General features: G+C 37.5%; 2 protein-coding genes across 2 annotated transcripts in view; both read left to right on the top strand.

The window, feature by feature from the left end:
* Positions 1–12,266: 12,266 nt before the first annotated feature.
* On the top strand, positions 12,267–44,575 carry lman1 (lectin, mannose-binding, 1). The gene is made up of 13 exons (XM_061926702.2): positions 12,267–12,582; positions 18,545–18,699; positions 22,201–22,308; positions 22,772–22,833; positions 25,845–25,944; positions 26,017–26,140; positions 29,118–29,176; positions 29,319–29,451; positions 29,720–29,907; positions 34,621–34,697; positions 42,772–42,934; positions 43,013–43,137; positions 44,021–44,575. Exons 1-13 carry the CDS (start codon positions 12,354–12,356, stop codon positions 44,055–44,057), a joined length of 1,560 nt encoding a protein of 519 aa, XP_061782686.1. The 5' UTR covers positions 12,267–12,353; the 3' UTR covers positions 44,058–44,575.
* Positions 44,576–55,973: 11,398 nt separating this feature from the next.
* cplx4a (complexin 4a) overlaps positions 55,974–72,089 on the top strand; it is a 17,679-nt gene continuing 1,563 nt past the window's right edge. Inside the window, exons 1-2 of the mRNA XM_061927121.2 lie at positions 55,974–56,325; positions 61,385–61,472. Of these exons, the coding sequence (XP_061783105.1) occupies positions 56,162–56,325; positions 61,385–61,472 (252 nt within the window). The 5' untranslated portion in view covers positions 55,974–56,161. The remainder of the gene's footprint in view (positions 56,326–61,384; positions 61,473–72,089) is intronic.

Here is a 72,089-nt window from a genome sequence, read left to right as displayed (position 1 = left end):
TTTAACTAAAATCCTTGCCTTTTGCGAGAAATGACATCAGTAAAGTATATAAAAGCGTATCAGTGTAAAGCCCCATAGATCACTTCTTGCCATTTGCTGATCATGTGACAGAAGAGTCCCAATCCCCAGATTAGTGTCCCTACAATAGTTTGTTTTGTTGTGGAGCCAGCAGGGCCGCACTGATGCTGGGCCCCCGCCACCATGAGGAGGAAGTCAGTGAAAGTAAATAGAAAGCGAGTGGGACATTAATTGTGTCATCTCGTGTCTCCCACTGAGGCTTTCACCCCGCGGCCAGGCTGATGTCGCCGCCAGGTCACCTCCACGGGCCTCATGACCCCACATTGATTTTGTTCTTAAATACATGCACTTTTTGGATTGACACATCATCACATAAAGACTGTTACTGTCTTACATGTACAGTATATGATATTAAAACTTAGTGTCATAAGTATATGATATTAAAACTGTTATTGTCATAAGTATATGATATTAAAACTGTTATTGTCATACATGTACAGTATATGACATTAAAACTGTTATTGTCATAAGTATATGACATTAAAACGGTTTTTGCCATACATGTACAGTATATGACATTAAAACTGTTATTGTCTTAAGTAAGATATTAAAACTGTTATTGTCATACATGTACAGTATATGACATTTAAATTGTTATTGTCATAAGTAAGATATTAAAACTGTTATTGTCATACATGTACAGTATATGACATTAAAACTGTTATTGTCATAAGTATGACATTAAAACTGTTATTGTCATAAGTAAGATATTAAAACTGTTATTGTCATACATGTACAGTATATGACATTAAAACTGTTATTGTCTTAAGTAAGATATTAAAACTGTTATTGTCATACATGTACAGTATATGACATTAAAACTGTTATTGTCTTAAGTAAGATATTAAAACTGTTATTGTCATACATGTACAGTATATGACATTTAAATTGTTATTGTCATAAGTAAGATATTAAAACTGTTATTGTCATACATGTACAGTATATGACATTAAAACTGTTATTGTCATAAGTATGACATTAAAACTGTTATTGTCATAAGTAAGATATTAAAACTGTTATTGTCATACATGTACAGTATATGACATTAAAACTGTTATTGTCTTAAGTAAGATATTAAAACTGCATTAAAACTGTTATTGTCTTAAGTAAGATATTAAAACTGTTATTGTCATACATGTACAGTATATGACATTAAAATTGTTATTGTCTTAAGTAAGATATTAAAACTGTTATTGTCATACATGTACAGTATATGACATTAAAACTGTTATTGTCATAAGTATATGACATTAAAACTGTTTTTGTCATACATGTACAGTATATGACATTAAAACTGTTATTGTCTTAAGTAAGATATTAAAACTGTTATTGTCATACATGTACAGTATATGACATTAAAATTGTTATTGTCATAAGTAAGATATTAAAACTGTTATTGTCATACATGTACAGTATATGGCATTAAAACTGTTATTGTCGTACATGTACAGTATATGACATTAAAACGGTTATTGTCATAAGTATGACATTAAAACTGTTATTGTCATACATGTACAGTATATGACATTAAAACTGTTATTGTCATAAGTATGACATTAAAACTGTTATTGTCATACATGTACAGTATATGACATTAAAACTGTTATTGTCATACGTATATGACATTAAAACTGTTATGGTCATACATGTACAGTATTACATTAAAACTGTTATTGTCATAAGTATGACATTAAAACTCTTATTGTCATACATGTACAGTATATGACATTAAAACTGTTTTTGTCATACATACACAGTATATGACATTAAAACTGTTATTGTCTTAAGTAAGATATTAAAACTGTTATTGTCATACATGTACAGTATATGACATTAAAACTGTTATTGTCATAAGTATGACATTAAAACTGTTATTGTCATACATGTACAGTATATGACATTAAAACTGTTATTGTCTTAAGTAAGATATTAAAACTGTTATTGTCATAAGTAAGATATTAAAACTGTTATTGTCATACATGTACAGTATATGACATTAAAACTGTTATTGTCATAAGTAAGATATTAAAACTGTTATTGTCATACATGTACAGTATATGACATTAAAACTGTTATTGTCATAAGTATGACATTAAAACTGTTATTGTCATAAGTATATGACATTAAAACTGTTATTGTTTTACATGTACAGTATATGACATTAAAACTGTTATTGTCATACATGTACAGTATATGACATTAAAACTGTTATTGTCTTAAGTAAGATATTAAAACTGTTATTGTCATACATGTACAGTATATGACATTAAAACTGTTATTGTCATAAGTAAGATATTAAAACTGTTATTGTCATACATGTACAGTATATGACATTAAAACTGTTATTGTCATAAGTAAGATATTAAAACTGTTATTGTCATACATGTACAGTATATGACATTAAAACTGTTATTGTCTTAAGTAAGATATTAAAACTGTTATTGTCATACATGTACAGTATATGACATTAAAACTGTTATTGTCTTAAGATATTAAAACTGTTATTTTTATACATGTACAGTATATGACATTAAAACTGTTATTGTCATAAGTATGACATTAAAACTATTATTGTCATACATGTACAGTATATGATATTAAAACTGTTATTGTCATACATGTACAGTGTATTACATTAAAACTGTTGTTGTCATAAGTATGACATTAAAACTGTTATTGTCATACATGTACATGCATGGTCCGTGGGACAAATTTTCAAGCGTTGACCGGTTCGCAGTTACAAAAAGGTTGGGGACCACTCGGCCTAAGTATTGATTCTAAAAACAAGGCCGAGGTTTTATTTAACAAGTATATTTAATATTTGTGGCCACAGTTTGAACATATGGAAATAAAGCACTACTTAAATAAAAATATACAATAAATCATTCTTTGGCGTACCACTAGATTGGTGTTTTTCAACCTTTTTTGAGCCAAAGACACATTTTTTGCGTTGAAAAAATCCGGAGGGACACATATTTTACCGTTGCATTTTCATGTTTTCCTTTGAGCGATATTTCCCGCATCTACTTTGTTTTAGCAATCAAGAATATTTCAGTTGTTTTTATCCTTCTTTGTGGGGACATTGTTGAGTGTCATGTCATGTTCGGATGTACATCGTGGACACCGTCTTTGCTCCACAGTAAGTTTTTGCTGTCGTCCAGCATTCTGTTTTTGTTTACTTTGTAGCCAGTTCAGTTTTAGTTTAGTTCTGCATAGCCTTCCCTAAGCTTTAATGCCTTTTCTTAAGGGCACTCACCTTTTGTTTATTTTTGGTTTAAGCACAAGACACCTTTTTACCTGCATTTACAAAGCAGTCAGCTACCGGCTGCCACCTACTGATATGGAAGAGTATTACACGGTTACTCTGCCGAGCTCTAGACAGCACCGACACCCAACAACAACAACACATAATTTGCAGACTATAATTACTGGTTTGCAAAAAAAAATTTTAACCTTAATATGTGAAATTAGATAGTCTCCCACGGCACCCCAGAATGTATCTCACGGCACACTAGTGTGCCGCGGCACAGTGGTTGAAAAACACTGCACTAGATAAAGCCTGTGTAACATTAGTGGTGTGTGTACCACACATTGTAGTAGAATGATCTATTCAACTTTAAACAAATATATTTTATTGACCCGAATATTTAAAAAACTCCAATAAAAAAGTATTATTTAAGACACCTAACTTATTCTATAATCACATTTTCATTATATTTCATATAGACATCAGTAATGCCATGAGAACCATCTGGGAGATACACAGAATTGTGCCCCTGTTGCTGATTGGTTGTTTGTTTTTGACAACTGTGACATGTCAGCTTGTCCTTTGGTGGGTCATGAATTAGAGGTGGACCAAAAACGCTAGTATCGATCTGATACGGACACATTGATATCGATATAGTCGATATTGGTGGGTCAAGCCACCTATCCCATATTTTTATGAGTATGTAGTCCTAAATGTGCATGCTGTTTTTATTCAAATCAATAAGCGTTGCGTCACCATCGCCACAGTCCCCTGATAAGCAGTGTAGAGATGTGACGTTCACGAACGAATCAAGTCTTTTGAGCTGTTCTTTTAGGGCAGGGGTCGGCAACCCGAAATGTTGAAAGAGCCATATTGGACCAAAAATAAACATCTGTCTGGAGCCGCAAAAAATTAAAAGCCTTATATGAGTGTTATAATGAAGGCAACACATGATGTAAGTGTCTATATTATCTATATTAGCCTACTATCAAAGGCTGACGCAAATCTTCGTTGACAGAAATGTCGTATTTTAATTTTCATTCTACACATTTTTGCAACATTGGAAATCATTAGTAAAACAACTAAGATAAATGCAGCCAATATTACATACAGATAATGTGTCATTAGACATGCAAATATAAATTAAATACACGAAGGACGTAAGTAAAGGAAATTAAATGAGCTTAAATATACCTACAAACGAGGCATAATGATGCAATATGTACATACAGCTAGCCTAAATAGCATGTTAGCATCGATTAGCTTGCAGTCATGGATTGACCAAATATGCTTGATAAGCACTCCAGCAAATCAATAAAATCAACAAAGCTCACCTTTGTGCGTTCACGCACAGCATAAAACGTTTGGTGGACAAAATGAGACAAAGAAGGAGTGGCATAAAACACGTCTTTCTGTGGCAACATTGGAGAAAGTTGTACATGTAAACAAACTACGATGAGTTCAAGGATCGCTGAAATTAGTAGGACAAAACGGTGCTTGCCAAATACTCTCATCAGTGAAGCATATTTAATATAAACACTGGGATTTCTAACAACTAGGAATGTTTGTGTCATGTTTGTTCTCCTACAGAAACCATATTAAAACAAACAAAACAAAAATGTCTTCATATTTTTCCATTTTCACACATCTCTGAAAGAGGTCAAGGGAGCCACTAGGGCGGCGCTAAAGAGCCACCAAGCGGCTCTAGAGCTGCGGGTTGCTGACCCCCCTTTTAGGTGAACGACAAGAACCGATTTAGGAGCCGTTTTTATGCACATGCATATTGACAAAACTGGCAACTGTACTAAAAAAATTAAACTTTAAAAAACGATTTCTACTTTTAAGTGATTTTTTTAAAATGTACTTTTTTGTTTCACTTTTATGGTTCATTGATCTGATGAAGATCAAGCGTGCTCTTACTACCCAGCAGGCACAAGACATTAAAACAACGTTGAGAATTTGTTGAATTATGTCGTGACGTTGAGCAACTCAAATATAACGTTGAAACAACATGCTTTTTGACTACGTTTAATCAATGTCGGGTTCTGACGTTGATTTGACCGTTGAAATTTGGTCATTTCCCAACCAACAACGCGGATCCAACATTGGACATCGACCTTGTCTCAATTTACAAACACAACTATTTTGCAACGTTGTTTAATAGTCAGTTTTAAAGGAGCCATATGTAGCAATGTGGCCAGAAATGGTACTGCAATCGCAGTCCAAATTCTGTAGTCCCCTCCCACTCTCCATGACTGAGGTTGCCAGATACGCAGCCCAATCCGAATCCTACTCCAAGGCAATCAGCGAGTCCTACGCTGTAGCTTTCTCTTGTTTATGCTTCTTGCAAGATGGTTTACTAAGTAATTATGCCACATTTTACTAATGTTGATCAGCCTTTGTTACGCTGCACTATTTTCGTCGGGAGTCATGACAGATTGTTGGCATTACCCTGCTAAAATGTCTAGTTTGACCGCACGGATCACCATCAAAATAATTATTAATATTATATTATATATCGCCAATTTAGTGTTGCCAATCAACCTAGTGTGTGAATGTGAGTGTGAATGTTGTCCGTCTATCTGTGTTGGCCCGGCGATGAGGTGGCGACTTGTCCAGGGTGTACGCCGCCTTCTGCCCGAATGCAGCCGAGATAGGCTCCAGCACCCCCCGCAACCCCGAAAGGGACTGTAAGAAAAATTGTATGTAAATTATCAAAAAACTTTCCGTTCCCTGAGTTCCCAGTGAACAGACAAGAGGCTGTCTTTGTTGCACCAAGCCAAAGGCTTGGAAAATTCCGCCGTGTACGATGGGAGGAGACGGGAGGGGTTATCCATTTTGATCCAAGACTTGCCCAAGCTCGATCCACGACCAGTCCAAGCCCGAGGCATCTTTTTATTTTGTTAAGTTAATAAAGTTAATGTGACCGAAAACAATGGCTGTTTACATTCCCCCATTCCTTTAGAAACAGCTGTTATTATGTAAACAGGGAAAGTCCAAATAAAAAGAGGTGGCGTACAATCTTTCGCCAGATTGTGCTGGAGACTGTGCAATAGTACAGCCCAGACATTTCTCCTCAAATTGAGCCAAATTTTATTCTGTCTCTGTTTAATTCCTTGCTTCTTGTCTCGTTTAATAGATGTCATCAGTGTTTGAACCTGACAGGGACAGGCGGTAGAAAATGGATGGATGGATATTATATATCACATAGGCCTACTTTGATGGAAAGCTAAGGCCAACAGTAAAATGACCGCCACATTTCGTTCAGCATAACCCCATGTTGCATCCGACCTGACGCACTGCATTCTCTTCCATGTACGCACATCACCAACTTTCAGTGCAGAGTGCGGTTCTATGAGCCAACCCACGTTACGCGAAAAACACGTTACGCATAAATCATATAGCCTACTACCATGTCAATACACTAAGTAGAAAATCATTACATGTAATGCACATTCAGTACCAGAAACCGCAATTAGCCGTGCTAATGTTGGAATGCATTTCCTCAGCGTATCAGTATATTGAGAACAAAATAGGCACTGACACTACCCATATCCACACAGGTTTTATTTGTCCAAAATATATTTTGCCCTGTCAGTTAGATGACACATGGACATACTAGCTTTGTTAGACAAGATCATAGACTTTATTGGACAATATAGTATACACATGAAATGTCCATTTCCATTTATTACACGTAATAAGAAAACGTAAATGCCTGACTTACCTATCAAGGAGGAAATTAGCAAGTTTGGCGTAAGGTGAAAAAAATCGTCTCTATCTTCCAAAGGCATCCCCGATACAAATCCTCGTTTTGTTCCTGGCTTTTGTCATGAATAAGTTGAGAATCGTAACGACGCCTTTTAGATTGACTAAGGTCTGACATGTTTAGTAACTTTACCAGTGGCAGTAGCTCAACAGACTTTTTAATTGGTCAAACGGTGGAGCATCGAAATTGAAAACAATAACAATAACAGTAAATCTAATTTTGAAAAGAGCCTATCCTGGCTGAACTACCGTTATCAATTATAAAGTTATTCAAAAAGAACACGGTTTATTAATGCCTTTTAACATATCCGGGCCATTTAATGATGACTTCACATGAAATTATTACATATGGCACCTATAAAGGACATGTATGTATAATCAATGTATCAATGTCTTGTGTCTGCTGGGTAGGTGGATTATACAATTTTGCATTTACATTTTTAATATCCATTTATTCATCTTCTTCCGCTTATGTCCTGATTTTTATTCAAATTTTATTCGCACTTTTACATACATTTTATTCGTACTTGTTTTATGTCATTTTTATTTGTATTATTAAAAAGCTAAACACTATTTAGGTTAGGGAAAGTTCAAAATAATGATATCACTGTTAAAGCTTTGGGAAATCGGACTACCTTAAGGAACATTTACAGTAGAAAAAATACAATTATTGCCAATATTTCAAAATAATGTTTACCAATAAATTTTACAGGTGGAAGCATTTAAGTCCCATCTTAAAACTCATTTGTATACTCTAGCCTTTAAATAGACCCCCCTTTTCGACCAGTTGATCTGCCGTCTCTTTTCTGCTCTCCTTCGTGGAGAGGGGGGGCGGGGGGGCAAAGATTAGGTGGACTGGACTCTCACACTATTAACTAGATCCACTCGGCGTCCATTGCACTGGTCGCCCAGGGGGCGGTGTGGTACCCACATCTGCGGTCCCCTCCAAGGTTTCTCATTGTATCCCATTGGGTTGAGTTTTTCCTTGCCCTGATGTGGGATCTGAGCCGAGGATGTCGTCGTGGCTTGTGCAGCCCTTTGAGACACTCGTGATTTAGGGCTATATCAATAAACTTTGATTGATTGATTGATACGGTAATATTTGTGTAAATGTAAATTATTATCTTATAACGGCTACCAGTGATTACTTTGTTGCGAAAATAAAAACAGTTAAAAAAAAGGAACTATTATAAGAATGTACAACAATTCTCAACTAAAGAGAAGAAATATAACCTTAAAGGAAAATCTAATTTAAAACATTTGTATGCTCTTAGAACATTTAGCATATCAGTATGTGGAATTAAATTATGGAATGGATTAAGTAAATAAGTTAAACATTGTACTGATATGATCCAGTTAGAGAGGTTGTTCAAATTAATAGTGCTTACAAAGTACAAAGAAGAAGAATTATGAGAAATACTTTCAACCTTATTGAAAATTGTCAGGCTTGGTCAAAAGATAGGACTCAGATGCAGAGTAGGGATTAATTCGGCAGGCTTTTATTTTGAAAGCTTCCTTTCACCTCCAGAGTCAGGGCAATTCAATATAGGCTATAACTAAACCAGTCGGCCAAAAAGTTTCCGCAAAAAGGAAACAACCGAAAAATCACCCCGAAAGGAGGAAAACACAAAAACAATAACAAACTATACTTGGTGCCGTATATTCTATGAAATCTATTATAAACAAAAAAACGCTCCAACAGGAGGGAGAAACAATGGCTATGAAACTTCTACACGGTCTCTAATCTAAAAAAAGATTAACAAAAAATGTCACTCAAAAAATTGAGGAAAAGGAAGAACTGTAAGAAAAACTGAAAACTCACCACTTTGGCTGTAAAACTAAATAACACCAAATCATTCTGCTGAGGAGGAGAAAAAGAAATCTCAAAATATCAACGAAGGAATTCAGGATCAAGGTATTCAAACACGAGACGAGGCAAGGCATGGACAGGAGGCTGGAGGGGCACGAATAAACGAGACAATCTGGCACAGAACAAATGGAGGCGTGGGCTTATAAGACACATGAGGGTAATGGGGAACAGGTGGAAACAATCAGGGATCAGGGATGACATCAGACTGATGACACAAAAGGAAGGGCAAGTGACCTGAAACGAGAGGAGTTACTTTTCAAACTAAAACATGCAATTCACAAGACAGAAGAAATCAAGACAAGACATCCCTCACCGCGGTGTGACAAAAATAAGATATTCTTCATCTCAGTATGTTAATAATGACTGACTTAATTATATATTACAAAACTGTTGTATTACTCATTCACTGATGTCATTTTACTATATATTAAAAAAAAAGTCAGTAAATTAATGTATATATTTGTAAACACTCTGAAGTGGGAAAGGGGTAGGATTAAATAAGATTTGTTTCTTCCCACTCCTTTTCGGACATGATGTAAAGTGAAATTATATGAAATTGTGTGATGTATTATACTGTAAGTGCATTCATGTTCGAAATAAACTAAAGAAAGAAAGAGTTTAGTCTTTATTTGAAGGGACAATGCACAGAAACATTAAGCTCAAAGGCAGATATGTTCTGTACCAGATTATAGCTAAATAGCTAATTTCCATCTGCAGTCCCCGGCTACCTAAATTTAAGGGATACAAAAATCATGCAATAAAATTATAACAACAAAATCATACACAAGTATTAAGAAAAAAGTCATAAAATGCCCTTTCATGGACACATACTTAATATACGATACAACCACATTTACATCATCACACAAATACAATACATGCTCTTGTTCACATCTGTCATCATTTGTAAAAACAACCATGATTTTAACAGACACACCTCACAATTTACAACAAAAATGCTCTCATGGATAAATATAATACACATTAAGTTGATGTGTCAAACATAGTGCCCACCTTAGTGACCGTGTGAGCAGCTTTGATTGCTCCAAAGCCACTTTTTAACTTCAATTGTGAATGAAGAGTAATCTGTTAGACTTTTCAAAAAGTTTGTTGTGAGGTTGTTCCATTCCTTTATGGCTTTATATGAAAAGGCTGATTGTGCAAAAGATGTTTTACATCTGGATACGCTACACTGCCCCCTGGTGGAGGCTCGTGTGTTTCTCGTTGTCACAGCAGATGTAAACTGGACAAAGTGCTTAAGTGGCGCTGGTGCAGTGTTATTTAGGATTCGATGGGCCATTCGTATTGATGCTAATCTTTGAATGTTAGCTAAATTTAACAATCTATATTTTTGGAGAACTAAACAGGGATGGTGGTGTTGTGATTTTCGGTCAAGGGTTTTGAGCGATTGTTTGTGCAAAGTTTCCAATGGCCTCAGTGTCATTTTCCTTGCCTGCGACCAACATGTTATACAATAATAAAAACGAGACATAATCATTGCATTAAAATAAGTTTGAGCTGCCTCCAGTGTTAATGAATTCCTGATACATTTAAACGTTTTTATGTTGTATTTAAGACTCTGGCACATCTGTTTGATATGTTTTTTAAAGCCAAGTGTTGGGTCTAAAATGACACCCAGGTAACGATATTCACTAACATTTGTATTATTTCCACATTAACTCGGGCTGTGAATCTTTGGGTGTCCCACAATTCGATTCAATATCGATTCTTAGGGTCACGATTTGATTCAAAATCGATTTTTTTTTTTCCAATTCAACACGATTCTCGATTGAAAAACGATTTTTTTTCCCGATTCAAAAGGATTCTCTATTCATTCAATACATAGGATTTCAGCAGGATCTACCCCAGTCTGCTGACATGCAAGCAGAGTAGTAGATTTTTGTAAAAAGCTTTTATAATTGTAAAGGACAATGTTTTATCAACTGGTTGCAATAATGTAAATTTGTTTTAACTATTAAATGAACCAAAAATATGACTTATTTTATCTTTGTGAAAATATTGGACACAGTGTGTTGTCAAGCGTATGAGATGCGATGCAAGTGTAAGCCACTGTGACACTATTGTTCTTTTTTTTTTATTTTTATAAATGTCTAATGATAATGTCAATGAGGGATTTTTAATCACTGCTATGTTGAAATTGTAACTAATATTGATACTGTTGTTGATAATATTCATGTTTGTTTCACTACTTTTGGTTTGTTCTGTGTCGTGTTTGTGTCTCCTCTCATTGCTCTGTTTGTTGCTGCGTCGGGGTTGGTTTTGGAATTGCATTCCATTGTTATGGTATTGTTGTGTATTGTTTTGTTGGATTGATTAATTAAAAAATAAATAAATAAATAAATACAAATAAAAAAATTTTTATGAAAAAAAAAAAAATCGATTTTTTTAAAATGAGAATCGATTCTGAATCGCACGTGAGAATCGCGATTCGAATTCGAATCGATTTTTTCCCACACCCCTAATATTAACCGTTATATTTAGGGATGTCCGCTAATGGCTTTTTGCCGATATCCGATATTGTCCAACTCTTTAATTACCGATACCGATATCAACCGATATATACAGTCGTGGAATTAACACATTATTATGCCTAATTTGGACAACCAGGTATGGTGAAGATAAGGTACAATTAAAAAAAATTAATAAAATAAAATAAATTAAAAACATTGTCTTGAATAAAAAAGAAAGTAAAACAATACAAAAACAGTTACATTGAAACTAGTAATTAATGACAATGAGTAAAATTAACTGTTAAAGGTTAGTACTATTATTGGACCAGCAGCACGCACAATCATTTGTGCTTACGGACTGTATCCCTTGCAGACTGTATTGATATATATTGATATATAATGTAGGAACCAGAATATTAATAACAGAAAGAAACAACCCTTTTGTGTGAATGAATGTAAAAATGTATCTTGTGTTTTTTGTGTTGATTTAATAATAATTAAAAAAAACAAAAAACGATACCGATTAAAAAAATACGATACCGATAATTTCCGATATTACATTTTAATGCATTTATCGGCAGGCCGATATTATCAGACATCTCTAGTTATATTTAGAAAGGATGACATTTTATATTTGTTAACAAAATACATTGTTGCCGTTTTCTTAATGTTTAATGTAAGACACGAGTCATGTAGCCATCTTGAATCAAAGAACGAGCCCGTGTTTTTAAACGGTTCTTTTAAAGGAACGGCTCCCTTCAAAGAGCCACGGCTCCCACCTCGAGAGCCGAGAGTCGTCAGCCGCACTGAGAGCCGACGTGTGCGCGGGCCGTCCAATGAGAAGCCGCCCTGTTGGCCCTCCAGGCATCCCGTCATGCTCGTGGGCTCAGCAGCGCTACGTCAGCACTGACACGGAAACATGGCGGCGTCCGAAGCACGGCGGCGGGCTGCTGGCGGGATGTTGACGCTCCTGAAAAGCTTCCTCGTCGTGCTGCTGTGTCACCGCTGCGTCGCGGAGGTGACAACCGAACACGGGGCCGCCACGGGAGACGGAGCCCCGCACCGTCGCTTCGAATACAAGTACAGCTTTAAAGGACCGCACCTGGCTCAGCCGGACGGCGGTATACCTTTCTGGATCCACTCCGGCAGTAAGTGCCCCGACAGCTGTCATCTTTTCTGGCGTGCTTTGATGTAACTGCTCGGCTCTAGCGGGCCTTTGCTGCCCTCGCAAACTTCGTTATTAGCCCGCCGCTAGTTGGTTAGAATCACCCTTTGGATTGTTGCGTCACACACTGATAGTGTTTAAAGACCAGTGATATAGGTATCGATTTGTTTTAACTATTAAACTTTATTTTTATTTTTTTTACTAAGTACCACCTCAGAAAACACTTGGCTCTCCATGCACCACCATGAGGACCAACATTACAGTACAGTAGCGCAGTAGGCCTAAGTATTCAATAGAACAAGGCAGAGGTTTTATTCCAACAAGTAGTTCCTTTATGACATCAATCAATCAATCAATGTTTATTTATATAGCCCTAAATCACAAGTGTCTCAAAGGGCTGCATCACATAGGAAGTAATGACAAACCTCATTCAACACTTTAAAATGGCATATGTTCTTAGTAGAGATGTCCGATAATGGCTTTTTTGCCGATATTCTGATATTGTCCAACTCTTAATTACCGATTCCGATATCAACCGACACCGATATATACAGTCGTGGAATTAACACATATAATTTTGTTGCCATGCCCCGCTGGATGCATTATGTAACAAGGTTTTCCAAAATAAATTAACTCAAGTTATGGGGGGAAAAAAATGCCAAAATATTGGTATCGGGACAACACTAATATGTAATAGTTTTGGACTCTGTAACATTACACACAGTTTGAACAGTAACACTGTGTTGTAGGACAGTTTGAGAATCACTGCGCTATGATTTAAGAATCACTGCGCTATGACATGATAAAAGTGAGTAAAAACCTCCTTAAACACTTTAAAATGGCATATGTTCTGAGTAGAGATGTCCGATAATGGCTTTTTTGCCGATATGCCGATATTGTTCAACTCTTAATTACAGATTCCGATATCAACCGACACCGATATATACAGTCGTGGAATTAACACATATAATTTTGTTGTGATGCCCCGCTGGATGCATTATGTAACAAGGTTTTCCAAAATAAATTAACTCAAGTTATTGAAAAAAATGCCAAAATATTGGTATTGGGACAACACTAATATGTAATAGTTTTGGACTCTGTAACATTACACACAGTTTGAACAGTAACACTCTGTTGAGAATCACTGCGCTATGATTTAAGAATCACTGCGCTATGACATGATAAAAGTGAGTAAAAACCTCCTTCATCACTTTAAAATGGCATATGTTCTTAGTAGAGATGTCCGATAATGGCTTTTTTGCCGATATTCCGATATTGTCCAACTCTTAATTACCGATTCCGATATCACCCGACACCGATATAAACAGTCGTGGAATTAACACATTATTATGCCTAATTTTGTTGTGATGCCCCGCTGGATGCATTAAACAATGTAACAAGGTTTTCCAAAATAAATTAACTCAAGTTATGGAGAAAAATGCCAAAATATTGGTATCGGGACAACACTAATATGTAATAGTTTTGGACTCTGTAACATTACACACAGTTTGAACACACAGTTTGAACAGTAACACTGTGTTGTACGACAGTTTGAGAATCACTGCGCTATGATTTAAGAATCACTGCGCTATGACATGATAAAAGTGAGTAAAAACCTCCTTCAACACTTTAAAATGGCATATGTTCTTAGTAGAGATGTCCGATAATGGTTTTTTTTTGCCGATATTCCGATATTGTCCAACTCTTAATTACCGATTCCGATATCAACCGACACCGATATATACAGTCGTGGAATTAACACATATAATTTTGTTGTGATGCCCCGCTGGATGCATTATGTAACAAGGTTTTCCAAAATAAATTAACTCAAGTTATGGAAAAAAATGCCAAAATATTGGTATCGGGACAACATTAATATGTAATAGTTTTGGACTCTGTAACATTACACACAGTTTGAACAGTAACACTGTGTTGTACGACAGTTTGAGAATCACTGCGCTATGATTTAAGAATCACTGCGCTATGACATGATAAAAGTGAGTAAAAAACCTCCTTCAACACTTTAAAATGGCATATGTTCTTAGTAGAGATGTCCGATAATGGCTTTTTTGCCGATATTCCGATATTGTCCAACTCTTAATTACCGATTCCGTTATCAACCGACACCGATTTATACAGTCGTGGAATTAACACATTATTATGCCTAATTTTGTTGTGATGCCCCGCTGGATGTATTATGTAACAAGGTTTTCCAAAATAAATTAACTCAAGTTATGGAAAAAAATGCCAAAATATTGGTATCGGGACAACACTAATATGTAATAGTTTTGGACTCTGTAACATTACACACAGTTTGAACAGTGACACTGTGTTGTACGACACTTTGAGAATCACTGCGCTATGATTTAAGAATCACTGCGCTATGACATGATAAAAGTGAGTAAAAACCTCATTCACTTGTCATTAATACGGCATGACATGAGACATCTTATTAGATGCAGTTTCCCACCAATACAACATAGCAGCCATTGTTGTTGACCTTTGAAATCAACACTCTTAGTTTGGCAGATGCATGACATGAAAGGTGATGAGAAATCTCATTCAACATACTAATTACTATGTGCAAAATAGTCACATTACATTTGAACATCATTGCGTGAGGATGTAAACCTTTTAGTTCGATGTATGACATGAGAAAAGTTATGAGAAACTCGACTCATTCAACCTATAAAATAGCTACATTTTAGTTTTGTGTTGACATGTGGTTTAGTTACTTTATGACATCACATAGGAAGTAATGACAAACCTAATTCATCACTTTAAAATGGCATATGTTCTTAGTAGGCTTATACAAAACTTTCATGTTGGTGTGAAAATCCCTGTGTGAGGATGTAAGTAAGCTCTTTAGTTTGATGTATGAAATGAGAAACATTATGACAAATGTGTTATCCAACCTATATGAGCTACAGCATAGTTTTGACATGTGGAAATCACTGTCATGGTCTTTATGAAATGACATGCGAGGTAATGGGAAATACCATTCCACACTTGAAAATACCATATTTTTCCAGTAGCCTTATACAAAATAGTCATGCTAAAAGTTAAAAGTACCAATGATTGTCACACACACACTAGGTGTGGTGACATTATTCTCTGCATTTGACCCATCACCCTTGTTCACCCCCTGGAAGGTGAGGGGAGCAGTGAGCAGCAGCGGTGGCCGTGCCCGGGAATAATTTTTGGTGATTTAATCCCCAATTCCAACCCTTCATGCTGAGTGCCAAGCAAGGAGGCAATGGGTGCCATTTTTATAGATTTTGGTATGACTCGGCTGGAGTTTGAACTCACAACCTACCGATCTCAGGGCGGACACTCTAAACACTAAGCCACTAAGTAGGTAATTAATGTAAAAGTAATTGAGGATGAAGCTCTTTAGTTGTCGTCATGAGAAAAAGTTATGAGAAACTTTATTCAACATTTCAAGGTGCCGTGTTTTATCCAACCTTTAATATAGCTGCAATAGGGTTTTGTCTTAATGTGCGAAAATGATTGAACTTTTACTAACTTTCTGACATGAAAAGTAATGAGAAACCTCAATCAATGCAGTTTCCCACCATAGCTACCATTTTTGTTAACTTTTAAAATGCACACTCCTAGTTTGGCAGATGCATGACATGAAAGGTGAGGATAAACCTAATTCAACATATTTACCCAGTGTTGGCGTTAACGCACTTTTTGTGTCTTTTTACGCATTGAAATCAGAAAGGACGCGCATTTACGTAAGCCCGCGCGTCCCCGGTACGCAGTTTTTATTTTTTTTTACCGACCTGCCTTCTCCGGGTCAAGACTCCAGTTTGCTTGTTTTGTATTTTTTATCGATTATCACTTTCCGCCAGTGTTTTATTTATTGTGACGGTGCGCTCTTATCACGCCGTCACTTGAGGACCGGCACATCTCTCTCTCTCTCTCTCTATGGCCAAGAGAGCGAGGACTCACCTGCGTGTTGACAGCGGGAGCAAGCGTGCTGTCACAAAGACAATGTCAGTGTTGTGACTTGGAATAACCGGGTCAAATTTCGTGTTTTTATTGGTCGTCTTCAAAGTAATGAACTTTCAGGTACAATTTCTTAAATTTTGATTTGCCGAAAGTTTTCTCAATCACAAAAACTGCCTCAGTTGGCACTGGGACATCTTTACCGCGAGGGGCTGTCAAAAGAAAGACTTATGGTAAACACTAAGGTGAGTGTAACTTCATCCTGTACCATGTTTCCAGTAAGAGTTGTTTTAGTCTTTGAGTACATGGAAACTTCACTTTTACCTCCCGTTGGATCGACATCGTTCGAGGATGGAGACAGGCTAGCTGTTAGCTTCAAGCTGACCAGACTCCTCCACCTCAATGTGCCTTTTGAAGTGTTATTGTGGGAGGAGTGTTCAAAAGGAGTCTTTTGGAGAAGTGGCTGACAAGTTAGCAAGTGTCGCTCGCATCGTTGACTGTGACGTCATCACCGTCATTGTTTACTGAAGCAGAGATGCTGACTGTGCGTTATGATAAACACGCATGCGTCGCCAGGCTCTGCTTTTTATCGATAGACTTATCAGATGTCATTTTTTATTATCCATAGCAGAGGTGTCAAAAGTGTGGTCCGGAGGCCATTTGCAGCCCGCAGCTAACGTTTTAAAGGCCCACGGCACATTCTAAAAATACTATTAAAAAATAAACAAAAACATAACAAAAGTGGAATAAAAAAGCTTAAAGGTGAAATGTTATTTAGAAAAAGTTGCAATGTTTTTTTTAAACTGTCATTGCTCAAAATATAATATTGAATCAAAATCAATATTTGTATGAATTATTGACCTATCCAAGGCTCCGATTACTTCACATCAAATATTCCACTTTGAAAAATAATTTTTGTGGAAGATTTTGAATATTTTGTGTGTTTGCCATAACAAAAACATAGTTTTCTTTGACAAAAAGAGCAGAAAACAAACAAAATAACATTTAAAAAAAACAACAACTTAGAATTGAGGGATATACCTGAAGTTGATATAGACTCTAGAGATTTAAGCGTTAAATTGGGGCGGTATAGCTCGGTTGGTAGAGTGGCCGTGCCAGCAACTTGAGGGTTCCAGGTTCGATCCCTGCTTCCGCCATCCTAGTCACTGCCGTTGTGTCCTTGGGCAAGACACTTTACCCACCTGCTCCCAGTGCCACCCACACTGGTTTAAAAAAAAAAAAAAAAAAATGTAACTTAGATATTGGGTTTCACTATGCTAAGCGCTTTGAGTCACTGGAGAAAAGCGCTATATAAATATAATTCACTTCACTTCAAATAAATCTTGTATGTATGCCCTGGCACACCATTATCATCATTTCATGACCCAAGCAAAAAACTGTTTACACTTTTATATTGAAATAAATACACCTATCCATCCATCCATCCATCCATCGATTTTCTACCGCTTGTCCCTTTACAACTTATTAAATACAAATATATAAAAAAAATACAAGCAGCGGTAAAGTTTTGATCCATGAAGGAAAGAAGAAAGTGAATGAATGTTTATAACTGAATACATTTACATATGCATAAAAACGTGTTTTCTTTTGTATTAATTTTTTAATGAATTAAGTAACGTTTATGACAACCTTTTTCCAAAACACAATATAGAATGTGAGATATAAAAGGATAATGCATACATTTATTATTTGTTTTCAAAATGCTTACAAAAAAGTGGGACACCAAAAATTTACTGTGGGACCCCATTTTGAAAATTACTTGCACCAACACTGATTTACCCATTGTACAAAATAGTCCCCACATTACATGAGCGCATTAGTTGACATGATAAAAGTTATAGAAACTCTACAAATTTGTTTCATCCAACCTATAAAATGGCTCCGGTATAGTTTTGTGTTGACATGTGGGAATCATTTGTTAGTTTAATGTCACCAGTCACAGTTCTGATTGTTCCTTCTCTCCTTGCTAGATGCTATTCCTAGTGCAGACCAGGTGCGCATCACGCCATCCCTCAAGAGCCAGAGGGGCACCATTTGGACCAAAAACAAGGTGGCTTTTGAACACTGGGAGGCTGAGGTGACATTCCGTGTGTCCGGAAGAAGCAGAACGGGAGCTGATGGTTTGGTAAGAAAATATACAGGACATGTACTGTAATAAAGACCTGTACATGCATGGGTCAAAGCACATTAATGTCACGTACAAATGCACCTTGTACTTTGCTTCTTGTTTACTTTCATGGTAATTGGATCTGTTGTTCTACTGAGGAACATTTGTATTCTAATGTCGTCCTAAACTGTCTTTCAATCAAAGATTATTTATATATCTTTCTATGTTTGTTTTTTAAACCCCTCCCATTCACCAACACAAGTGTTTGCATTGGCCACCCCCATACTAATACTAGGCAGGGCCAATGCAGACGAACACTAGATATGCCTGATTGTCTAGTTGCTTGTATTCCATCACATGACTTCTTCCCGGAGGTGGAAAAAAAGCGGTGGTCAAGCAAGCCAACAATCTTGAGTACATAAGGGGCCTAGATCTTCATGCAAAAAGCAGATACGAGCAAAAAATCTAAGTAAAGGAATAGATCCCTATACTTTATCAAACAATTATTGAGCGGGCTGAGAGCGAGGGACGCAAACAGACTGGACAAGTTGGTAGAGAAGGACAGTAACGTGGTGGGAGTGGAGCTAGACTCTCTGGCGGTGGTGTCAGAGAGGAGAAGTCTAGCAAAACTTCTAGCCATTATGGACAACACCTCCCACGCACTACACTCAGACCTTGCGGGGAGCATGAGCACGTTCAGTGGAAGGCTCAGACTCCCAAAATGTAACACTCGAACGACACAGGAGGTCCTTCATACCGACAGCCATCAGATTGTATAATGCATATGTTCCTTCTTGACTGCACTTAAATGTAGAGTGTATGTAGAATATATTTATATTATAATAATATATTATATATATTATATTAGTTATTATTCTTGTTTATTGTGAGCGAACTGTGGTGCTGAATTTCCCCCAGCATTTGAAAGTTGCATATTTTGTCACAACTTAGATTATATCTACGATAGTTGTGAAAATCACTGTCATGATGTCAGTACTATAGTTAAATTCATGAATTGACATGAGAAAAAACATGAGAAATCACATTAAGTGCTTGAAGGTTGCATGTTTTGTCACAACTGAGAATATATCTACCATAAATAGTCGTGAAAATCACTGTCATGACGTTAGTACTATAGTTAAGATTCATGACATGAAACATGAGAAACATCATTCAACATTTGAAGGTTGCTTGTTTTGTCACAACTTAGATTATATCTACCATACTTGTGAAAATCACTTGTCATGATGTCAGTACTATAGTTAAATTCATGACTTGACATGAGAAAAAACATGACAAATCACATTAAGTGCTTGAAAGTTGCATGTTTTTTCACAACTTAGAATATATCCAAAAAATACTGTCATGATGATAGTACAGTACTATAGACAGATTTATGAATAGACATGACAAAAACCATGAGAAACCTCATTCAAAGCTTGAAGGTTGCATGTTTTGTTTCAACTTAAAATATTTTTGAGAAAATCACAGTCATGATGTTCGTACAATAGTTAGATTCATGACTTGACATGAGATAAATCATGAGAAACTTGATTCAATGCTTGAATGTTGCACGTTTTAGCCCAGGTCCATTATTTGACATGAGAAAAGTTATAAGAAATTGATTCAGTGCTTCTAGATTGCACGTTTTGTCCCAACATATGTGAAACACACGATCATAATGAGCCTTACATTGTTAGACTCATTAACTTAAACATGGAAAAGTTATGAGAACGTTAAATCCAGGAGTGAATTTTGTACAAGGTACAAAGTAGCCACTGTCTTTTTTTGTGTTCTAATTTAGAAGTCAATATGTGGTGAATTTATTATGGCAGATTCATGATCCATGAGAAAAGCAATGAGAAAATGTATTCAATACTACAAGGTGTGTCCTTTGGACCAAAATACAATTTAGTCACAGTTTTGTTTGCATTGAACGTCCCTGTTACGGTATATTCTCTTCAGTAACTTTCTGACATGACAGGAGACATTTCATGAGAAATCTAATTCAAGGCAGTTTTTTCCAGCACGTATTATGTATCGTTTATGTCACTGCATTAAAGGCCTACTGAAATGCGATTTTCTTATTTAAACGGGGATAGCAGGTCCATTCAATGTGTCATACTTGATCATTTCGCGATATTGCCATATTTTTGCTGAAAGGATTTAGTAGAGAACATCGACGATAAAGTTCGCAACTTTTGGTCGCTGATAAAAAAGCCTTGCCTGTACTGGAAGTAGCAGACGATATGCGTGTGACGCCACAGGTTGTGGAGCTCCTCACATCTGCACATTGTTTACAATCTTGGCCACCAGCAGCGAGAGCGATTCGGACCGAGAAGGCGACGATTTCTCCATTAATTTAAGCGAGGATGAAAGATTCGTGGATGAGGAAAGTGAGAGTGAAGGACTAGAGGGCAGTGGGAGCGATTCAGATAGGGAAGATGCTGTGAGAGGCGGGTGGGACCTGATATTCAGCTGGGAATGACTAAAACAGTAAATAAACACAAGACATATATATACTCTATTAGCCACAACACAACCAGGCTTATATTTAATATGCCACAAATTAATCCCGCATAACAAACACCTCCCCCCTCCCGTACATATAACCCGCCAATACAACTCAAACACCTGCACAACACACTCAAGCCCAAAATACCGTTCACCTCCCCAAAGTTCATACAGCACATATATTTCCCGAAAGTCCCCAAAGTTACGTACGTGACATGCACATAGCGGCACGCACGTACGGGCAAGCGATCAAATGTTTGGAAGCCGCTGCTGCATGCGTACTCACAGTACCGCGTCTGCGTATCCAACTCAAAGTCCTCCTGGTAAGAGTCTCTGTTGTCCCAGTTCTCCACAGGCCAATGTTAAAGCTTGACTGTCATCTTTCGGGAATGTAAACAATGAAACACCGGCTGTGTTATCCGGCACAACAGTCAGGGGGTGCATTCTACGGCGGGGGTGCGTTATCCGGCACAACACCTGCCGCAATACACGGCTTCCCACCTACAACTTTCTTCTTTGCTGTCTCCATTGTTCATTGAACAAATTTCAAAAGATTCACCAACACAGATGTCCAGAATACTGTGGAATTTTGCGATGAAAACAGACGACTTAATAGCTGGCCACCATGCTGTCCCAAAATGTCCTCTACAATTCGTGACGTCACGTGCAGGCGTCATCATACCGAGACGTTTTCAGCAGGATATTTCGCGCAAAATTTAAAATTGCACTTTAGTAAGCTAACCCGGCCGTATTGGCATGTGTTGCAATGTTAAGATTTCATCATTGATATATAAACTATCAGACTGCGTGGTCGGTAGTAGTGGGTTTCAGTAGGCCTTTAATGCATTTTTTAAAACATTTGTACATTTGAATTCAATGTTTTTATTTTGTGTTAGCATAACATAGCGGTATTTTTTCTTCATCCATCCATCCATCCATCCATTTTCTACCGCTTGTCCCCTTCAATTCTGAAGAATAGTATATATTTTTTTCTCATTCCCACAGGCCATCTGGTTCACAGCTGTCCAAGGCCTCGACGGTCCAGTGTACGGCGCAGCTGACAAGTGGAACGGAGTCGGAATTTTCTTTGACTCTTTTGACAACGACGGGAAGGTCGGTGTCAAGTTAAAGTCCTGCTGCATTTAATGTTAGGATTAATTTTTGTTGTTTTGGTAAGTTTAAAAAAAATACTTTTTGCTAGTTATGACTAATACTGGTAGCTAGCTTTGGCAACAGAATACAAAACAGCAATTGTTGTTATATTAGTCGTTATTAAAGCAGTTTTTGTCTTTTATAGCCAAAAACATCTGAAACATTGACCATGTAACAACATCATCTAACAAAAGTAAAAATAGATGATTATTCTTATAGATGAAGACTCTAATTCCGTCCTATTTCGATTGTTGTTATTGTTTTCACTGGCAATTCTGTTGTTTTCACTTTTTGATTTACTTAAAAGGTGATTATGTAACATCTCTCGTCTAGTAGCCCATGCCTTATCATGCTAAGGTATGAGATTAGCTTGTGTTTTTCAAGTCAAAAAAAAAAAGATTAACATGTTTTGTATCCATTCCAGAAAAATAACCCGGCTATCATTGTTGTGGGAAACAATGGCAACCTTGTTTTTGACCACCAACAGTAAGTAATCAATTTCCTTTCCTCTGACGTTACCGTCGCCGCCTCACATTTGAACAACTTAAAGAAGATTAGGAAATATGATTATATTTGCTTGAAAATGCATAATCCCCTATCTGTCCTAATCTCCCGAGAGCCAGCGAAAGCTTTGAATCACTCTTTCCCAGTTCCGTCGGTTGGAATTCGCACAAAAACAGACGCACGGGCGATGTTGTTCAGCTTTTTCAATCACAGTGTCGAGATATTTTACTCTGTTTGCACTACTACTAGAGTGTTTGCAGACCAGTAGCAGGGGAAAAAAATTGGCATTACAATATATGCATTGTTATGACTGATGTCAATCACACATTGACAAGTTTTAATGATTAATCCTCTTAAAAAATGTATCAGCAATTAACTTGGCCTGTCATGGGAACCACACTCCACACATTTTGTAGGCAATATTTTATTTTGTAATAATTTAAGTTATTTATCTATGTTGGAATTTTGTGTGAACTGTTGCTACAAATTTGCTTATTTGTGTTTATTTTATTTATAGAAGCCAGTTAGGGCAAAAAAAGTAGTTTCATTGTTGCCCTTACTTACCCTATTATGCTTGTATTGATGACTCCAGCAGTAGATTAGTTAGATTACATTACATACATTCAACTATTTGTTTCTTAACAGAAGTTTTTTGTTCTTTATGAAAACAACAAAAAAGTTTTAATTGTGTTGTTTATTTTGAACATCAATTTTACAACTTTACACAGTACTTGCAATATTGCTGTTTTGATGTAAATTTACAGCTATGTGATTTCTGATAATCTAGTAATATATATTTTCTGTAACATTAAAACATGTTTAAATTAGATTTTCCCTTTAATATGATTTTTTTCTTCATTTTCATCTCATTCAGTTGTTTGTTATAGTAACATGACACATTGTTATTTTTATTATTTTTTTATTATTTGTCAAGTCGCAAAAGTATATTTTTGAATTTGAATTATTAGTTATCTATGCTAAGTCGAGTCAAGTCAAACTTTATTTGTACAAACCTCGTTTCCATATGAGTTGGGAAATTGTGTTTAGATGTAAATATAAACGGAATACAATGATTTGCAAATCATTTTCAACCCAAATTCAGTTAAATATGCTACAAAGACAACATATTTGATGTTCAAACTGATAAACTTTTTTTTTTTTTTGCAAATAATCATTAACTTTAGAATTTGATGCCAGCAACACGTGACAAAGAAGTTGGGAAAGGTGGCAATAAATACTGAAAAAGTTGAGGAATGCTCATCAAACACTTATTTGGAACATCCCACAGGTGAACAGGCAAATTGGGAACAGGTGGGTGCCATGATTGGGTATAAAAGTAGATTCCATGAAATGCTCAGTCATTCACAAACAAGGATGGGGCGAGGGTCACCACTTTGTCAACAAATGCGTGAGTAAATTGTTGAACAGCTTAAGAAAAACCTTATCATATATTATAAAACCAGCTATTGCAAGGAATTTAGGGATTTCACCATCTACGGTCCGTAATATCATCAAAAGGTTCAGAGAATCTGGAGAAATCACTGCACGTAAGCAGCTAAGCCCGTTACCTTCAATCCCTCAGGCTGTACTGCATCAACAAGCGACATCAGTGTGTAAAGGATATCACCACATGGGCTCAGGAACACTTCAGAAACCCATTGTCAGTAACTACAGTTGGTCGCTACATCTGTAAGTGCAAGTTAAAACTCTCCTATGCAAGGCGAAAACCGTTTATCAACAACACCCAGAAACGCAGTCGGCTTCGCTGGGCCTGAGCTCATCTAAGATGGACTGATACAAAGTGAAAAAGTGTTCTGTGGTCTGACGAATCCACATTTCAAATTGTTTTTGGAAACTGTGGACGTCGTGTCCTCCGGACCAAAGAGGAAAAGAACCATCCGGATTGTTATAGGCGCAAAGTTGAAAAGCCAGCATCTGTGATGGTATGGGGGTGTATTAGTGCCCAAGACATGGGTAACTTACACATCTGTGAAGGCGCCATTAATGCTGAAAGGTACATACAGGTTTGCCATCCAAGCAACGTTACCATGGACGCCCCTGCTTATTTCAGCAAGACAATGCCAAGCCACGTGTTGCATCAACGTGGCTTCATAGTAAAAGAGTGCGGGTACTAGACTGGCCTGCCTGTAGTCCAGACCTGTCTCCCATTGAAAATGTGTGGCACATTATGAAGCCTAAAATACCACAACGGAGACCCCCGAACTGTTGAACAACTTAAGCTGTACATCAAGCAAGAATGGGAAAGAATTCCACCTGAGAAGCTTTAAAAGTGTGTCTCCTCAGTTCCCAAACGTTTACTGAGTGTTGTTAAAAGGAAAGGCCATGTAACACAGTGGTGAACATGCCCTTTCCCAACTACTTTGGCACGTGTTGCAGCCATGAAATTCCAAGTTAATTATTATTTGCAAAAATAAAATAAAGTTTATGACTTTGAACATCAAATATCTTGTCTTTGTAGTGCATTCAATTGAATATGGGTTGAAAAGGATTTGCAAATCATTGTATTCCATTTATATTTACATCTAACAAAATTTCCCAACTCATATGGAAACGGGGTTTGTATATCACATTAAAACAGCCTTGATTGATTGAAGTGCTGCACAGGGCACATAAGACAAGGAAAGCAAAAAAAACAGTGGATAATACAATATACAGTAATGAATTAAAAGCAATGTTAAGATGAAAACTGTTCAAGCAAAACAAGATACAAAAAAACAACATTCTTTCTTATTCTTTGTCGAATGCCAATGAAAATAGATGAGATTGCAGCAAGGTTCTAACATGTATTGGTGCAGCCCTAATGTGCTCAATTTACAAGTAGATTATTACCATAAGACCTAGGTTGTGTAAACGCTGTGTCATACATTATCGTAGCCATTTTTTGTTTTTTTATTGTGACGTTACTGTCTGCAAAATATTGTCATAGTCACTCTATGATTCCAAAGTGGTAACACAATAAATTGTGTTTGCAGTGATGGCAGTACACAAGCCCTAGGGACGTGTTTGCGAGACTTCCGCAACAAGCCGTATCCCGTTCGAGCCAAAATGACGTACTACAAGAAGACCTTGACGGTAACGTAGCGACATGAATGATTGTTCCTCTTCCTGTTGTCAGCAGCCACTCAGCCCTCTTGGCTTTAACAGGTTATGATCAACAATGGTTTCACTCCAGACAAAGACGACTATGAGTTCTGCACCAAAGTGGACAACATGATCATACCTGACGAGGGATTCTTTGGCATCTCGGCGGCCACCGGAAGTTTAGCAGGTAGGACTCACAGGTAAAACTTCAAGAAAGAAAATTACGGTACATGAACAACATTTTTAATTTGATATTATGACTACTTTTTGATAAAAAACATGACTCTATTCTTGTCTTATTACATTTTTATCTCAAGTCTATTCTTGTAACATTATGACTTCTTATTGTATTACTGTGGAACCCAGAGGTGTACGCTTAGCTTTTTCACTTGTAACACTAGTGCTACTAAATAAAATAAAAAAAATAGTAGCACAGAAAAGTTTTTGTAGCACAGCAAAAATGTAGCAGCAGTATGAGATTTCTCAAATATCACAATTTCATTATTAACACACAAACAAGATACACACGTACATTCATACATATAAACATAATGCCATCATAAGGCCTACTGTAACGCTCAATTAAACACAGAGAACATCCCTAAACTGTGCTAGCACTGTCGCTAACACAATTGTAGGGCTGGACGATATGACCAGAACTCATTTCCCGATATAGTTCGACCCATAAACTAACCCATACATGGAAATATTCGGTGACGTAACTAAATATCTCCACAATGTCTTGATTTTATATTTTTGGGACTGATTGGGATCCCAAATACACAAAAACAGGTACCAACAAGTAAGAAAAGGAGAACTGCACTTTTGGGGGAATTTTGCCTATCATTCACAATCCTTATGAGAGACAAGAAAACTAAAGTTTTTTCAATATTCCCTCTTTTGTAATTGTGTTGCATGTTCAAAATCAACTGAAACTAACTTAACCCTCATAGTTACTAGCGTGCAGTGCAGTTTGTCTCAAGTTTTAAGGTGGTGAAAAAAAACTTTGCACTGCAAAAACTGAAATCTAAGTACCGGTAAGATGAAATATCTCAAATAAGGGTGATATTTGCTTATTTTCTGTCTGATAAGATAATTCTTCTCACTAAACAGATTTTATGTTAGTGTCTTACTTGTTTTAAGGGTTTTGGTCCTAAATTATCTCAGTAAGATATTACAGCTTGTAGCTGAGATTTTATGACCTATTTGAGTAAAACATGCTTGAAACTAGAATATCAAATGATGCAAAGCTGTGTCATCAACACTCAAGTATAAAACAGCTTTTTTAAAGTAATAATTTCTTACTTCAAGCATGAAAACAAAATCATGATGCCGAGCGCATATCATTATGTCAAGATAATGGCACTCGCATTTACTTATTTAAGAATATTTTTCAACATTTTGAGCAAAAAGTGTCTTTTTTTTTTTCTACCAAGAAAAGTGCACTTGTTATTAGTGACAATATACTTATTTTAAGGTATTTTTGGGTTCATTGAGGTTAGCTATTTTTACTTGTTTTGGAAAGTCTTGACAAGCCGAATTTTCTTGTTCTATTGGCAGATAATTTTGCTTAGTTCAAGTAAAATACCCCTCATTTTTGTATTTTTTTTTCTTGTTTTTGAACACTGACTTTTTGCAGTGTGTCTTTTATTGACCATTTCCTCCAATTAAGACTCCGTGTTGTGAGCAACTGGATCCCTGCTTCCATCTGTGCATGACGGAGAAGTAGGAGGACGACACACAGCTCTGTACCGCACACAGAGTGCTACTTCTGCGTCAATCACTTTGACAATCACAGTCCATTTGGTTATGGTTACGGTTTAAGTTTATTTCAAATATGCTATACAGATAGGCAAACATTTTACTCTAGTATAATCAACTTTTGATGGATTTACTTTGGGAGCACAATGCGATGAAAGGGTTTACATCTGTGTTTGCTACTTTTTTTTTTTTTTCAAAACTCGCTAGACCCATTTTTAGTCGCAAATGCGACGGAAATGCTCTCATTGTTCAGTGCAGTGCTTAAGTCGATCTCAGTTATTTCGACAAACACTTCTGTCATCATCTGCTTATGTCAACATGAGTCGGGCAGTCCAAGAACATTTTTCTCATGTTAGGACTTTGTTCCCATGATATTACGACTTTTTAATGTCATGACTTCACTCTTTATTTGAGAATTTCATTTTACTCTCGCTTCCTTAAAGGTGGAGGAGTGGTTCACAAAATCCAAATATTTCAGTTTTGTGACACGGTTTTCCGTTCGGTTTGGTATCTTTTAACAGCTCTAGAATACCCTTTATCACAATAATACACAATTTTCATTTATCAGTTCTCTTACAAAAATATCTCATAAAATAAAACTGAAAAATCTTTGACCTTTGAATTAAATGCAAACGTTCTTACATTTATTCATGCAATACATCATTGGACACATTTGCCCGGAATTCAAGTCAGTATGTAATATAATATAATATAACTTAATAATTATAATATATTAATAAAGTATAACATAAAGGGATCAAATACTTATTTTTCCCACTACATTAAGTTTTTTCTCTCTGAATTCTCGTAACTTTTTTAGTATTACTATGACTATTTTCTTATAACAATCCACCTTTTATTCCATTTTTTATTATTTCTCATCATTCCCACATTTTTATTGAAAATATACTTTATTTTACAACATTTTTGACAGTCGCAGTTTTTTTCATAGTTTGGCCGGGCTCCAATGCGATTTATATATGTTTTTTATCTTCTTTATTATGCATTTTCGGCAGGTGCGACTTATACTCCGAAAAATACGGTACTTTTTTTTGTAGATTTTGCATTTTTTTTAAATTCCGTTGTAACATTAGTAATGTTTTAACTTTTTTTTATCGTTTGTTTACAATAATTCTGTATTTAGGCAAATATGTTTTCTTGCAAAATTACAGCTTTATTAGATATGCTAACAAATGTGTAATGTTCTCTACACATTACTAGTTCATGTTTGTAGCATAAAAAAAAAACATTTGACAAATTTATTTGCTTTGGCCCCCTACAGCAGCCCGTTTGGCAGAAAAGTCATTGACTGATTGCTACCAAACAGTGAATCTCTAATTTAGACAACAAAATCTTGTGTGATTCAAACAATAAACAACATATTTCTGTTCTTTCCTCACCAGATGACCACGACGTCTTGTCCTTCTTGTTGTTCAGACTCACAGAACCAGGCCATACGCCGGTAACTGCCATTTCTTAGAACACCATTGCCAGAGTCCAGTGTGTACACACTTTAGTGTGCGCGCATGAATTGTTCAAAGCCTCTATTGAATTCACTAAAAGTGTTTTTATTGTATATTTTTTTGTCTCTCCCCCACTTGAAGCCCCAACCTGAGACTGAGATTCCTAAAGAAGAGAAGGACAAGTACCAGGAGGAATTCCACAACTTTCAGCAAGAGCTGGACAAAAAGAAAGAGGAGTTCCAGAAAGAGCACCCTGACATACAAGGAGAAGCAAGTTAGTATTCGAACAAAAGGCACAGTTAGATTAGATTAGATGTATGCACATTAAATATTTATTATCACCAAGAGACATAACATTTGTGTTATTTAATACAATATCCTTATGATAACCAGCAGTGAACATTTGTTTTGTTTTGGTTTTTTTAATTTGTCTTGAGTAAGAAATGAAAAAAACAACACAAATGTCCACTGCACAAGACGCTGGTTCTTAGGAGGATTATTGAATTGTGTATTTTTTTTATATTACTGCGTATCGTCCACAGTCGACGACTTGTATGAGAGCGTCAACGACCGAGAGATCCGCCAGGTGTTCGAAGGCCAGAACCGTATCCACCTGGAGATCAAGCAGCTCAACCGGCAACTCGCTATGATACTAGACGAGCAGCGACGCTACGTGTCCGTTATCACCGAAGAAATCTCCAAGAAGGGATCGAACATCGGGTCAGGCGGGGTGAGCGTCTTTACAATGCAAACTTCCTGTGTGATCGGATGGATTTCTATCCATCATATTTGCTAAGGATAGAGCAGGGGTCGGCAACCCAACATGTTGAAAGAGCCATATTGGACCAAAAATACAAAAAGCAAATCTGTCTGGAGCCGCAAAAAGTTAAAAGCCTTATGTTTGTGTTATAATGAAGGCAACACATTGAGTGTCTCAGAGGGTTAGATAACTCCTGGAAATTACTAGCTTAAAACTGCCAAACGTATAGATGTGTGTGCTCAAGTTAAAGGAAAGGGCAGGCTGTCTTCTTCTAATGGATTTATTACAATCTTTGCAAGCTGGGTAACGTTTGCTGTGGTCTGGAACAAAATGGTAATGTTTGCTGTGGTCTGGAACAACATGGCACACAATCAGAAATGCAGCCAATATCACATACAATGTGTCATAAGACACGCAAATATAAATTAAATACACAGAGGAAAAAAGTAAAGGAAATTAAATGAACTCAAATATACCTACAAATGAGGCATAATCATTCAATATGTACACACAGCTAACCGAAATAGCATGTTAGCATAGATTATTAGCACTCCACGAAAGTCAATAACATCAACAAAGCTCACCTTTGTGCATTCACGTACAGCATCAAACGTTTGGTGGACAAAATGAGACAAAGAGGGAGTGGCATAAAACACGTCTTTCTGTGGCAGCGACGGAGAAAGTTGTACACGTAACCAACTACGGTGAGTTCAAGGACTGCCAAAATTAGTAGGACAAAATGGCGCTAACCAAATATTGTCATCAGTGAAGCATAAACACAAACATATTAAACAGTGGGATTTCCAACAATTAGGAATGTTTGTGTTATGTGTGTCCTCCCACAGAAACATTATTAAAGGGGTAGGATTAAATAAGGTTTGCTTCTTCCTACTCCTTTTCGGACATGATGTAAAGTGAAATGATATAAAATTGTGTGATGTATGATGCTGTAAGTGTGTTCATGTTCGAATTGAACTGAAGAAAGAAAGAAAACAACAAATATATTTTTCCCCTATCTTTTTCCATTTTTGAAAAAGTTCCAGGGAGCCACTAGGGCGGTGCTAAAGAGCTGCATGCGGCTCAAGAGCCGCGGGTTGCTAACCCTCGGGATAGAGCATAGACAAAATAATACAACTCTGAAAGTCACATGGAAACTGACAGAAAATCCCCACAAGATCTATACATGACCACTGCAAGTCCAGTTTTGGATAGACATCAGTCAAGTCTGACAACCACCTGTTCTGCTCATTGTGATTACAGTAAATAAGTGTGTAGTGAACCTACATCCAAGTGTTACGTCCCAATTAATGGCAGGACAGATCCGGGCCTGTAATGTATATTGAATTGATTGGTAAAGCTTCCCCCTATGGTAGTCTTGTTTACTCCTTGTGTCACGTGTCCAAACAATGCTGAATATTAGGGTTATTTTTGTGAAATTAAGAATTTAATTTGTTACTGTTTTACAAATTTAAATCTTCATTCTGGCAACACATTATTCTCCAAAAATGTCTCTTAAAATTATGACTTTACTTTTGTGATACTCTAAATGTATATTTTAATAGACTTGTTAGACTTCACAATATTGCACTTTTTTTTACGGGGGAAAAAACAATGTTTAAACCAATACTTGTTTTAACGACTTTTTTGTCTAAATATTACAAACTTGTGCTCGTCACATTACGACTATTTTCGTGTAATAATACAACCATATTCTTGTAATTTTACTGCATTTTTATCATTATATTATGTTTTTGTCACAAAAATAATGGCTGACACATTTTCATTGTAAAATAATGAAGTGAAGTGAATTATATTTATATAGCGCTTTTTCTCTAGTGACTCAAAGCGCTTTACATAGTGAAAACCAATATCTAAGTTACATTCAAATCAGTGTGGGTGGCACTGGGAGCAGGTGGGTAAAGTGTCTTGCCCAAGGACGCAACGGCAGTGACTAGGATGGCGGATATAATACATCTTATGGACGCTTGATGTCCATAGCCTTTTTGTGAGCCAGGTATTTTTGGGCTCAGGATGTGAACAATTTTATTATTAATTGCTGTGATATGAAGAAGGGGTAGGAGTAGGGTATACGGTATACCGGTACCAACAAAGTATCGCGGTACTAATGAATTGAAAACGGTACCATACTGCCATTAAAAAATACAGCTATGTTTTTTTTCATCCGCGTGCTGCCGTGCGGCGGTGACCACAGAGCCGAGGCGCATGATCTTGTGTGTCAGCACGCACGCACACAGCACATACAAGCAGAAACAGTTAGGACAGGAAAAATTGTAAAAAAAACAGCAATTCCGCTGATTAGTAAAGAGGGTGCGTGAAGCAGTATGTTGGCTTCAAAACTAACGATACAGGTGAAGCTTTAAAAACACAGATGCGCCACGCTGCAAGCTCTGCTGTGAAACATGCCACGCTAAAGATGGCGTTAAAGTATCAATATTTACCTTATTTCTTCAAACTAAGGTAAATATTCAAATAACAAGCATTCAGACCTGCACAAGGAGTTTCAAGAGTGACAGGTCATGTAGTTAAAGGGGAACATTATCACAATTTCAGAAAGTGCCTGATTTTAACCATCGTTATATACACCCGTCCATTTTCCTGTGACGTCACACAGTGATGCCAACACAAACAAACATGGCGCATAGAACAGCAAGCTATAGCGACATTAGCTCGGATTCAGACTCGGATTTCAGCGGCTTAAGCGATTCAACAGATTACGCATGTATTGAAACGGATGGTTGTAGTGTGGAGGCAGGTAGCGAAAACGAAATTGAAGAAGAAACTGAAGCTATTGAGCCATATCGGTTTGAACCGTATGCAAGCGAAACCGACAAACGACACGACAGCCAGCGACACGGGAGAAAGCGAGGACGAATTCGGCGATCGCCTTCTAACCAACGATTGGTATGTGTTTGTTTGGCATTAAAGGAAACTAACAACTATGAACTAGGTTTACAACATATGAAATACATTTGGCAACAACATGCACTTTGAGAGTGCAGACAGCCCATTTCAGGCGCGCTAAGAACATATATTTTTCCACGATTTCAGCACTCAGGTTAACCATACCTAAATAGACACAAAATACTGCATTACACAAGACTACCCGAATGTACTCGAATGATTGAAAAAAATAAATGTTTTTAAGCTAAATTATTGGTAAACACAGTTTATGTATAAGAATTTACGTAAAACCGCAAGTAATGAATAAAGTTTTCATCAATTAATATATTCTGTAGACATGCCCTCATCCGCTCTCTTTTCCTGAAAGCTGATCTGTCCAGTTTTGGAGTTGATGTCAGCATCTGCTTTGAGTGTCGCAAGATATCCACACATTCTTGCCATCTCTGTCGTAGCATAGCTTTCGTGGGTAAAGTGTGCGGAACAAACGACTGACCATTTCGTCAGCTTTCCCCACAGCCCCGTATTTTGAACAAATTTCGTCCAATTTCTTGCCACTTTTGCATCTTTGGGCCACTAGTGCAACTTGAATCCGACCCTGTTCGTGTTGTTACACCCTCTGACAACACACCGACGAAAGTGAGAAAATGGCGGACGTAGAAAGGCGTTTAATTCGCCAAAATTCACCCATTTAGAGTTCGGAAATCGGTTAAAAAAATATATGGTCTTTTTTCTGCAACATCAAGGTATATATTGACGCTTACATAGCTCTGGTGATAATGTTCCCCTTTAACTAGCTCCCTTTTAATCCCATTTAGATACATAGACGCGCACACAACTCGTTGGCTAGTTGCCAATTATTAGCGCAGTTAAAACTGTCCACATAGCGTAAAATAATGCAAGTGAAATGACAATCTTGTAACAAATTCCTACAATTTGGGTTTTTTTCTTTACCAATGTGTGTTTTACCTTCTACACGTCTTATCTGTCTAGTTTTAGTTATAGTATTGTTCTTAGTATTAACTAATGAATGTATTTGTCTTAAAGCACAGATCAAATTTGGCAACCATAAATCATGAAGCCTTTAATAAAAAGTCAATAAAGCCTTCTATTTTATTTTAAACCTAATCCTAAATTTTGACAGGCTATATGTAGTATGAAAAATTATTCTTTGAGTGCAATAAGAAAAGCCCAATTTGTTGAATGCCAAATCTTCTAAAATTGTTCTTTGAGTTCTATAAGCAATGTTAATATTTTCTGTTAAAATGAAGCCAATAATTAAATTTTTTGTGGTCCCCTTTTATTTTGAAAAGTATAAATATACATTTTGGTAACGGTACCAAAATATTGGTATCAGGACAACCCTAGGTAGGAGTAAATAAGCTCTGCTTCTTCCTACTCCTTTTCAGACATGTTGAACTGTAAACAAAATATGTATTCTGGTGTAAATTTGTAAGCCTGTTTGAAATAAATTACTACTACTACTGTATAAAATATTACTACAACGATAAACTTAGAAAAAAAAATTTAGACTTAAAAATGTATTTTGTAAAATTAAAACGTCATAACATTACAATTTTTATGTTACTTAAAAAAATATATATATATATCGGCTCACATTACATGTTTGTTCTCGTAAATAAATGTCCTAGTTTCCTCTCATCAATGTTGTATTTGGAAAGAATTGTGACAAAGTTGTTGACTGAATCTTTAACCTTGTTTTCCGTTGAACCCTCACACCGTGTTGGTTTTTTGTTTTTTTAGGTGGATTTAGCCACCCAGCAGCTGTCCACCGTGGTCTCCTCCCAACAGGATCTTCTCAGGAACCTAAATGAGTTTAGGTGAGTCTCTTGTTTTTAACATCCAGGAAACCCAAACTGCAAACACAAACAAGGCAAAAAAACAAAAAAAAAGCCTAGCGGTTAAACCTCTGAAATCATATTTAATCTAAGGCTGCAACATCTCAGGTGCCTGACAGGCTGATAATCTCTTGCAGCGAGAAGATCATGCTTACATGAGATAGACGAGAAAGTAAGTCTGTTTTTCAAGGTACATATACAAGGCATGATACGTGCACTAGTACTCTTCTCTAAGCTTCTTATACTTCAAATGTCTCATACTTGGAAAAAAAAGTGATTTATTTGCATTAGGGTGACTTAGTCTGATCACAAAAAAGAGGCTTTTATGGCCGTGTGACTTTACAGATGAGAACAGGATTTGCTGATAATAAAACAAATGACCTTTACTTTCTTGATCATTTAAGACTTTTCTATTTTAATCTTACATTTTTTTCCTGTAGTAATATGGCTTTTACACAAAAAAATACCTCATACATGTAATGTACAACGTCAATTTGTGCCAGTGAGTGTTAACAACAGCACATTGGGCACCGAAATCTTGGAATTTAATATTGCCTGTATATCTGTGTTGGCCCTGCAATGAGGTGGCGACTTGTCCATGGTGTACACCGCCTTCCGCCCAAATGCAGCTGAGATAGGCTACCCTATCTGAGATATATAAGAAGAGGGTCCTCGCTCTGTCTCTCTGTCAGTTTGGGGTCCCTTGGCCTGAGAAACGTTGAAGACATCTGATAGCATGATAAAAAAAAAATTCCGTAATATAACATTATTTTCGTGACTTTATGACAATGACTTAAAAATACACGAGTTACAATTTATAGTAATGTTAAAACTTTTTTTTTTTCATAATTTATTTATTTATTTTTGTAACTGACATTTTTCTCACAGTATTTTGACTTTAAAAAAATACTTGTTTTTTAATAACATCACACTTTATAGTAAGATTATTTTTAAATGAGGTAATATTAACATTTTGTAAACATTATTTCTAATAGTACCTAATAATATAACATTATTTTTGTAACTTTAAACATTTTTTAAATAAAATTTTGACCAAATAAAATGACTTTATTTTTTTATCATTACAATTTATAGTAAGATTACAGTTTTATTTACCAGTATGTAACTTAATAAAAATAAAAGACCAACATTTTTTTGGTACTATTACAACTTTATCCTCTTCGAATTAAGTCGTTTGTGTAATAATATTACAAGTCTTGTACCTTCACATCATTGTCTATTTTACTATCTTTTTTACACAATTTTTATTGCAATAGTGCAACAATCTTCTTTGAACTTGTAACACTTTTCTCACATTACTGCTATTTTGCCCAGAAAAAATCCTAATAACTTTTTCTTAACGTGCCAACTTTTTTTGTCTTCGTTTTATTACATTTTTCCCAAACAAAGAAAATCATGTCGGTTATTAATAAATGATGTCTCGCTTTGCATCCGTAGACGTTTGATTGTGTGTTAATTGGAGCGTGCCATCTGCCTGAAAAATTAATCAGAATGACAAGATATTAAAGATTTGAATTTATGTAACATTAATCTGTCATGTATCATAAAAGAAGCAAGCTGTCTGCGTGGCCTAAATCCAAGATGCATACTGATGATTTTCTGTATTATATTGGTGACCCCCAACTCTCACCCTAAAGTGACGACTACGGCTGTCACGTGGAGGTCGCAGCGTCCAAGTGTCGCGTCGCTCATTTGATTGATGGCAGTAAAAGGCCCCTAAAGCCTGTAATGTGCTAATGTGAGCGCGTGATCTCGGACTTGCTGGATTATTTTGACCCGGCGTCTTCTGCGCTCATAAATGGGTCACTTGTACGAGATGAAGATTATTATTATTATTATTAAACGCTCACTTACTTTCTCAAGGGAGATTTTTTTTTGGAGGGAAACAAATTAGATTTTGTTTATTTGTCGCCGCCCCCGCTTGGCCGTGTGGCCCCAGCAAAGAAAAGGCCCCTTCATTTTAGTGGCGAATCAGCTTAGGCGTCTTTAAATACATCTGTCATACACGACCAAAACATGCTTTCCCTCCAAATCACATCTTGTCACGATCCCCACCCTCCTCCTCCTTAGCACCGCTGGAGTGCCTTTCATTTGTCCGTTTTTTCCTCTTCCCTAATCGTCTTAGACGTGTTCTAAGATGATAAGAGAAAGTTATTGCTTACTCCCAGGCAGTAATCAACTTGAAGAAATGTCATTTTATTTGGAAATATTGTGTGAGCAAGTCTTTATTGGACTGTTATTTGCTGATAAAAAATAAAGGATTAAACGCTCACTCACAAGCTCCATTAAATTGTTTTTCCAATAAATGAAAGTAAACAAGATTAGAAAAATGATTTGTCATTATTTCCAGTCAATAGTTTTCAAATGGGTCTGTAACAATATTTTACTTTATTTATGTTTTTATTTTAATTTATTTAACAGAAAAATGCACACTTTTATGTACAGTAATTACCTTTTTCATCCATCCATCCATCCATCTTCTTCCACTTATCCGAGGTCGGGTCGCGGGGGCAGCAGCCTAAGCAGGGAAGCCCAGACTTTCCTCTCCCCAGCCACTTCGTCCAGCTCCTCCCGGGGATCCCGAGGCGTTCCCAGGCCAGCCGGGAGACATAGTCTTCCCAACGTGTCCTGGGTCTTCCCCGTGGCCTCCTACCGGTTGGACGTGCCCTAAACACCTCCCGAGGGAGGCGTTCGGGTGGCATCCTGACCAGATGCCCGAACCACCTCATCTGGCTCCTCTCGATGTGGAGGAGCAGTGGCTTTACTTTGAGCTCCCCCCGGATGGCAGAGCTTCTCACCCTATCTTTAAGGGAGAGCCCCGCCACCCGGCGGAGGAAACTCATTTCGGCCGCCTGTACCCGTGATCTTGTCCTTTCGGTCATAACCCAAAGCTCATGACCATAGGTAAGGATGGGAACGTAGATCGACCGGTAAATTGAGAGCTTTGCCTTCCGTCTCAGCTCTTATATATATATTTTATAAATATATAATTATAAATATTTTACTTTATTTATATTTTTATTTTAATTTATTTAACAGAAAAATGCACACTTTTAAGTACTGTAATTACCTTTTTCAATTAATTAAAAAGTCCTGTATTATTATATAATAGAATAGAATAGAATCTATTTATTGTCATTGTCATAACAGCTAAATAAAATTATGAAAATAATATTTAAAAAAAATAGTAATCTAAATATACAAGCAAACACTTCTGCAAATTCTTAGTAACCTCAAAATAATCTATAAAATTAAAGCCCACGGCACAATCGCTCATTCAAGAAGGAGCAAATGCCACGCTTCCATCGTTGCAATTAATGCGATTGTTCCTTTTGCTGGTTATCAACATCAGTAATTATTAGTAACCACCACCTTGCATGCTATAAATAAAAAATAAAAAATTAATAGAAAAAATTCACAAAGTTAAAACCCCTCAATAGCCACGCTCATGATCGAGCACATGCATACAGTTAATGCGTAAGCGCCTCCCGCCAGTTATTAATGACAAAAAAAAAGTATGACTTGAAATAAAACACTAAATCAAAACAAGGCAATACACTCACTTATGAATAAGCACAATATAGCCGCCACGTGCATATGTCATGTAATAATTGCAAAGAACAGTAATAACTCATTTCATTTTAACTATGAACATTTTACAAATAATAATAATCCTAAAAATAAGCATAATCATAATAAACAATAATATTTTAGTATAACATTGAAATGCTATTTATTTGTTTAATTTACATCCACCATTCCTCCGGTTATCTGAGGTGGGGTTGCGGGGGCAGCAGCCTCAGCAGAGAAGCCCGACTTCTCTACTTCCCTCTCCTCAGCCACTTCGTCCATTTTAAAATATTTTTTTTTATAAATGATCAGATTCATCTTTGTTGACCAGGTGTAGCAATATTTATTTTACAAATCTAATCTCTTGATAAGCAAACGCTTCTTTGGCACATTTTTAATAACAGCCTCCAAATATTCTACAAAGTCAAAGCAGGAGCAAAAGCACGCCCGCCATATTGTGGAGTCATGCAGTTAATGCGATTAGTTATCAACACCAGTAATTATTAATAACCACCACCTTGCTTGATAGAAATAAATACAATTGATTTAAATAATCCACAAAGTCAAAGCCCCTCAATAGCCACGCTCATAATTGAGCACATGCATGCAAATATGTGTCACACAGTCCATGTGTAGGATTCTCTCGCCAGTTATAAATGATAACAGCCACCTTGCATAACAGAATGACTGGACATAATCCACTAAATCAAAACCATGCAATACACTTACTCACAAATACGCAGACTGTAGGCGTGATGCACTTATGTCGTGTAATTAACGCATATTCTCTTCCCACCAGTTAGTAAAGGGGAACTGCAGTTTTTGGGTGGAATGTTGCCTATCGTTCACAATAATTATGAGACAACACAACAAATATATATATTTTTAATACTTTTGAATTCTTAAGCAAACATAGAGTCCGCTTACAATGGAGCCAAGAAAAAACATTCAAAAAGCACCAACAATACTCCATTCACATTTCCTGACTTGAGTATTAACCAAGTATTAGTGATATTGTTATTATAAGCGCTAACGCAGACAGACTATTTATAGAGGCTCTTTGATCACTAGCGTAACTATGTTGACATCATCGAGTGGTCAGCTGCTTCCTGGAAGTTTATTGTAGATCATAAATCATGCCTCTCACCTGGATGTTAGAAGGATGAGGACGTATTCCGACAAGTTGGTACACTTTGACAGCCAATTTAGACCCGGGAATGGCGAGAAAGACCCGAAAAGACGCTTAGAAAAGATTGAGTCATTCTTCATCTAAACAGGATATAACAATATTTTATCAGTTGGCATCTTAATGACAGCAGACATTGTACAGTAAGTGATGTTTTATTATGTTTGTTGGCTCTTATAAAGTCTGCAATGAGTAAAAATCAGTGATGTTGTTGGAATAAAAGCGTTTTTGAAATTAATGCGCCGCGAATGATCAAAATATGTAAATATTCCATGTTATTATAAATGTGCCCGTTACTATATTAGATATATATTTACATCATGTATATAAAACCTTAATGGATGTGTTTGGATGTTTTTAAGGGCTTTATATATAATGACTCTTGAATGCATCATAATTAAATTATCCCCTCAACTCCCCCCAAAATGGATTAACTCGCTGGAATAAAATAGACAATATAACATACATCCATAAACGTGGACGCATGTGAAAAAGTGCAATATATTTATCTGTACAGTAATCTATTTATTTATTTATATATATATATATATATATATATATATATATATATATATATATATGCACCTTATTGCTTTTTATCCTGCACTACCATGAGCTTATGTAACGAAATTACGTTCTTATCTGTGCTGTAAAGTTCAAATTTGAACGACAATAAAAAGGAAGTCTAAGTCTATAGGCGGAATAAAGCGACTCCCTTAGGCTCCATTGCAAGCGGACTTTTCATAGCATTTATTTAATATTTGTTTTATTTTTCCTGTAATACTAACTGCCACGGTGCAAAAATGAAAATAGAGACTATAATACTGCAACTTGACTGCCCACTGATTTGTAATTCATATACCCTCTATGTATTGTAGTTGTATTTTAAAATGTTTATCATTATGTAATTTTAATATTGTTGTGTATTTTCAATCCTGTGTCATTTTATTGTGGATGTTTAGTTTAGTCTTTATTTGAAGGGACAATGCACAGAAACATTAAGCTCAAAGACAGATATGTTTTGTACCAGATTATAGCTAAATAGCTCATTTCCATCTGCAGTCCCTGGCTACCTAAATTAAAGGGATACAAAAATCATGCAATAAAATTATGACAATAAAATCATACTATAGCTTGGAAAAGAGATCTGTGATCTCGATGGGATTTTTACGTGGTTAAATGAAGGCTAAATAAATAAAAATAGCATATACCGTAATCAAATTAAGAAAAGTCATAAAATGCCCTTTTATGGACACATACTTAATATACAATACAACCACACCTCATTTACATCATCACACAAAGACAATACATGCTCTTGTTCACATCTGTCATCATTTGTAAAAACAACCATGATTTTAACAGACACACCTCACAATTTACAACATAAATGCTCTTATGGATAAATATAATACACATATTAAGTTGATGTGTCAAACATAGTGCCCACCTTAGTGACCGTGTGAGCAGCTTTGATTGCTCCAAAGCCACTTTTTAACTTCAATTAAAGGGGAACATTATCACAATTTCAGAAGGGTTAAAACCATTAAAAAGCAGTTCCCAGTGGCTTATTTTATTTTTCGAAGTTTTTTTCAAAATTTTACCCATTACGCAATATCCCTAAAAAAAAGCTTCAAAGTGCCTGATTTTAACCATCGTTATATACACCCGTCCATTTTCCTGTGACGTCACACAGTGATGCCAACACAAACAAACATGGCGCATAGAACAGCAAGCTATAGCGACATTAGCTCGGATTCAGACTCGGGTTTCAGCGGCTTAAGCGATTCAACAGATTACACATGTATTGAAACGGATGGTTGTAGTGTGGAGGCAGGTAGCGAAAACGAAATTGAAGACGAAACTGAAGCTATTGAGCCATATGGGTTTGAACCGTATGCAAGCGAAACCGACGAAAACGACACGACAGCCAGCGACACGGGAGAAAGCGAGGACAAATTCGGCGATCGTCTTCTAACCAACGATTGGTATGTGTTTGTTTGGCATTAAAGGAAACTAACAACTATGAACTAGGTTTACAGCATATGAAATATATTTGGCAACAACATGCACTTTGAGAGTGCAGACAGCCCAGTTTTCATCAATTAATATATTCTGTAGACATACCCTCATCCGCGCTCTTTTCCTGAAAGCTGATCTGTCCAGTTTTGGAGTTAAAGTCAGCAGGCCAGGGAAGCTAGGGTCGATAGGGAGTTTAGCTCGCTCGTCTGCGGGAACAAACTGCCGCCATTGCTTGCCGTGCTACCGAGGTCCTTTGTCCCTGAATTGCTCACACACTCCGGCAGATTCAATGGGGGTCTGGCGGCAGTTTTTTTTTACTTTATCGTTGGAAATGCATCTGCTTTGAGTGTCGCAGGATATCCACACATTCTTGCCATCTCTGTCGTAGCATAGCTTTCGTCGGTAAAGTGTGCGGAACAAACGTCCAATTTCTTGCCACTTTCGCATCTTTGGGCCACTGGTGCAACTTGAATCCGTCCCTGTTCGTGTTGTTACACCCTCCGACAACACACCGACGAGGCATGATGTCTCCAAGGTACGGAAAACAGTCGAAAAAACGGAAAATAACAGAGCTGATTCGACTCGGTGTTTGAGAAAATGGCGGATTGCTTCCCGATGTGACGCCATGTTGTGACGTCATCGCTCCGAGAGCGAATATTAGAAAGGCGTTTAATTCGCCAAAATTCACCCATTTAGAATTCGGAAATCGGTTATAAAAAGATATGGTCTTTTTTCTGCGACATCAAGGTATATATTGACGCTTACATAGGTCTGGTGATAATGTTCCCCTTTAAGATAACTGAGTCAAATGTTAATGTTTTATTCTACCTTCTAGAGACCACAGATTTAAAACCCAGGTCTAAACCGTGATAACGTTTTTTGAAGTTCTACTCCCAAACATTGGGAGCGCTCCGTCCCAGCAATGCTAATTCCTGCCGTTAGCCCGCCAGCTACTTTGGCGGCGCCGCTCCGATGTCCGCGGTCTGTTTCCTTAACCTCTTCAGCTCTTGTAATCTGATGTCGGAACATGTTTTTATAAGGGATTAATTTGGCAATCATGACCTCTTTTATCAGATGGTAATTTTCTGTTTATTAAACTTTGGCAAGACAGACCCTCTGGTGAATGGGGATTAAAAGATTACACTGGGGGACAAATTGTAGCCCTGGAGAAAGAAAAAAAGAAAAAAAAGTGGGCGAAAAAGGCGATCTCCTCTTGTCTTGTTTAAAGTTTATGTGCTTTTTTTATGATCTGTGCAGAAACTCTTTCTACGAGTCACTGAAGCAACTGGGCTCAGCCCAGCAACACGTGGGAGCGGCGGGCGGAGCGACGTACGAGAACATTCAACATTTCAACGACATCAAGGAGCACCTGCACACGGTCCGGCGGGACGTGGAGCACCTGGTGCAGCGCGGCGCTCAGGTTGGATGGCAGAACTGTTTTTTTTGTTTGTTTTGCAGTTAGCAACATACCAGTTTTATCATGTGTGGACCCCTCTAGAATGTGGCGGAGAAGGCCATAAAGTGCCCTGAGTTGCCTCCAATGCCTTCCTGCTTGTCCACCGTCCATTTTATCATCTTCATCGTGGTCCAGTCGGTTCTGTTCCTGTGCTACATCATGTACAAGTGAGAAAGACTCCACTTTATTACACATTCACATGAGCTGCTAACTAGAGATGTCCGATAATGGCTTTTTTGCCGATATTCCGATATTGTCCAACTCTTAATTACCGATTCCGATATCAATCGATACCGATATATACAGTCGTGGAATTAACACATTATTATGCCTAATTTTGTTGTGATGCCCCGCTGGATGCATTAAACAATGTAACAAGGTTTTCCAAAATAAATCAACTCAAGTTATGGAAAAAAATGCCAACATGGCACTGCCATATTTATTATTGAAGTCACAAAAGTGCATTGTTTTTTTTAAGGTGCCTCAAAACAGCAGCTTGGAATTTGGGATATGCTCTCCCTGAGAGAGCATGAGGAGGTTGAGGTGGGCGGGGTTGAGGCGGGGGGTGTATATTGTAGTGTCCCGGAAGAGTTAGTGCTGCCAGGGGTTCTGGGTATTTGTTCTGTTGTGTCTATGTTGTGTTACGGTGCGGATGTTCTCCCGAAATGTGTTTGTCATTCTTGTTTGGTGTGGGTTCACAGTGTGGCGCATATTTGTAACAGTGTTAAAGTTGTTTATACGGCCACCCTCAGTGTGACCTGTATGGCTGTTGACCAAGTATGTTGCATTCACTTGTGTGAAAAGCCGTAGATATTATGTGATTGGGCCGGCACGCAAAGGCAGTGCCTTTAAGGTTTATTGGCGCTCTGTACTTCTCCCTACGTCCGTGTACACAGCGGCGTTTTAAAAAGTCCTAAATGTTACTTTTTGAAACCGATACCGATAATTTCCGATATTACATTTTAAAGCATGTATTGGCCGATAATATCGGCAGTACGATATTATCGGACATCTCTACTGCTAACGTCTCTTTCTTCCTCTTTCGCACAGAAGCCAACAGGAAGCAGCTGCCAAGAAGTTCTTTTGATGACAAATATGAAAGAGTATAAATGAGGAAATGTAAATTTTGGGGGATTTTGTAGTTTTGTTTTTGCTTCAAATTGTTTTTGGTTTTTAATTTTTCTAAGTTATTATACCTGGTGGAAAACAAAAATGACAAATTTAGTTCTAGTGAATTGTTTTCATATTCGTAATTTGGTGCAGTAAAAGTTGTTTACAAGGAAGGAAACACAGCGTGACGAAACCTGACAGTATTTTCGCTTTGTCACACATTTTTGGATTTTGTTTGATGAAGTTTGCTTTTGTTTGTTTCCGGTCTTCAATGCTAATGATAACAAACCCGTGTATTTTTTATTTTTTTTGAAAAGTGCAATTTTGTAAGAAAACTCTGCATTTGTTTCTTTCCGGTCTGCAATGCTAACATTAACAAACCTCTGTTTCTCGTTTTTTTTTTTTTTTGAAAAGTGCAATTTTGTAAGAAAATTGTCAGAATCTGACACGTCTGCTGGAAAAAAAATCTCTAAATATATAACAAAAACTGCTGTCTACTCAATTGTTTTTTGCATGAACAGAAGTAACCATGAACATTCTTATGTGACCCAACCAGAGTATAGACCAGGGGTCCTCAATGATGCCAAAGCTAGCTTGCCGAAGCCTTTCATTTGATCCACCAAATATCACACAAATAATGAAACCAAACCAATATACAGTACACTGCTTATTGGTGGAGGATTGTGAGAGGCTGCATGGCTCAGTAGGTAACAAGGGGACCAGGGTTCAAAGCTTGTTCAGGGTGAATGGTAACATGTGCTGTTACTATTTTTGTTTAGTAAAATATGTTTGCTACTATAGTTATAGAATATCTACCATTTATATTAGCTTTATTTTTAGACACCTTATGTGTATGCATTTATATGTTTATACATATACATACATTTATGTTTATACGTATATGTATACACATATGTATGTGTGTGTGTGTATATATATATTATATATATATATATATATATACATGTATACATACATATATATGTATGTATATAGATGTGTATACACACATATATATATATATATATATATATATACACCAGTGACGTGCGGTGAGGTTGATGGCTGGTGAGGCACTGACTTCATCACAGTCAGATTTACAAACATATGAACCCTAAAGAGTATCTTATTCACCATTTGATTGGCAGCAGTTAATGGGTTATGTTTAAAAGCTCATACCAGCATTCTTCCCTGCTTGGCACTCAGCATCAAGGGTTGGAATTGGGGGTTAAATCACCAAAAATTATTCCCGGGCGCGGCTGCTGCCCACTGCTCCCCTCACCTCCCAGGGGGTGATCAAGGGGATGGGTCAAATGCAGAGGACAAATTTCATTACACCTAGTGTGTGTGTGACAATCATTGGTACTTTAACTTTACACATACAAACTGTAGCACACAAAAAAGCACATTTAATAAAAAAAAAAACGATATTATGGTCTTACCTTTACTTATAAATGAAGTCCATGCGCCACTGTTGTGCTGGATTAGTGCAGCCCCTGACGGGAGTGTTATATCAACTAAAGCCCTCACTTAAACTTTCCACGTGCAAGATTGAATCTATTTAAAAAAGTGTAACCGAGGGTTTATAAATGTCGCCTATACTGTATGAAACTACAAAATAACAAACATGGAGGCTCCAGTTTACACGAGGACCACTTTATTTACCTTGTTTCAAAAACCTCCGCTCCACTCCGTGTCATGACTTCCGCTCTTAGTGCCTTCAAAATAAGAGCTCAAGGCATATACTGTATAACAGCGCATAACAGGAACTTAACATCACAAAGAGGAAAGCCCATAAAAATAGGTTACAAAAGTTATTTAATAAGAAGCCAAAAAGTGCAAAAACAATGATGTTCGTGTTGGAGGAGTTGTGAATTAGGTACACCTGCCGTCTGCAGGTGTACCTAATGTTGTGGCCCTGCAGTCATTCACAACTCCTCCAACACGAACATTATTGTTTTTGCACTTTTTGGCTTCTTATGAAATAACTTTTTTAAATAGATTCAATCTTGCACGTGGAAAGTTTAAGTGTGGGCTTTAGTTGATACAACACGACCGTCAGGGGGTGCATTCTACGGCGGGACACGACCGTCAGGGGGTGCATTCTACGGCGGGGGTGCAGGAGGCGGGATTACTGCAAGCCTCAGCCAGTGCGTCTTTTGCAGCCGTTTTATGATCGCTCAGCACAAGAAATACGTTAAACACATACAGTTGTTGACAAAATACACTGTACATTGTAAACCTCAGCTAACTAAACTATTGAAATGTATATAATTCATATAGCACAGCAGGCCAGCAGTTAGCCGAGTCCGCAATCCATGTTGAGGCACAACTCAGTGACGTGCCTCATCTGGCTGCTGATCACCGCACCGTCTCTTCTCAGTATTTGAACGGTAAATGTGAAAATTCAGTGATTTTAAATAAAAATAATCTAAAACTGGTGAAGTTAAATGGAAAATAACTTTATAGTATAATCACTGGATACATATAACAATTTAATAAAAACATTTATTTTCCTTTTTTTTTTTTCTTTTCTAGTGACTGCACGTCACTGGTATACACATATATACAGTATGTATAGCAGTGACGTGCAGTCAGGGGAGGCAGGTGAGGCGGGGCCTCACGTGCCATCATGGAAAGAAAAAAAATGTAGAAAGAAAAACAATAATTAAATTGTTATATGTATCCAGTGATTATATTATAAAGTTATTTTCAATTTAACTTCACCAGTTTTAGATTATTTTTATTCAAAATCGCTGAAATTTCACATTTGCCGTTCAAATACTGAGAAAATATTGCGGTGAGTCAGCAGCCAGTTGTGCCTCACCATGGATTGCGCAATGACTCGGCTAACTGCTGGCCTGCTGTGCAGTGAGACCATATTGCTATATGAATTATATTATACATTTCCATAGTTTAGTTAGATGAGGTATATAACAGAGGTGTGGACTCGAGTCACATGACTTGGACTCGAGTCATGAATTTGATGACTTTAGACTCGACTTGACAAAATGTAAAAAGACTTGCAACTCGACTTAGACTTTAACATCAATGACTTGTGACTTCACTTGGACTTGAGCCTTTTGAATTGACATGACTTGACATGACTTGCTACTTTCCCCAAAACCCAAAGATGAAAAAGTTATTCGGGAGCGCTCCGTATTTTTCATTGTGTACTTGTCTATCAGCGTTGCGTGTGTCAGCTGGTGTGGTCTCAGTACAACAGCCAATCAAATTAGATCTACTTTGTTTTCATCACACAGCATTCATCCAATCAAATTGCAGGACAACCAACGAAGAAGACATGTCCAAACCACACGCCAGTGAACAAAAAATTATACCTAAAATAATTTCGTTTGGGTATAAAAATTACGAGGTGGTCAACACAAAACGGTTTGCAGTATGCAACACATGCGGTTCGAAAATGACTGATGGAGAGGTAACAACTTCCAACTTCGTCCGGCATTTGAAGTTGCACAAAGAACGGTAAGTTTTGAATGTAAGATAACGTTTATTGGCTAAGTAATGTGACTTTTATTTGCTGTGTAGTTAAATCAGTGAGGCTGTAAACTCACTGCTAACGTTATAACGTTATTGCAAACACGGGAATCTGTTGCAGTTCACTACCTTATTCATACTTTTTGTTCAGTGATTTTTTTTAAGCAGGGTTACGTTAGTCAATATATCACACGTAACGTTAGACGGCGGTCAGCAGCACCGCGTATTTTAGCCACCTAAAAAAAGACAAAAATAGTCAAAGGTCAGTTAAAATGTATACTATATTATGAATAAGTGTACCGTTTTAGCTAGCTTTCTGACATACTGTTGGTTGTTTACCTCAGTGGTCCCCAACCACCGGGCCGCGGCCCGCTACCGGTCCGTGGATCGATTGGTATCGGGCCGCACAAGAAATATATATATATATTTTTTCTTTTTTTAATTAAATCAACATAAAAAACACAAGATACACTTACAAGTAGTGCACCAACCCAAAAAAACTCTCTCCCCCCTTTTGTTCTGGGCATTGAACATGAAGACTCTTCCTTCACTGTTACGAGTGGCCATGAGAGTCTTGGCAGTGCCTGCCTCCAGTGCTCCAGTGGAGCGAGTTTTCAGCCATGGTGGCATCATACTACGCCCCCATCGTGCACAAATGACTGACACAGACTCTTGGCTAATTTGGTCTTTTGCAAATGCAATGCAGCATAGGGCCCTGACATATAAAAAGTACAACTTTTTTGTTATGTTCACGTATATGTCATGTTTTTTCAATGTTAACACTTTTGTACAAATAAGTACATTTGCACTTTATTTTTCAATGTGTTTGTTCTGTAAAGGAATGAGTTAATGTTTAAAATGACTGGTTAATAGTGCTATTATGAAGTGCAATGTCAGCACAATTTTCTTTCCTTCAATTTAAAATGCACTTGTTTTAATAAATAAATACAGCGTTTGAAAAGCATACACAATCTGTGTTAATATATTAGTCTGTGGTTAAAAGGACTTGAAAGGACTCGAAACTCAAAATGCAGGACTTAGGACTTGACTTGAGACTTTCCAGTCTTGACTTTGGACTTGACTCGGGGCTTGCCTGTCTTGACTCGGGACTTGACTCGGACTTGAGGGCAAAGACTTGAGACTTACTTGTGACTTGCAAAACAATGACTTGGTCCCACCTCTGGTATATAATGTACAGTGTATTTTGTCAACAACTGTATGTGTGTAACGTATTTCTTGTGCTGAGCAATCATAAAACGGCTGCGAAGACGCACTGTGTGAGGCTCGCAGTATTCCCGCCTACTGGTGGTAGAGGGCGTTAGTGATCCCAGAGATCATTCTTGCGACTACTCGGCTGCAGAAGAAGTGACAACAAGCAGCAACAGTTAGCAGCGATCGTTTTTATTTTTTCTTCTTGCCTGGACTATTAACATGGAGGACTACATATCTAAAATCTAAAATATAAATTTTCTAAAGTGGACTTTCAATTGAAGCAGGAGGTAATACTTAAAGGAAGATCTCCATCGAGACAGAGAGACTTTTAAAACTGAAGAGACTTTTAAAACTGAAGAAAGACAAGGACGACTTCTATAAACAAGTTATCGATGCTTTTGTTCAAAAGGAGCGGTGAATGGATATCATTTATAAGTAAAGGTAAGACCATAATAACGTTTTTTTTTTAATTAAATGTGCTTTTTTGTGTGCTACAGTTTGTATGTGTAAAGTTAAGTTAAAGTACCAATGATTGTCACACACACTAGGTGTGGTGAAATGTGTCCTCTGCATTTGACCCATCCCCTTGTTCACCCCCTGGGAGGTGAGGGGAGCAGTGGGCAGCAGCGGCGCCGCGCCCGGAATCATTTTTGGTGATTTAACCCCCAATTCCAACCCTTGATGCTGAGTGCCAAGCAGGGAAGAATGCTGGTATGAGCTTTTAAACATAACCTGTTAACTGCTGCCAATCAAATGGTGAATAAGATACTCTTTAGGGTTCATATGTTTGTAAATCTGACTGTGATGAAGTCAGTGCCTCACCAGCCATGAACCTCACCGCATGTCACTGATATATATATATATATATGTGTATATTTTTGTGTATGTATGTATATATGTATGTATAATGTACAAATATACATGTGTGTGTGTATATATATATATATATATATATATATATATATATATATATATATATATACACACACACACACATATACACATATATATGTATGCATGTGTTTAAATATAATATACACATGTGTATATACAAAACCAGTGAAGTTGGCACGATGTGTAATTCGTAAATAAAAATATACTTTACTTATATTCAATTGAATGGACTGCAACGACAAGATATTTAATGTTCAAACTGAGAAACTTATTGTTTTTTGCAAATAATCATTAACTTAGAATTTAATGGCAGTAACACATTGCAAAGAAGTTGGCACGGGCATTTTTACCACTGTCACATGGCCTTTCCTTTTAACAACACTCAGTAAACATTTGGGAACTGAGGAGACCAATTTTTGAAGCTTTTCAGGTGGAATTCTTTCCCATTCTTGCTTGATGTACAGCTTAAGTTGTTCAACAGTCCGGGGGTCTCCGTTGTGGTATTTTAGGCTTCATAATGCGCCACACATTCTCAATGGGAGACAGGTCTGGACTACAGGCAGGCCAGTCTAGTACCTGCACTCTTTTACTATGCACCAATTTTGTATAGAGGAGTGTTCAAAAATTCAACCAGAAGCTTGTGGATGGCTACCAAAAGTGCCTTATTGCAGTGAAACTTTCCAAGGGACATGTAACCAAATCATAACATTGCTGTATGTATACTTTTGACCCAGCAGATTTGGTCACATTTTCAGTAGACCCATAATAAATTCATAAAAGAACCAAACTTCATGAATGTTTTTGTGACCAACAAGTATGTGCTCCAATCACTCTATCACAAAAAAATAAGAGTTGTAGGAATTATTGGAAACTCAAGACAGCCATGACATTATGTTCTTTACAAGTGTATGTCAACTTTTGACCACGACTATACACCTACATCATGTATGGATGGTGTTGGGATGTTTTTATAAGGGCTTTGTAGGCAGAATTGAACGGCTCACATAGGCTCCATCGTAAGCAGACTTTTGATCGAGCTTATTTAATATTTAGAATGCAAAAAAGATCAATAAAATCCATCATAATGATTGTGAACGATCGGCAGGATTCCAAAAAAAAGTACAGTTCCCCTTTAAGACATTTAATATTTTCTCTTTGTTAAACCTATCAAAAATATGTTTCACGTTAAATGCTATGATGTCATTGCTTTGTTTGATTTCCTCATCCAAACCGAAATGTCCATGCTTTTAAGAGACGCGCTAACACAAAGCTGCTTTCAATTTAAACTCTATTTTGAAACGATAACTTGAGAGATGAGCTCCACCACCAGACTGATGAATTTTAAAACACTTTATTTGCTTTACATAACATGTCATGGTGGTTCTTTGGTCAAAATGTTGCATAGATTGTTTTACAGACCATCTTCAAGCCACTTTCTGACGACTCTGCTGGCATAACATAACCAGAAATCATGATCAATGAAAGATAAAAGTATTTTTTAATTTACTTTCCTAAATATCTAAAAGTATTCTGTGGAGGGAGGTGTGGCCAACGCGCTTGCAGGAGCAAAAGTCACCGCCTCTTGTCTATGGTGCTGAGGACGAGCACCATCGGATAGGGGCGGGGCATGTGCTGACGGCGAGACACAGCTTGCAGGTGATTAGATTTCACAGGTGGTACGTGTTAATCTAATCATCTGTTGTCTTTAACAGTAAGCGGCCAAGAGCAGGAGGGTGATAGGCTGAAAAGTCACGTTGTGCTGGAGAGAAATCTGTGAGAAATTCTATGGACATTAAAACACTGTTAAAAACTGCAAGCTTGGCTCCTGTGCCGTGTAAAATAGTGGAACGGATATTCCACATATTCATACTCTCTTCATGTCATATTATGCTCCTTCCAGTGCTATCCAATCAGAATTCAGCTAGCTTATGTTGCCATGCTGTACCAAATCTGCCCCGGGGGCTTCAGAATCAACAATGCGGGCGTCTGTGCACTATAAGTGAACAGACACATACAGTTGATAGACAGTTGCAATAGCCAATCAGATCACAAGTTGTTGTTGTCTAGGTAGCCTGATGTTAACGAGACTGTGATTGGATACTCACTTGTCACTCCAAAGTGAGTATCCAATCACAAGTGTTGACCCACAAGGAGAACAAAATGTGGATTAGGTGGCCATTTTCAAGAAGTATATTCAAAGAGAAACGACATCTTGTGAGACCATGTCTGCGATGCAATGGGGAAATGCTCGCCATTTCCACCCGAATAAGCCGAGGGAGGCGCACCGCTGGCCAAAACGGCGTTGAATGTAAATGTACAACGACAGGTGGTGCCGCTGAGTCTGTTCAAGGCGGTCAAAGCTACTGTTATTTGCACATGGTGCCATCCGCCAAAAAATGACAAAGAAGAAGACAATTGTGGACAGAAGTGAGGGCTGAAACAAGCTCAACCTGTAAGTTAACCTGCATGTTTCCCCTCTGTGTGTGGATCGCACAGGATGGAACTGTGACCCTATTATTTAATCTCTCACTAACTTGGGCAGCTGTGGGTTAAAGGCAGGATTACATTTGAGTTGTTTAGATGATAGTTTGGTTGTCTTCCTTGGTCTAAATCAGTGGTCGGCAACCCGCGACTCCGGAGCCGCATGCGGCTCTTTGACCACTCTGATGCGGCTCAGCTGCATACTTGCTGACCCCCCCGATTTTCCCGGGAGACTTACGAATTTCAGTGCCTCTCCCAGAAATCTCCCGGGGCAAATATTCTCAGATTTTCACCCTAACAATAATAATAAGGGCGTGTCGTGATGGCACAGCATTTACGCCCTCTACAATCTGTACAAACAGTGTGCCAGCTTTGCCACATGTTGTATGCAGCTTCTGCTTGCACACGTAAGTGACAGCAAGGCATACTTGGTCAACAGCCATACAGGTCACACTGACGGTGGCCGTATAAAACAACTTTAACACTGTTACTAATATGCGCCGCACTGTGAACCCACACCAAACAAGAATGACATACACATTTCGGGAGACCATCTGCACCGTAACACAACATAAACACAACAGAACAAATACCCAGAATCCCTTGCGGCACTAACTCTTCCGGGCTACATTATACACCCCCCACTATTACCAAACCCTGCCCCCCCAACCCTGCTCCCCCAAACATCAAACCCCCCCCCCCCTAGCCTGGAAGAGTTAGGGCTGCATGGGATTCTGGGTATTTGTTCTGTTGTGTTTATGTTGTGTTACAGTGCAGATGTTCTCCCGAAATGTGTTTGTCATTCTTGTTTGGTGTGGGTTCACAGTGTGGCGCATTATTAGTAAGAGTGTTAAAGTTGTTTATACGGCCACCCTTAGTGTGACCTGTATGGCTGTTGACCAAGTATGCCTTGCTGTCATTTACGTGTGCAAGCAGAAGCCTCATACAACATGTGACTCGGCCGGCACGCTGTTTGTAGAGGTTGTTAAATGCTGTGCCATCACGGCACGCCCTTATTATTATTGTTTGGGTGAAAATCAACAGCCGTTCGAGAGAATAGTTGCCTTGAAATTCGGGAGTCTCCCGGAAAAATCGGGAGGATTGGCAAGTGTGACGCTGTCAAGCTCCATTCATATAAAACTTGCGGGCCGCACTAACATTACATTTTCATATTAAGGTGCGTGTCTGAGACCCCTGGTTTATACATAGCACAAAGCAAAAAAAAAAACTTTGTGTGCAGTGTTATTACATTTTAAATTTCAAAAGAGTTTTGTGGCTCGCATTGTTTTTTTTTTATTTGTGAAACTGGTCAAAATGGCTCTTTGAGTGGTAAAGGTTGCCGACCCCTGGTCTAAATGAACAAGTAGATTAATTAATTAATTTTCTACCACTTGTCCTTAATAATTTTGACAAAATAATAAAATGGAAAATGACACAATATGTTACTGCATACGTCAGCAGCTAAGTTAGTTTGTTTACTTACTACTAAAAGGCAAGTTGTCTTGTATGTTCACTATTTTATTTAAGGACAAACTTGCAATAATAAACATATGTTTAACGTACCCTAAGTTTTTGGGGTGAAACAAAGACTGTCAGCCATCCGTAAACTTAAAGGACTACAGGTAAAAGCCAGTAAATTAGAATATTTTGAAAAACTTGATTTATTTCAGTAATTGCATTCAAAAGGTGTAACTTGTACATTATATTTATTCATTGCACACAGACTGATGCATTCAAATGTTTATTTCATTTAATTTTGATGATTTGAAGTGGCAACAAATGAAAATCCAAAATTCCGTGTGTCACAAAATTAGAATATTACTTAAGGCTAATACAAAAAAGGGATTTTTAGAAATGTTGGCCAACTGAAAAGTATGAAAATGAAAAATATGAGCATGTACAATACTCAATACTTGGTTGGAGCTCCTTTTGCCTCAATTACTGCGTTAATGCGGCGTGGCATGGAGTCGATGAGTTTCTGGCACTGCTCAGGTGTTATGAGAGCCCAGGTTGCTCTGATAGTGGCCTTCAACTCTTCTGCGTTTTTGGGTCTGGCATTCTGCATCTTCCTTTTCACAATACCCCACAGATTTTCTATGGGGCTAAGGTCAGGGGAGTTGGCGGGCCAATTTAGAACAGAAATACCATGGTCCGTAAACCAGGCACGGGTAGATTTTGCGCTGTGTGCAGGCGCCAAGTCCTGTTGGAACTTGAAATCTCCATCTCCATAGAGCAGGTCAGCAGCAGGAAGCATGAAGTGCTCTAAAACTTGCTGGTAGACGGCTGCGTTGACCCTGGATCTCAGGAAACAGAGTGGACCGACACCAGCAGATGACATGGCACCCCAATTCGGCGATCGCCTTCTAACCAACGATTGGTATGTGTTTGTTTGGCATTAAAGGAAACTAACAACTATGAACTAGGTTTACAGCATATGAAATACATTTGGCAACAACATGCACTTTGAGAGTGCAGACAGCCCAATTTTCATCAATGAATATATTCTGTAGACATACCCTCATCTGCGCTCTTTTCCTGAAAGCTGATCTGTCCAGTTTTGGAGTTGATGTCAGCAGGCCAGGGAAGCTAGGGTCGATATTCTTCTCTTGATCATCTTGGGACGGTGTGAGCCAAGACATCCAGGGGGTTTAGCTCGCTCGTCTGCGGGAACAAACTGCCGCCATTGCTTGCCGTGCTACCGAGGTCCTTTGTCCCTGAATTGCTCACACACTCCGGCAGATTCAATGGGTGTCTGGCGGCAGATTTCTTTGACTTTATCGTTGGAAATGCATCTGCTTTGAGTGTCGCAGGATATCCACACATTCTTGCCATCTCTGTCGTAGCATAGCTTTCGTCGGTAAAGTGTGCAGAACAAACGTCCAATTTCTTGCCACTTTCGCATCTTTCGGCCACTGGTGCAACTTGAATCCGTCCCTGTTCGTGTTGTTACACCCTCCGACAACACACCGACGAGGCATGATGTCTCCAAGGTACGGAAAACAGTCGAAAAAACTGAAAATAACAGAGCTGATTTGACTCGGTGTTTGAGAAAATGGCGGATTGCTTCCCGAGAGCGAATATTAGAAAGGCGTTTAATTCGCCACAATTCACCCATTTAGAGTTCGGAAATCGGTTAAAAAAATATATGGTCTTTTTTCTGCAACATCAAGGTATATATTGACGCTTACATAGGTCAGGTGATAATGTTCCCCTTTAACAGCAGGCCCGGCCAACCTGTCTGACAAGCCTGTAAATGTGTGTTGGTCATGTATGATGTCTTTTTGTGTAATGTCTATTGTTCATGTGTACGGCAGCTAAAATGAATTTCCCCAACAGGGACCAATAAATCTAAAATAAAGCCAATAATGCAGTTTTTTGTGGTCCGCTTTATTTAGAAAAGTACCGAAAAGTATCGAAATACATTTTGGGACCGGTACCAGTGTGGTACCGGTCCCAAAATGTCAATCATCCTCTCCCCCTAGAGAAGAGCACAGCATGCAGTATGGCGGCAGTGGGATAAACAAGACCGTAATCCCGCTTCTCTCGCCACTCCCTCTCTGCAGTGCTAGATGCACGTCCTCTGCAAACACAAACAAGCAACCGGTGCGCGGGCATGGCAGTCCATCTTTAAACATGTTTCCTGCTTGGGGGCCCCAAAAATAAAAGGGTGCACACGTCAATAAAAGCAATGCAACGCTCCTAAAGGTCTGCCCGATTCAAAAATAGGAAACAGGCCATCTGTCTCTTAGTATAGTGGAGCTCGGGGATTAAATCCAGATTATGGTTGAAGCACACAACGCGGTGTGTACTTGTGTGTGTGTGTGTGTGTGTTGCTTGTCATCAGTGTGTCCTTGACTGCATAGACCAGCAGCAGGTTAGCTAGAGAGCTACAAACCGCCGGATTGGACGAGCTAAAAGGGAACGGAGCTAAAAGGGAACGGAGCGAAAAGCGTACGAATCGACCTAACCTAACCTAACGCGCTCCAAAAAGTGGCCATGGCTTTCTTGATCAAGAGCATGATCGGGAACCCGCTGTCGGGAATGGGCCTCGGCGGCGGAGGCGACAAGGAGGAGGAGGCCACCCCCTCGGACCCGGCCAAGGCGGCGGGGATGACGCGGGAGGAGTACGAGGAGTACCAGAAACAGGTGGTGGAGGAGAAGTAAGTAAACGTGGACGCTCCTCCATGTTGGATTCCCACAGGTTGACCTCGGGTAGTGACCTTGGTGGTTGTTGCTTTTCTGATGGACTCTTCCTCCTCACATCGATTTGTATAAATGTATTTTTTTTTATATCCTGAACAGGATAAATATAGCAGCCTGATCATTTTTTGCAGATTCTGCATTGGCGCAGTGCGGACATCAATAATCTGTCCCTTAATCTGTGTTTGTATTCGTTTACTTTCCTGCAATCATGGAGGATTTTTCCAAACAGATCCATCCATCCATCCATCCATTTTCTACCGCTTATTCCCATTGGGGTTGCGGGGGGCCAAACAGATCCAAACAGGAAAAAATATATACGATTTGGAGATTTTAAATTGTGCATTTCCACCAAAAATGACATGAATACAGATTAAGCACACCTGCAAAATATATTGAATGTATTCATCCAATTTCCATGTATGCATTTAGAAATTAACATAGTTTATTGCATCGTTGTAAAGGAAATTACTAAAAAAAAACGACATGTTCGTGAGGAGGCAGAGGGGATTTTGCAGCATGGAGCCTGAATTACGTAACAAGATTTATCGGCCTCTTTAAATGCTTCACGTGCATTTTTTTTATGCATTCATGTTCACTACATTACACACAATTCAACTAATCAATAAGAACAGTAGAATATACTGTATGTCAAAAACATAACAGTTCTAATAATATACTAAATACAGTAGGAAGGGGATTTATAGGGCCCCATTCGTCCGGGTTTACCTGACATATGAAACGTGACAAATTTGGAGGAGTGCACTGTCCACTTCTGAAATGTGTTTTGTGCACTGCAAAACGTCAGTGTTCAAAAAGAAGAAGAAAAAATACAAAAATTAAGGGTATTTTATTTGAACTAGGCAAAATTATCTGCCAATAGAACAAAAAAAATTGGCTTGTCAAGACTTTCCAAAACAAGTCAAATGAGCTAACCTCAATGAACCCAAAAATACCTTAAAATAAGTACATTCTCACTAATAACAAGTGCACTTTTCTTGGTAGAAAAAAAAATTAGACCTTTTTGCTCAATATGTTGTAAAATATTCTTAAATGAAGTAAATGCAAGTGCCATTATCTTGACATAATGATATGCGCCCGGCATCATGATTTTTTTTTTCATGCTTGAAGTAAGAAATTATTACTTTAAAAAAGTAGTTTTATACTTGTGAGTGTTGATGACACAGCTCTGCATCAGTTGATATTCTAGTTTCAAGCATGTTTTACTCAATATAGGTCATAAAATCTCAGCAACAAGCTGTAATATCTTACTGAGATCATTTAGGACCAAAACCCTTAAAACAAGTAAAAGACTAACATAAAATCTGCTTAGTGAGAATAATTATCTTATCAGACATAAAATAAGCAAATATCACTTTTATTTGAGATATTTCATCTTACTTAGATTTCAGCTTTTGCAGTGTGGCAATTCCAACTTTGACCACAGCGCCAGTTGCTATGTAGAGTGGCGCTTTCCATCATTTTCAACAGACTGCATGGCAAAATGATTAGCCACCCCCCTCTTCCTCTAATGCAAGATCTACCCAGGAATGGTGTTGTGTGAATCCTTTCCCTACTGTAACATATCAAGAAACACAGCCAGCGTGTTAAAAATAAATCGGGTTGTGTTGCCGTGATTTCAAATGTGCTCCTCCCTAGTCGGGTCTGATAATCCCAATCCAGGGAGAAAGTACTCACCTCGAAGAAATCATACCTGGGATCACATGACTTAAACACTACTTTTTAACCATGTCAAATACTTTTTTTATTAATTTTTTTGCAGTAGAAAATTAATGCATGGATAGTCTTTGACTTGTTTTGCTACTTTTGAATATCATCATTATTTTTTAGGTTTAATTGTAAATATATAATTATAAACAAATATGACATAATAACTAGAAGAGGCAATTCCTGAAGGAGTTGCGTGTGAATGCTCCAATGCTGAAGTTGAAGTGAAATGCTGACAGAATGTAGTATGAATGTAAAAAATAGTTTGAATGTTGAAGAGTTTGAATTTCCTGGAAAACCGGAATTTGGTTTGGAATTTAGGAAAGTGTTAGTTTGAATTTCCAGGATGAGTGCAATATGTTTGATGTTGGAATGGTTTGAATAAAAAAAATAGGTTGAAAAATGTGGGAATGGTGGAAGTTTGAAAAATGGACAATTCATTTTGAATGCGGAAAATGTCCCTAAAAACTGGTAATTCTAGGAAATTGTAGAAGGAGAGCACATCATTCCTGAACAGGCTGAATATTTTCAAATTGAAACTGTTTAAATTAGATGAAAAATGTAGGAGTTGAGGAATTTTGACAAATGTCACATTCATTTCAATGGGAATTTCGAGAACATTTGGGAATTCTGGGAAAAGAGAGAATTTTTTTGAAAATGGTAAAAAAAAACTTGAATGTTCTGAATGGTTGGTGTTGGAATTTTTCCAAAATGGTCGAGTAAAATTTTTAATTGAGAAATGGTATTACGGAATTCCTAGAATTTCGGGAAAACCGGGAATTTTTCCAGTTCAAAAAGCAACTTTGTTTTTTGTCCTGATTAAGAGGAATGTTTTGTCGGTGGAACGGTTGAAGTGAGTTGAAAAATGTGGGAAGAGTAGTTGACAGAAAAAAGGGTCAAAATAGGGGTTTGGAAAACTGGGAATTCTGGGAAAAAAATGATAGTTTGAATGTCCAGGAAAACCTGGAATTCTGGGAATTCTGGGAATTTTTGGAATTTGTCAAGGGAAATCCCGTGATTCCTGAATAGGCTGAACAGTTTGAAGTTGGAACGGTTTGAATCGGATGAAAAATGTGAAAGGCAGAGCGCGCCACAATCTGGAGAAGAAGTATGTATGAATGCTTTGGAGCATTCACACAATGAAATATATCCTAATAATAACAATTATATAATGATAACAAAAATACATTTATTTAAAAATCGTACAAACCTTTTTGCAATCATTGAAATAGAATTGAAGGTGCAATCAAAAAAAGCAAAAAAAAAAAAAATGTCGGAAATGTTTTTAAAATTAATATATGTTGTTTTAAAAAATTGAAGATATGTACTTCTCATTGGAGAACAACAAAGTGCTAATGTAACGTTTGCGGCTTCACTCTCGTAGACTTTTTGTGTTTTTCTTAGCATATTATTGTCCTAAATGAAACATTTTAAGTGTTAAACTGGCTAAAAGAGCTAAAAATATCAATACTACTGTATTGTTGGCCACCAGATGAGACCACACTAATCAGAGTGTGTTGTTCAGTATCATGGCCCCTGATTGGCTCAGACTCAGCAGCATTACGATATAGGATTAGAAGAGGGTAAGGTGACTAAAGGCTGTTGTTTTATGAAGGATCTCATAATGGGAAGACATGTATTTAGAAGTCAGTAATCATGTTTTTTTAAGCTATGTATGTATTTGATTTATGATGCGGAACTACATTAACCACAGATCCACCTAACAGTGATAAACGATATTTACTGCATACTGTAGTGACACAGTCCAGACTTTTTGTAAAAAAAAAAATTCTGTGACATACAATACTGCACTGCAAAAACTGAAATCCAAGTAAGATTAAAAATCTCAAATAAGGGTGATATTTGCTTATTTTCTGTCTGATAAGATCATTCTTCTCACTAAGCAGATTTTATGTTAGAGTGTTTTACTTGTTTTAAGTGTTTTGGTTCTAAATGATCTCAGTAAGATATTACAGCTTGTAGATTTGATGACCTATATTGAGTAAAACATGCTTGAAACTAGAATATCAACTGATGCAAAGCTGTGTCATCAACACTCACAAGTCTAAAACTACTTTTTTAAAGTAATAATTTCTTATTTCAAGCATGAAAAAAAAAATTCATGATTTTGACACAATTTTGTCTCATAATTAAAACAGATGACAGCCAAATGGACTTTGCTGTTTTATTTTCAATGAAACAATAGAACATATGTACTCATATAGTAGTACAGTTGGCACAGTACAGTAAACTGACTATTTAAACATTTAACATTTGACATTTCAAACAATTTTGAACAGAAATAGTTAATGCACATTCAGGTAAATTCTTCAAAATCCATCCATCCATCCATTTCTACCGCTTATTCCCTTCGGGGTCGCGGGGGTGCTGGAGCCTATATCAGCTACAATCGGGCGGAAGGCGGGGTACACCCTGGACAAGTCGCCACCTCATCGCAGGGCCAACACAGATAGACAGACAACATTCACACTCACATTCACACACTAGGGTCAATTTAGTGTTGCCAATCAACCTATCCCCAGGTGCATGTCTTTGGAGGTGGGAGGAAGCCGGAGTACCCGGAGGGAACCCACGCAGTCACGGGGAGGACATGCAAACTCCACACAGAAAGATCCCGAGGCCGGGATTGAACTCACGACTACTCAGGACCTTCGTATTGTGAGGCAGACGCACTAACCCTTCTGCCACCGTGCTGCCATTCTTCAAAATTACAATTAAAAAAATTTTGGCCGTTGGCCGGGCTGTATATATGCGCACTAATTGGCTGAAAGAGCACACACTTGGCGCGATGATGTCATGTTATCGATGGAAAAATGCATTTTTAGACCATATGATTTGCCTGAGCGGCTAGGAGACCCCGAGAGTAACAAGATGTTGCCTTGTTGCCTTTCCATTAAGAACAATACATTTGTTTTTAGTATAAGTTTGCTGGTTTCAAGAAATGTAATGCCGAGCGCATATCATTATGTCAAGATAATGGCACTAGCATTTACTTCATTTAAGAATATTTTTCAACATATTGAGCAAAAAGTGCACTTGTTATTAGTGAGAATATACTTATTGTAAAGTATTTTGGGGTTCATTGAGGTTAGCTAATTTGACTTGTTTTGGAAAGTCTTGACAAGCCGAATTTTTCTTGTTCCATTGGCCGATAATTTTGCTTAGTTCAAATAAAATACCCCTCATTTTTGCATTTTTTTTTCTTGTTTTTGAACACTGGCTTTTTGCAGTGTGTACAGTGATTTATTTTTGATCATATTTTGTGTTCAGGATGGAGAGGGATGCAGATTTCTTGCACAAGAAAGCCGAGAGGGCGACGCTGAGGGTGTGCCTGAGGGAAAAGTACAGGCTGCCTAAGGTAAACACACTCCGTTATCCGTAGTTCACACGATCCTAAAACCAGGAGTACATTAACGGTTCGTTTTGTAGAAAAGGGTGGGGATTCTAAAAAAGGATGAAAGTACAAAAACACATGTGCTTTTATTTTGAAACTGAGCACCCACTTCCCATTTATCTATTTATTTGTTAGTATTACAGATTGAACACAGGAAGTGGCCATACAAAATGTGTTAGGAATTATATGAACCAGAAAAATGGTGGTATTGAATAAGCTCTGCTTCTTCCTACTCCTTTTTCGAACGTGTTCTAATGAGAAGCTGGAAATACGTCATGCACCAAATTGTAATTGTATGCATGGTCGAAATAAATTAATACCATAAACACAACTTCCACATCACATTTTTCATCATAAAAGCAGATTAAATTTGTGCAATATTGCCATTTTTTTTGCAATATTGCCCTCCATTATACTATCATCCAAACTTTTTTTACCAGAAAAAACTTGGCTCTCCAAGTACCACCACAATGACCAACATTAAAATACAGTAGCGTAGTAGGCCTAAGTATTCATTAAAAACAAGGCAGAGGTATATTGAAGAGTATATTGAATATTTTTGGCCACTGTAACATTAAACACACTGTGTTTAAATATAGGACAATAAAACACTGTACCTTAATTAAGTAATTATTTGGTGTACCACTAGATGAAGCCCGCGTACCACAGTTTGAGAACCACTGGACTAGTGTTACTATAACTCATTTGCATAATTATTCACAATATATGTGTGGAAGTCGATCCCTACCCGTTTTACGGATATCACGTCACAAGAGCAATGCGTGCCGTTTTAACAGAGTTTTATTTTTTTCCATCCATATTTCCAACACAATCTTTTCATGTAGGTTTTTCCCCAATCTCTCTCCACCCATTCCTTTGCTGGCCGCTCACTGTTAAAGACAACAGATGATTAGATTAACACGTACCACCTGTGAAATCTAGTCACCTGCCAGCTGTGTCTCGCCGTCCCCGCACATGCTCCGCCCTCGACGCCATTGCCAGAGGCGGTGACCTTTGCTCCTGCAGGTGCGCCGACATACTTCCCTCCACAATATGTTTTTAGAATTAGGATATATATATATATATATATATATATACATATATATACCTGTATATATATGTATATATATATATATATATATATATATATATATATATATATATATATATATATATATATATATATATATATATATATATATATATATAAAATAAAATATTATGAATAATATATATACTGCTGTTTTATTTTGTTAAATACAGTACAAAGAGTATGGGTTGTAACATAGCAAAGATGGAATAATACAAAAAAATACAAATAAAATAAAAAGTAGAAAAATATAGCAAGGGTTTTCAGGGTGTGGTAAATAAAGCTAAGCCTCTATAGGAAAATAAAACAGTGTGGTTTAATTAGGTAATTATTTGGCATACCACAGTTTGAGAATCACTGGTCTTGTGTTACTATAATTAATTTGCATAATTATTGACAATATATGTTTTTAGAATTAGGATTGATATATATATATATATATATATATATATATATATATATATATATATATATATACATATACATATATATATATATACATATATACATATACATATATATATATATATACATATATATATATATATATATATATATATATATATATATATATATATATATATATATATGTATATACAAATATACATATATATATATACATATATATATATATGTATATATAGGAGCTGGACGAAGTGGCTGGGGAGAGGGAAGTCTGGGCTTCCCTGCTTAGGCTGCTGCCCCCGCGACCCGACCTCGGATAAGCGGAAGAAGATGGATGTGTATGTATATATATATATATATATATATATATATATATATATATATATAATAAAATATTATGAATAATAATTATAATACGGTTTTATTTTGTTAAATACAGTACAAAGAGTATGGGTTGCAACATAGCAAAGATGAAATAATACAACAAAATTAAAATAAAATAAAAATATAGAAAAATATAGCAAGGGTTTTCAAAGTGTAGTAAATAAAGCTAAGTCTCTATAGAAAAATAAAACACTGTACTTTAATTAAGTAATTATTTGGCCTACCACTAGATGAAGCCCGCGTACCACAGTTTGAGAATCACTGGTCTTGTGTTACTATAATTAATTTGCATAATTATTCACAATATATGTTTTTAGAATTAGGATTGATATATATATATATATATATATATATATATATATATATATATATGATATGAATCCAGACTGTTTACTCTCTCATCATACCAATAAAAAATAAAAAAATTTACCTTTGAAAATAACTGGTTAGTTTTTAAATAATAAGCTGGTGTAGGCCCGTGCTACCATGTAGTTTATTCTACCGGAGAGCTTCTCGCAGATTCCAAGAGGTGGTGCACAGTGCGTCACCAGATTAGACAGGAAACTGTTGACCCATGTGACCCACAAGGAGTCTTATCAAGCCAAAAATCCACTGAGCAGGTGTCCTGGGATCACTTGAGCGTGTGACCACACAGCTTCTACTTCACTGCATAGCGTTTTGTTTTTGTGTGGAGGAAAAAAAAGGGACTATTAAAGAACACTTAGTAGCCATGGAAGGAGCACAAAAGGTATGTTGGCCTTTGAATCCTATCAATGCGTCCTGTTTGTCCTGCTTGTAATGAAGCATTCCAGTTTAGGACAAAAGGTTTTTTTTTTATTAAAATGTGTGTTTTTATTTCATGTTTAGCGGCCTTGGTTGTTGAGGGTGACAGTGCCGCGATTGTGTGAATCAACAATGGCCGTCTCTGCTTTGCAAGCACACCGCGCGTATAAATATAATTATCCTGCTCCAATCAGGTTTGCATTGTATGCCAAGCCACAAAGGCTAACGAGGTGACGCTTTTTTGAATAGATTCGCACCATTGGAACAAAAGCAGGCTTGGAAGCGATAAAATATTCCCGCAGAATAACCGCGTGGAAACAGGAAGTTGCCGTTCTCTCTAATGGCATTAGCGTCTCGTGCTAAGTTATATTTAGACCGCGGCTGCTGATAATCCGGCTGGTTGAACGTTACAGTACCACGTCCAAGAAGCCCACGCACGCGGCTATTTGACCATAACATCCAAAATATACGGAGGATAGAACAACAAGAGGTGAAGAGGTTAAATCATCCGGCCTATTTAAAGTTAAAGTTAAAGTACCAATGATTGTCACACACACACTTGGTGTGGCGAAATTACTCTCTGCATTTGACCCAACAACCTTGATCACCCCCTGGGAGGTGAGGGGAGCAGTGAGCAGCAGCTGTGGCCGCGCCCGGGAATCATTTTTGGGGATTTAACCCCCAATTCCAACCCTTTATGCTGAGTGCCAAGCAGGGAGGTAATGGGTCCCATTTGTATAGTCTTTGGTATGACTCGGCCGGGGTTTGAACTCACAACCTACTGATCTCAGGGCGGACACTCTATATTTGTTGTCTTACTTTGTTTGTAGAACGCATTGAACTGTAGGCACACCATTTCCATCTGTAGTTCCTAAATAGTTAGATAAGAGAGCTCAGACCTGAATCAAGCTAAGGCTCATGCTGTAATATATAGCCGGATTCGCATATTCTAGTCCTCAGGACGCAGTTCTAGGAACTACCACACTCGAGTTTAGTTATAGGAACTACCCTTCCCCATAGGGACTTCTCCTTTTCACGTTCGCACATGGCTGGGGATGCTGGGGACTAGGGTTGTACGGTATACCGGTATTAGTATAGTACCGCGATACTAATGAATCATTTTCGGTACGATACCGTCTCTGGAACGTACCGGTCCCATACCCTGCCCCCTCCGCACCCGCGTCGAAGTCACGTCGTGACATTGCTGGTTTACGAGCAAACGAGCATGTTCGGCAGCGCACAATCACAGAGTACTTACAAACAGACACGGTGTGTAGACAGAAAAGGGAGAACTAAAAACTAAAGATAAAGGTGAAGTTATAACACTGAAACGCCCTCAGGAAGAGGTGCTTTAAGACATGGGTAGCTAGCTAGCGGCTAACGTCCATCCGCAGTCGGCAGTGTTTTAGCTACTTCTAAATCACTAATCCTGGTCTCCATGGCGACAAATAAAGTGAGTTTCTTACAAGTATCATCCCTGTAGGACGAGGAATAGCTAAACATGCTTCATTACACACCGTAGCTCACCAGTGTCAAAATGTAAACAAACGCCATTGGTGCATCTACACCTAACATCCACTGCAATGATACCAAGTACAGGCACGTATCTAGTCGATACCACTATGATTACGTCGATATTTTTTGGCATCACAACATCTTCTTTCGTTTTTTTCAAATGTATATTATGTTTATAAACTCAGGAAATATGTCCCTGGACACATGAGGACTTTGAATATGACCAATGTATGATCCTGTAACGACTTGGTATCGGATTGATACCCAAATTTGTGGTATCATCCAAAACTAATGTAAAGTATCAAACAGAAGAAGAAATGATTATTACATTTTAACAGAAGTGTAGATAGAACATGTTAAAAGAGAAAGTAAGCAAATATTAACAGTAAATGAACAAGTAGATTCATTATTAATTTTCTACCACTTGTCCTTAATAATGTTGACAAAATAATAGAATGATAAATGACACAATATGTTACTGCATATGTCAGCAGCTAAATTAGGAGCCTTTGTTTGTTTACTTACTAATAAAAGACAAGTTGTCTAGTATGTTCACTATTTTATTTAAGAACTTAACTGCAATAAGAAACATATGTTTAATGTACCCTATGATTTTTTGTTAAAATAAAGCCAATAATGCAATTTTTTTGCGGTCCCCTTTATTTAGAAAAGTACAGAAACATTTTTAGTACCGGTACCGGTACCAAAATATTGGTATCGTTGGTAAGAAACATATGTAACGCATATCCGCCTGCGACCCGTGACGTATTACTTTAGCACCTCACCCACCTACCCGCTGAATCTCCCCTGTGGAATAGGCGGCAAGGAGAGCTTTGACCTCCTCGTCGGTCCGTTTATCGCTGGCCGTGTCCATTTTTCCTGTCGTTGTTGCGATCTCGTAAACAACTCTGTGGGACTTTTTAAAAATGTCTGTGTTGTGATTAGGAGAAGCGCATATGGCGTGGCTCGTCAGTTCAACCAATCGCCAAACACCTACGTATTATAGTTCCTATAGTCAAGGTTTATGTGGTTTATCCATTACACAGTGCTCAATACCGGGGTCGAGCAGAATATACTCTAGGCTAGAAAAAAAACACAGAGGCTATATCATCCCTACAAGCCTGTTTCGCAGGTTTCCGAGCAGGGAAACATGCGAAACAGGCTTGTAGGGATGATATAGCCTCTGTGTTTTTTCCTGACCTAACGTATATTTTAGTTCTTATGGGACTCAGTTTAGACCAGGGGTGTCAAACTCGTTTTCATTGAGGGCCACATCGCAGTTATGTGGTTGCCCTCAGAGGGCCGTTTTTAACAGTGAGTAATATATGAATATACATGTATATATATATATAATACATTAACAATATCTTTTTTTACATAAGCTGCAAAAAATATATTTAAATTGTACTTTTAAAACTGGCAGTCAGTCATCAGAATTTTACAGTAAAAGCAGTGGGTTTATTACAGCATATAAAAAAATTGAATAAATAGAATAGAATGGAAAAACGATACCACTGTTTTTAGCGGTAAAATTCAAGCAACGGACCTGCCAGTTTTCCTTTTTTTTTTTACGTAAAATCTTGTTGTTTCAATGTTTTTTTTGTTTGCTTTTTAATGTTTTAGTGTCTTACTGTATATGGAAAAAAACAGCAGTTGGCGGAATTTAACCGTAAAATCACAAGTCACGCAGATATTTAAATACAGTATTTATCTTTAAAAATATTTTTGGAATACATGATAATATAATATTTTGATTTTGATAATACTGAATTTTAAAAGATATGCAACTGCATGCAGTACATGATTTTTAATGTTGAAAGGGAAATAACAAATATATTTAGTAAGAAAAGATTAAGCATTTTATTAACGCATATTATTTCCAGGCTTTCGCGGGCCACATATAATACTGCAGCGGGCCAGATTTGGCTCCCGGGCCTTGAGTTTGACACCTGTGGTTTAGACTCGGCCTCAGAGTATGAGCTAAAATGGTTATAGGATCTGAGAGCCGTAGTTCACGTCTGTCGGAACACGACAAAAAACGGACCAGGGACTAAAAAGGTTATAAGAACTCCAAAAAGTCCCTACAGTCGGAAAACGACTTATTATGTCGTTTTTGTATAGTCCTGCAAACAGAACATCCCAAAAGTAACCCTAAAATATTAACCTCCTCAGCAGGAGTAAGCCACACTGTCGAGCAAAGACCTCTGCCAAGGCCCAACAGTACTAATGTGGATCAACGCATGTTGTGAAATCATTGCGTAACATAGCAAACCTGCACCAAAATACTTGATTTGGAAAAAAATTGATAAAATCTGTGGAAAAAAAGGTTGAGATACTGTAAATTCCACCTAGGCCAAACAGTCACTAGCACCAAATAAAAAAGCTTCATGATTACCAACCCGTGTATAATGTCAACGAGTCCATCCAAGTCGGGTGGCGGGGGTAGCAGCCTAAGCAAAGAAGCCCAGACTTCCCTCTCCCCAGCTACTTCGTCCAGCTCTTCCCGGGGGATCCTGAGGCTTTCCTAGGCCAGCTGGGAAACATAGTCTATCCAACGTGTCCTGGGTCTTTCCTGAGCCCTCCTACAGGTCAGACGTGCACTAAACACCTCCCCAGTGAGGCGTTGAGGGGGCATTCTGACCAGAACCACCTCATCTGACTCCTTTCAATGTAGAGGAGCAGCAGCTTTACTCTGAGCTCCTCCTGAATGACATAGCTTCTCACCCTATCTCTAAGGGTGAGACTCGCCACCCGACGGAGGAAACTCATTTCGGCCGCTTGTGTCCTTTCAGTCATAACCCAAAGCTCATGTCCATAGGTGAGGATGGAAACGTATATCGACCGGTTAATTGAAAGCTTTGCCTTCCGGCTCAGCTACTTTCTCCACCACTACGGATCGATATAGGGTCCGCATCACTGCAGATGCCGCACCGATCTGCCTGTCGATCTCGCGATATACACTCTTCCCTCACTCATGAACAAGACCCCAAAGTACTTGAACTCCTCAACTTGGGGCAAGATGTCATGAAAAAACTACAAAAGCACTTGAAGAGCGCAGACAATCGCCAAGCCGTATATCTCCCAATAGTTCATTTGAAAAAGTCCTGAATCCAGACGGTGATCCGAATCACCCCAGAATCGAATAATTGGTTCTCGTCTCATTTCTGAAATTTCCTGAAAGGATCATTAAAACCATAACTATGTCGGAATGAAATAAACCAAGTGAACCCTCTTATCAGTCATCCACTCTCTTTGTCTCTGCGGGACCAAGTTGAGGCTCAAGTAGATTTGGATCACCTCCAAAATCCAATCAACTGTTTCTTATTCCATTTTCTGAAATGTTCATCAAAATCTGCCCATAAGGTTTTGCGTTACGTTGCTAACGAACCAACTTAACTGACAGACAAGCTCCATTGATCACATAACCTTTTGACGAGGGTAATAGAGTCAAAGACAATAATATCGAGGCACATTTATACACATAAGCAGGACTGGGGGGGATGTTGAAGGCTTCCCCCAAACCTCAACAACCCCCCCACCGCCACCACCACCAAACTCAACACTCACCACGAAAACACACTTTGCAAATAAAAATCATGATTTCCTTCAACAGAATAACAACATTGCAAAAATATCAAAAGTTTGCACGAGTGTAACAGTAGCCAGTCTACTGCTGGCGATCCGGGAGATGTCTACGTTTTAGCTGAATGGTAGTACACTGGTCTCTCACACGGGCGATGTGGATTCGAGTAGGAAGTAAAAAATAAAACAACGCAAGAGAGAGAGAGTACACAATCACCAGATGAAGCTGAGCTGTTTGTGATTGACAGCTATGAACCACCAATCATTGCTATCTGCCATCAAAATCGGGGGCCCCTGGGCTTCACCCCAGGTAAGCCCGTGCATTAAGGCGACCTTGCATATAAGCACCAAAATTAAGTATGTTATTTTTCCTATGCTCTGCCCCTAAACAAATGTACCAATACTTTTTGCGTACTTCATAAATTTCACCAATTTTGTTTTATTTCTAAACGTGATTCACAAAAAATATTGGAAATTAATTTATTTTTATTTAAAAAAAATTATTTGCCCTATGTTACAAAAAAAAATGGTTCAATAGTATTTAGGTATTATGCTGACGAAAACATATTTTGGAAGTAATTGGAATGTCACTCAGGATAAACTATTTTCTGCTGAATTGTAATTTGTAGACCTTCATAAGTAGAAACATTCTGCATACCATTAGATATCACCATTGAAATAGATATATTGTTTTCCAATAAATTAAGGAAAATATTGAAAATGTTGATGAAAGTTCAATACAATGATGGGTGGGTCAGCACTTTTTTCTCCCCGAAACCATACAAAATGCACTGTGATGAGTTTTTTCTTGGTCCATTCCACATGCATCCACAACGTTTTGTGAAAATCCTTTCAGTAATAATCCTGCTAACAAAAACAAAATACAGTATTGGCCTGGTTGGTGAAGGTACCTATTGGGAATTGTGAGAGGACGGAACTAAAAAATTAAACAATTGAAATTTAGTTTGACAATAAATCGTACAAAAAGGCCTTGTTCATACTGCAGGTCAATTCCGATTTTTTTTGCCCAAATGTGATCTATATCTGATTTTTTCATGTCAGTGTGAACAGTGCAATTCCAAACTTTTCATATGCAACCCAGGCGTCTTGGAAATAAATCGGATATATATGCGGACTCAATGTGAACGTTACTGCGCTCAGGTCAGATCAGATCACAACGTCATCAAAAAGCGATAAGCGTCACAATTATTCACGAAAAATAATTAGTTGACAACAGAGTAGAAAACAGGGGAAAATAATATGTTTTAGGAACTCATGTCTCTGACTGATCGCCCACAGACACGCTCTTCAAGCAGACATTGAAGCAAAATATCCTATAAGACTGCGAGAGCCAAAATACTTGTCCTCGTTCTTCTTAATTTTCTACGCGCAATAATTTGTTTCAAAATTTTTAGACTTTGATTGCACAACATCCTTGAAATTGCTACAAACGCGCCATTATTGAGACCGACTAGAGTGGAAGCCATGTTGACTTCCGTAAACATTGGAGTGTGTGCGACGTGACAACATCATGTCCACATGCGGGTCAGACTGCATTCACATTAGAAATAGAAATTTTGTGATAATGTGAAAGGCCACTAAAAAAATCCGAAATTGGACAGCCGACCTTGCAGGGTGAACGTAGCCTTATATACGTACTATAGGTAAAATAAAGGAACAATTGCAACTGTTTCAATGTTTAGAAAAAAAACTAAACAAAAGACATACCTTTTTTTGCACAAAAATGTCATGGATTTTCCTTACGAGCATGACAACCATCTTTTACGAAGTTTTGTGAAGTCCTTTCGAATAAAAAACAAATAAAAACATGTCCTACGTCATGGACATAACTAGAACTGCACTCGGCAGAGCGAAGACTTTTGCCAAATCTATTTCATTTTGCCAGTAGGATTCATGTTTGAAAGAACATTTTAAACGGTAAAACTTAATTTTGTCAGCATGCAATGAAAACATGACCTCCTTGGCGGAGGTAACGGCACGACTTACAGTAATATGAGTACTTATTAGGGATGGGTACCGTTCACATTTGAACCAATATGATACCAAATACCTGGGAATCAATACTGGTATCAATTTTTGGTACTTTTGTATGCTAATAAATATTAGTTCAAATCAAATCAAACTTAGTGGCAAACACAAAATGCTGCACACACACACAAAAAATAAATACAAAAATAAAGAGAAAAAAACAGATGTGATTGTTTTTGACGATAAAATTAAATTTTTATTGCAACATTTAAAAATGAGCTGATTATGACAACTGCTGTCCAGTTGTTACGGTATATCTCGTTTTCTCATCACATGTCTGAGTCTCAAGTACAGTTGCAAGTCCAAGACGTCAGTATTGTATAGTTTATGGTGTGTTGATTAGTTCAGTATTTGCTGTCTCATCTTTTGTTGCACCCTACAAAGTGGTAATACTGTAGGTATTGTAACTATTATGCACCAGCTGTTTGATAATAATGTGCATCTTAATTTGGAGGTGTCCGAAGCACCATGTAAAAACGCTAATGCTAATCAGTAGCAATTTAATAGCCAAGCTATTGCATATTAGTAGAGATGTCCGATAATGGCTTTTTTGCCGATATCCGATATTCCGATATTGTCCAACTCTTAATTACTGATTCCGATATCAACCGATACCGATATATACAGTCGTGGAATTAACACATTATTATGCCTAATTTTGTTGTGATGCCCCGCTGGATGCATTAAACAATGTAACAAGGTTTTCCAAAATAAATCAACTCAAGTTAAGGAAAAAAAAAATGCCAACATGACACTGCCATATTTATTATTGA

The sequence above is a fragment of the Nerophis lumbriciformis genome, linkage group LG32, assembly GCF_033978685.3.
Source record: "Nerophis lumbriciformis linkage group LG32, RoL_Nlum_v2.1, whole genome shotgun sequence".
In the NCBI taxonomy this organism is placed as follows: Eukaryota; Metazoa; Chordata; class Actinopteri; order Syngnathiformes; family Syngnathidae; genus Nerophis; species Nerophis lumbriciformis.
The sequence above is the reverse complement of the archived record's forward strand: the minus strand, read 5'-3'. Positions and strand labels throughout refer to the sequence as shown.

What these genes read in the sequence shown, in the direction of transcription:
- lman1 (XM_061926702.2), top strand. Translation starts at nt 12,354, where the DNA reads ATGGCGGCGTCCGAAGCACGGCGGCGGGCTGCTGGCGGGATGTTGACG. An exon ending in CTTTTGACAACGACGGGAAG is followed by an intron (nt 22,309 to 22,771) that starts GTCGGTGTCAAG and finishes TATCCATTCCAG; the next exon opens with AAAAATAACCCGGCTATCAT. An exon ending in CGAACATCGGGTCAGGCGGG is followed by an intron (nt 29,908 to 34,620) that starts GTGAGCGTCTTT and finishes TTGTTTTTTTAG; the next exon opens with GTGGATTTAGCCACCCAGCA.